This window comes from Rutidosis leptorrhynchoides, chromosome 1 (assembly GCF_046630445.1).
Source record: "Rutidosis leptorrhynchoides isolate AG116_Rl617_1_P2 chromosome 1, CSIRO_AGI_Rlap_v1, whole genome shotgun sequence".
NCBI lineage: Eukaryota > Viridiplantae > Streptophyta > Magnoliopsida > Asterales > Asteraceae > Rutidosis > Rutidosis leptorrhynchoides.
Window position 1 is genome coordinate 80,202,694 of NC_092333.1, and position 72,089 is coordinate 80,274,782.

Consider the following 72,089-nt stretch of genomic DNA (forward strand, 5'->3'; position numbering starts at 1 on the left):
ATATAATTGATCATTATTCCACCCACTACCACATACTAACGAATTATGAACTACTAAAACATCACTTTATTTGTTTTACTCATGATCAAACTTTATGTAAAATATATACACATATGTGAAGATTAAGTATCATCTCTCTCATCATTTCTTCTTAGTGAAACACAAGGCAATTTGCTTTCTTTTGTTCGATCCTTCAACGACTAACACAAACAATTAAGGTAAACTCACACTTGTTTCAATCAATTGGTTCGTAAGTTGAATTATTATTGTGATAATAATGTTTTGATTATCAACATAACCCATCATCACCTCACTCTAGAATATATATCACATACAAGTACATGCCATATATCTATATCTCTATTCTTGTGAAATCAACCAACACCACCCCACCCGCAGCCATAGTCCTCCACAAAGCCACCCTAAACCACCAAAAGTCACCTCACCTCATCGGTCACTCTAACGCCACTACCTATATACACCACTAACAATCACCTCCATCAACCCTTACACCCACCTTGTCTCTTAACTACAAAACCAACTCCACCATGAACCCGTTATACTGCTACACGGCTCGTTTTTTTTTGTTTTTTTTTCTGTTTTGGTAGTAACACCACGACCCACTTATTTAGTTCCACAACTATTAAACTGTTGCAAAAAAAAATTCGTTGCTTCTGCTCTATCTGTTCGAATTGCTGCTCCTGCTATTCTTTTCCATTTAAGTCGAAACAAATATCAACCAAAACCCATAAAACCTGCTGTTATTTTATGTTGCTGCTACTTATACCTCCTACTTCCGTTTCTGATTTTGATTCAAACGTGAACAGCAAAAGCTGCAATTATTTCTGTTTCGTGCAAACTGTAGCTATAGTGATTACCTCCTCCTATTTCACTAATGAAGAAATTGATAAAGACATTCTTGTACTTTCTCTTGTTGGCCGACACATGATAAAGCATATAACCCCACTTATTGATTTATGATTTATAAAGTTGATGTTATACGGCTGCTTCCTTATGTCTTGATTGGAAACCAAACCCCACAAAGAATAAAAACTCTTGCTTTATTAATCACGATTTTGGATGGACTTGATTAAATAATATCTCGGGTCACATGTTGTGACTTTGTTTTGGGCCGACACCTCTTAAACCAAATCCACAAAATGATGATGTGATATAATAATAAATCGCTGTTGTTGTTTCCCCTATGATTGCCGTTTGAATAAAACCAAAACCAAGAACCCACCTTTTGCTTTCTATTTGATTCACGAATCTGTATTGGACATATATGGATTTTGGGCTTATGTAAGTTGTTGGGCTTAATTAAGTGGGTAGTAGGTTGATATGTTTCTGTTTCCTATTGTGGACCAAAGCCCAAAATTAAATAGAAGTGAATTACGATCAATTCACGTGAAGGAGATGATAATGTAGCGATATAGTTATGTTTAGGATGATAAAAGTGAGGATGACGAGTTGTGATCTTGATGAAGATATGATAGATGATATGACGATAATAATCTTAATATTGATAATGAAAATAAAATGATGATGATATGGGACGCGGTATAGATGATGATGATGAGGTTGATATAAATATAATGATAAACCCCGTATGATGATAATGATAATTAAAAGTTGATAATGATAGTAGGATATTGACGATGATGATTATGAGATGATGATTATGATTAAGTAATGTTGATGATGCTTGATAAATGGCGACAATGATGATGATGCTATGAAGATGAAACCGTGATGATCATAAGGATAAATGGTGTCGCCATAATGGGTTGTTAGGATGTTGATTATAAGATGTGAGGAACACAGAAAATGAGTTAAATGAAAATAGAATCCATATTAACGCAGAAAAATGGTTTGGTACATTATCGGGTTAGCGGGACGTCGCGGGTTCAAAACCCGGGCTTGGGCATTTTTTTTTTAATCACTACTTTTTGAGGTAGTTTACTTATTTATCATTATCATTATTATTATTACTATTATTATTGAAATGATTTTTATATAAAAACATTCTTATTTTTAATATTATTATTATTAATTTACATTATTATTAAAAACTATCATTTTGATTATCATTATTATTTTAATTATCATTTTTATTATAACAAATAAATATTATACTTATATTACAAATAAATTTTTTTTGATAAACTACTAATATACATATTAAGATATTTACATGTACAAATATTAATCATTTTAAATATATATAAATTAAATACATATAACATATAATCTAAGATATAATATATATAAATTTGTTCGGTTACAAATATAACTGTTAATATACATTAATGATATAGGTTCGTGAATCTAAGGTCAACCTTACTCTTGTTAAATGACGTCATATGTATTTTTACTACAAAATACAGTATGGTGAGTTTCATTTGATTCCCTTTTACTCTATATATTTTTGGGACTGAGAATACATGCGCTGCTTTTATAACTGTTTTACGAAATAGACACAAGTAATTGAAACTACATTCTATTGTTGAATGATCGAAATCGAATATGCCCCTTTTAGTCTGGTAATCTAAGAATTAGGGAACACCACTAATTTGCGAGTTAGTGCACCCTAATTGACGCGAATCCTAAAGATAGATCTATCGGGCCCAACAAGCCCCATTCTGGAATTTGGAATGTTTTAGTACTTCGAAAATATCATATCCGATGGGTGTCCCAGAATGATGGGGATATTCTATATGCATCTAGTTAATGTCGGTTACCAGGTGTTCACCATATGAATGATTTTTATCTCTGCCGTTTGCGAAATGCCGGATTTTGAAATAGTTATGAAAAATGAAATCTTATGGCCTATTATAATGATGAAAATGAAATGATTACTATAAACTGATGAACTCACCAACCTTTTGGTTGACACTTGAAAGCATGTTTATTCTCAGGTTTGAAAGAAATCTTCCGATGTGCATTAGCTCATATTAAGGATATTACTTGGAGTCATTCATGGCATATTTCAAAAGACTTTGCATTCGAGTCGTTGAAGTTCATTAGAGATTATTATTAAGTAAATGACAGATTAGGTCATTTATAGTTGGATATTATGAAATGGTATGCATACCTGTCAACTTTCGATGAAATGAAAGTTTGTCTTTTAAAAACGAATGCAATGCTTGTAAAATGTATCATATAGAGGTCAAATACCTCGCGATGTAATCAAAAGTAATGTTCTCGTCCATATAGATTTGGTCAGGGCATCACATTGAGGACCTTTTCGGACAAACATACATGCTTACTTTTCCCGTGTCAACTTTACTACTTAATCACGGTGAGTTATAGCATCCCCTTTTTACTTTAACTTATTTTAGGAACTGAGAATACATGCGCATTTTACGTTTTACATACTAGGCACGAGTACTTAAACTTTATATATGTTGGGTTATACAACGGCATAAACATTCCCTTTAGCTCGGTAACGTTTAGTCATTGGTTTTTGAACCGGTGAACGAGAAATTTAGATATGGATCCATAGGGTTTGACATCCCCACTCGGGCTAGTTGCGCTAGCATTTAACGAGTGTTTAATACTTCGTAAAATACGCACTCACCAAGTGTACTTTCAGGGGGTTATAAACGTTAAGTTAGTTACCGGGTGCCCTCGGTTGAACATATACTTTATCATACTGATTTGAATTACTGATTTAAACTGCTGGTTGAAGTACTGAAATCTCATGGCCTACATTACACTACTGTTATACATAAACTATAGCTTACCAACATTCGTGTTGACGTTTTTAAGCATGTTTTTCTCAGGTGCTTAAGGTTTGCTTGCTTCCGCTGTACTAGTCATGCTTTGTAGACACCCGCTGCGCTTATTAGAGATGTCACCGCATGAAACGTTTATTTTGCATTCAAACTAGGGTACCTTTGAAACGATGTATTCGTAACGACCTATGGGTCACGTACTATTATCATTGCTTGCTAATCGTAGAAGCATACTTTTAGTTGTAAAACATTTGACGTTGGTTATGACGTCACTTCTTTTCATGAATGCAAACTTATTTTGAAACAGCATATAGTGTTTGACCTTGTAATGATCCTGTTGTTGATGGTCCGTACATGTTGATTTAGTACGGGGCGTCACATTTGGTATCAGAGCATTGGTTGTAGGGAATTAGGATGCATTAGTGAGTCTGGACCGACCCGAGTAGGATTCACTAATGGGACTAATCTACAACTTGCTAGTTAACTTGTTTCTGCGGAACTTGCTGCATGCTGCTGCTTTCTTTTACTGCTATATGTTGTACACTGCTACCTGTTTTCACTACTGCATGCTACTGTGTTATATTACTGCATGTTACTGCTTACTCCTACTACTGTATGAACTTACTGCATGCTACCGTTTTCTTTTACTGCTATGTAAACTTGATGCATGCTTTTGCTTACTCTCGCTGCTGCATGCTACTATATGCTTTTAACATGTTACTTCGGTATGATAATGTTACTATTGCCATGCTACATGCTGCTGTAAACGATCTAGGCTGCTGTAGTTGTTATGCCTGATTATGCCCTTGCTACTTGTCTATTATTCGCTGTACCGACATGGAGAAGTTATCCTTCCCAGTTCAGATATTTTACTGAACTACTTTCCCACTCGTCTAACCCTAAGGATTAGTATTGTAATCCACTTGTTACTACTGTTCACCGTTCCAAAGATCAAAACATTACTTCACGCAACCAGAGAGGAGTACCCCTCGGATTACACGCTCACTAATGTTGATCCTCGGATTAGGAGACATGCGAGGACTTGTCGGAATAACCGAACCCCGAGCTCACCCTGATTAGCCATGCACATCGTATGAACATTAGAAGGATATTCAGTTTCCGCAAGTGAATTTGTATCCCGTGCGCTTTCATGACCATCACTTATCTCTTTCATTCTTCACCACTACTCTACGACCTAACGACACTTCTGTATTTAGGCATTGACGCATGACCTACAGAACCTACGCACCCGCATCGAGAAACTGTGAGATTAATTATGTAGATTCTGTTTTGAGATGGCATAGATAAAGGCCCGTTAGATGAAATTGAGTATAATTGGAAGTTATCACGTAACATTGACCATATGGAATGATATTGGAATGAACACGCGATTTAGTACAATATAATGACGCCAGACCAGCGTGATTATATTGAAGTAAATCATGCAGAAGTTCCAATGTTACTACATGAGGAATATGGGGTGATCTAGGGAAAAATTTTGACAGGAATCACTTGAGCATACACATTGTAGCCTGTTAAAGGTAGGGAAAGAATAACCACGTAGCCCAACTACTGTACAAGAAGGGCCTTGATTGCAGGATTGATAACCCAAAAATTCGTTATAGATATCGACACCCTGGGCATTTAAGGAAAAAGTTCCCATATAGGAAAAACTTTAAACTTACCTGCGGAAAAGCAATCGTTATGGAGACTAGCATGGAATCCTGATTTTAGCTAGGGTAAATTTCGTCACAACGTTTTACTGTTTCGGATTTGTTTAATACCAGAACGATAGAAACCTTATGTCTAAGAATCTTAGCGTTATGAATAATAAGCCATAACAACCATAAGGGTTAAGTATTCTATAGGGCAAGCAAATGGTAAGCTGAGAAAGATAGAGGAATAATTTAAGGTCGTACTTTAAGATTAACATGTGGGTCTTTTGGAATGACCTCATATTAACCAAACTTAGAAGTTTTAAGGTAGTAGTTGAAAAGGATTAGTTACCTACACACAGGCATATGTTATTTGAGAAGATTGAAAAAAAAATAAAAAAATTCACGGCAGTATAATAAGATTGGTTGGAATGAACATTAAGATTAACCTAAGACCCATCAAATTGGGAAATTGGATGCAATAGTTAGGATGAACTTTAAGATTAAACCTAATACTCATCAAGTTAGGAAGCTTTGATGAAATAGTTGGAACGAACTGACTTTCAAGGATGAAAGCGAAGGATATATATAGTGAGAAAATTTTTCGTATACCTAATGGCAAGTTAAAATCCATCTGGGTTATTGTTGACCGCCTCATCAAATCTGCTCACTTTCTACCCACAAGAGAAACCAATGCAATGGACAAACTTGCACAACGATACATACGGGAAATTTTATCCCGTCAGTTCAGATATGGCTACCCAAGAATCTTATTTGATACTAATTTTTACGTGACTCTAAACCCTCACTTATTCCGAGAGATTTCTTATTCGATGATAACCACACCATCATCCTTCTTACTTCGATATTAGTCATAACAGTTCAAAATTTTCCAAAATCAATGGGTAGTTCATTCTCATCCTCATACTCTCCCATTCTTATCTCACTTATAAGCAACAACTTCATACTTCAGCATTTTTGGTCAAAGGACTTGTGCCCTACTAATAGTCATCAACTACATTTAAATCCAACAGTTTTCATTACCTCGTAACATTTTTGCTCAAATGTCACTTGAAATTTTCAAAAAAAAAATCTTTTAATCGATCCTCATCAATCATTTTCTAACTTGTAACCACCGAAATATGAAAATTTTGTTTACCAAAATTTTGCACCCACTATTTTACGGAACGATCCTCTCAAAGTTTTATAAAAGTAAATTTATTTTATCTGCCATTCATGCAAAAAAATTTTAAAATCGTACCCGTTATATAAAATAAAGTAAATGATTACTTATTTTTGACAAATACATATGAAACTTTACTTTCACTTTTACAGATCAAATCTTTTATTCAAAAGATATTATACTTTGAACGGTACGTATTGTACATAACCCTAATTTACTAAGAACTTCGCTTCTTCTCTTACACTGTCACCACAAACAATTTCTATAAAACTTTCGTTGCTTATTATATAAAATTTTTCGTTGCTTATCCGTATCCAAGTCATCATGAAGACTTTATAACCGTCGAAATCAAGAGATTCATGTGTATGTGATAAAGGCACTGACTACCACGTCATGCAAAGCCTTCGGGCATCCACTAACACTTAAACCATTCAAAATTTTTACGTTACCCCATGGATTTATTTCACCACACCTGTTGGAACAATGCTCTTTCTTACATAACTCTAATTCCTGACTCATTCCAAGAAACTCTCATTTAGTGATATTAACACCATCAGTATTTCGACTTTATTATTAGTCATGACCTGTTTGGCATTTTTCAAATTCAAGAAGCGATTAACTTCTCATCCTCGTGCTCTATCCTTCGTACCTCACTTATTAGCAACGGCTTCGCACGTGAATATTTTTGGCCCAAAGACTTATGTCCTGATAATTACCAAAACTACATTTATGTCATTAGTTTTCATTACCTAGTAACCGGTCACCCGATGATTCAAAGATTTTCCACTCAACCTTTTTTTTTCAAATCGCAACCTCTGAAATACGAAAAGCTATGTTTCTCAAAATTTTTACACGTTGATTTTTACACGTTGATTATTCGTGTGGTCCTCACGAGATTTATGGACAAATGAAAGTAATAAAAAATTTTCTGTCACCTATGCGATTTATAAAATCATATATGTATGTATATAACTAAGTCCATAAATTTACCTTTACTTATTTTGGTTAGTACATACTAAGTTAAATCTTCAAATTATTTAAAAATCGCTCCTTTATCGAGTTAATCAACTTAAGTCAAATAGTTTTGTGCAAAATGGTACACGTTGTACCTACTTCTAAACTTACCAGAAACTTCGTTCCGTTTATGTTGTCGCATCAAACGTTTAAAGGTTTTTCAAAAATTTCCTTGGTTGATTTTATTAAAGGTTTTCGTATTAGACTACACCATGTATGGATCACACTTCTTCTCGCCCTCCGTTAGGGATGAAACTTACCATTAAGATCTCTGTTAAAAACTCGTGAGCCACTTTGGATGGCAGTTTTATAAAATTTGTTAGAAAATCCTTGCACCCATAAAATATTCCTTTTAAGGTTAGACATGACGAAACGTGGGCCAATGAATCAGTTTTCTGAGGTACACTCAGTGGTCACCCTATTGTAGGAAGGGCACTAGGTGTGTTTCTGTTCTCAATACTTCAGGGCAAATCGCAACACTCTCGTAAACCTCATCTCTATGAATTAGTATGTTGAGATACAAGAATCATTTTAGGAGATTCTTTTCACTTAGAGTAAACCGTTCTTTAGGACCAAAGGTTCACGTATCTTCTCATCCGCGCATCCCCTTAAGTATAAGGATAAATTCATAATGAACCGCTCGAAGAAGTTCACTCTCGTTCAAAGATCACACCTTTCGTACAATTTTCTTTTGAAAATGTAATATAAGATACTTTAAGGACCTATGAGTCTTGTTATCCCTTTGAGAGGGGACTGCTTAAAACATCTACGACACTAATGTGGTTACTCTACACATTCCTTCCTTCATTGGTTGCAACTGTATGTTGCTCTAGTTAACATTAACCCTAACTTCAACATGTGACTAAAAGGATAAAGTTACATTATGGAACTGTGTTTTCATTCCATCCAAGGATAAGTTCACACGCTGTATGTTAATTTGGGTGATATCTTTCGTTGTTCGTTCAGACCGTTCGGAAGACTATAAATAATTATGGATTGTAAACATTCTTAAGAATCGGGTTCTTCATGCCTATGGCCTCCCTCCGAAATCAAGGGGCTAGTAAAATTTGTGGCTAACACTATCCAGACTTCAAAATGCATGGTTGTGATCACCATGTTTTCCATCCTACCTGTCAGCTTTATATTACGACTTAAGCGCTCGATGTTTTAGATGAGTTTAGAAACATTCATAATTCATTTCACGCATCCAGCTTACTGAAGATGCCTGTAAGGCTAAAAACACCATCTTTCCTTTTGTGGATATATATTCAGATGACATACTCATGTTAATCAAAAACGAAATCAATTTGTTGATCTCTTAGGACAGGAGACTTAATTAACGGCATATACCTATTCTTACTTTCGTACGTCAAAGTACCTTTTAAGGTAAATAACTCACTTCTGAGCCCACGAGTCTCACGGAACTTTGATACGCTTCTTTTTATTCAGATACGGTACCATTGTTGGTCACTCCTCAAAATTTCGGGACAAAATTTTCTTTAACAGGTGGGTAATGTAACGACCCTGGTTTTTCCAACTTTTAATTAATAATATTTATTATTAATACTTGTGATTTAATGAATGTATTTTTATACATTTACTTGTTACCGTACATGACTTTTAAATGCCCGACACGTCTTTGTGACACACGAACTTTTCACGAATAATATTTAGAATATTATTTACATTTATGATTAATTTTTATTAATCATTTTTAATTAACTAAGGTTACTAGTTAATTACTTGGGCTTTTATTTAATTTGTTGATTACTTGGACTTGGACTCATGATTAATGGACTTGGAAGCCCACCCTACATCCTTAATGGATTAATTAGCCCATCTTTATGCAAGTATTATACTTAGATGAAACTAGATTGATTAAGTAAAGGAAATACTAGTTACTTGTACCATTACAACACTTTCCCATAACAACTTACTTTATTACCATTTTGAGCCAAATTCATGTAAGTGACTAGTGGACTTTTCCCTCCCCCTTTTGCCTTGTAAAACCGTCCACTCTAGATGAATGTGGGAGAGTTCAAAATTTTTTTATTACTTACTCACTTGCATTCTCTCATTCCAAACACACACAACTTACTTGCAATTTCTTTTTCTCTCCTTTTTCTCTCAAATATTGTAAGTAACAAGGCTTGGTTTCCTTTCATTTTTCTCTTCTTTTCTTGTGAAAACCGTAGCATACAAACATATCATCATCATTTGTTTGATTTGTTACTTGTTCTTTTGTTGTTGTTGTTTCTTTACTAGTTGTAAGAATCAAACTACCTAGTTTATTCTTTATATTATCTTGTTATTACAAGAACAAACAAGAACCTATACTCTCTAGTTTATGGTTCTACATTTAAAGTTTTAAAAGATTTAAAGTTCATGAGTCTTAAAATCATACTTGTATTCATGTTTGTAAACTTAAGGTTTACTTCCTTAAAGATCAAACCCTTGGCTTGAATCTTTAAAGTATGAACAATCATGAACTTGTTACTTGTAAAGTTAGTTTATTTATTCATTTCTTGCACCTTTGAATTCGTGATTTTGGTTTGTTGGTCAAGTGTTACTAGTTAATCTTGATCTCATCTTTTCTTGAACTAAAGTTAACTTTGTAAGTTCAAGAACATGGAAGTATAACTTTCTAGTTATAACTTCATAAACTTATGAAAGATCTAAGTTTCTATAGCTTATGGTCTTCTAATTTTGTTGTAAACAAGAGCTTATGAGCTTACATACACTTTACAAGATGAAAATTTAAGTTTCATAACTTATGGTTTCATTAAAGTAAAGATTCAAGTGTTATAACTTAGGAATTAACTTAGTAACTTTAGATCTAGACTTTTAGGTCTTGGATCTTCAAGATCTAACTAAGAACTATGTTCTACAACTTAGGATCTTGTTTATTTAGTTTACTTTCAAGTTTGTAGTTCAATATTACTTTTATAATTCATGTATGTGTCAAATCTAAGATCTTGATGTAACTTTGGTTCATCAAACTACATACAACTCTTAAGTGATTTGTGCTACATATCTTAGACACACACCAGTGTTATGATGGTCAAAACTTGGTAAAGATGATGCAAACCCATCAACGAGTTGTACACTTGAAGCTACAAGCATCAAGGATGAGAACCGTGATGAGCATCAAGCACCAAGAACCCACTGGAGCACTTTAGCTACTATTTTCTGGAACTGATCAGACCACCTGGGCTACTATAAAGTTGAATTTCAGTACGCTCAGTTCGTGTAGATTACTTTTCATTTAAGACTCGTCTTAATTCGAGTTACGGTTTTGGATCTATGGCCCTCCGAACGTCACTATGTCCTTTTAACGTTGTGCTGAAAATTCTGACCTACTCGCACTTAGACCGTCGCCACAGTCAAACGAAGACGAGTTTGCTTCTGGAATTTTTACAACGACTAAAGGACTTATATACGGAGCCATGGCCACTGGTCTCACCTTATTTCAGTAGGTATAGAGGCCGTGGTGACTGATCGAATTCAGCCTTTGTTTTAAACTCTTTTCTAGAATAAAACTTACTTTACACTTTTTGTTTAGTGATGAATGATGATGATACTTAAGACCTAATTTACATACTTATAAACCTATTGGGACGATTTACTGACTTAGTAACTTTTGACTTAGGTTGAGGACCTTTTCGGACAAACATACTTGCTTACTTTTCCCGTGTCAACTTTACTACTTAATCACGGTGAGTTATAGCATCCCCTTTTTACTTTAACTTATTTTGGGAACTGAGAATACATGCGCATTTTACATTTTACATACTAGGCACGAGTACTTAAACTTTATATATGGGTGGGTTATACAACGGCATAAACATTCCCTTTAGCTCGGTAACGTTTAGTCATTGGTTTTTGAACCGGTGAACGCGAATCTTAGATATGGATCCATAGGGTTTGACATCCTCACTCGGGCTAGTCGCGCTAGCATTTAACGAGTGTTTAATACTTCGTAAACATACGCACTCGCCAAGTGTACTTTCAGGGGGTTATAAACGTTAAGTTAGTTACCGGGTGCCCACGGTTGAACATATACTTTATCATATTGATTTGAATTACTGATTTAAACTGCTGGTTGAAGCACTGAAATCTCATGGCCTACATTACACTACTGTTATACATAAACTATAGCTCACCAACATTCGTGTTGACGTTTTTAAGCATGTTTTTCTCAGGTGCTTAAGGTTTGTTTGCTTCCGCTGTACTAGTCATGCTTTGTAGACACCCGCTGCGCTTATTAGAGATGTCACCGCATGAAACGTTTATTTTGCATTCAAACTAGGGTACCTTTGAAACGATGTATTCGTAACGACCTATGGGTCACGTACTATTATCATTGCTTGCTAATCGTAGAAGCATACTTTTGGTTGTAAAACATTTGACGTTGGTTATGACGTCACTTCTTTTCATGAATGCAAACTTATTTTGAAACAGCATATAGTGTTTGACCTTGTAATGATCCTGTTGTTGATGGTCCGTACATGTTGATTTAGTACGGGGCGTCACAAGCTTACCCCTCTCGTTGTTTATCTTTTTAGATGCAGGTGCGGAAAGGAGAAAAGGGGTTGTTGGGCACTAGGTGTCCCTTGATGATGCATGTTGAAGCTTTTGAAGTTGGCCTAGTGTTTTGGGTAGTTTAGCCCCAAACCATGCTCGAAGTGTTGTTTGGATTAAAACTATCATTTTTGAATGGGTCAAACTTGTATTACATTTGTTAAGGGTCTTCGTGCCGCTTGTAAACATTTAAATTGTGATATTGTTTAAATAGGTTATATGTAACCGTTTAATTGGGCGTTAAAGGTTTATTGTTTAAAAAAAAAAAATTGTCGTATGGATTACGGGTTGGGTTGTTTCAATACTAAACAAAGATCCTAAGGTAACTAAACCCGAGCTTGGAACAACCGAATCACCAAAACGATCATGGGACACAATCAACTACAAGAACCAACACAAAAAACCCAAATCTAAACAATAAAAACCACAAATAACGCTAAAACAACGTCATAACCGCTCTAACACTACTCGACAACCGCTTTACCTTTACCTTTACCTTTTCGAGTCTTTATAATCGGCTTAACAACCACACCGTCAACCTTCAAACGATTAAATTTCTTGCCCCGCCAATTTCAATCGCATAAGATGAAACCTTTGTCGAAGAGCAACCAATCCTAATCCCCTTCATGGGAGTATGAAGCAAACCTTCCTTCTCAAAACCTTCAAAAAAACCAATGCTCCGATCCACATCAACGAACCAGAACCGATTTTATCAGACTCTCCAAGATCATCTTCATCCTCATCCCGAAGCACGAACTCTTTGACAATTTCCTTTCTTGTTTTGCTTTAATAAAAAGGTATGATTACAACATTTTGAGTGTATCTATGTTACATTTGCACACAATAACATAACTAAAACTTGGTAACATGCTATAAAGCCTAACCAAGGGAGTCTTCCGTTTCACAGATCAAGAAAATCGAAAATCATAGTGATTTGCATCCCCGTTACACATATCAAGTCTTTCATTTCCTACCCCGTTTGTTATGTTCACCAGGTTTATTCCCATTGTCCTTTCTGCAATAAGATATCCACAAAGCATATGTTAGTGAAACACAACTGCTAAAAACTAACTAATAAATCACACATATCGACCCTTGATACTCTATAAAGCCTAAAGCTTACTCAGTTCGATTAGGATTTTTCAAGTCCTTTATTGCTGCATCCACTGCATGAAGTGCTATTTTCTTCACCTGCCAATAGAAACATAAAACAATGCACATTATGTAACGACCCGACCAAAACCGTTATTGACGGCGTCGTTAACTTAGGTCCCGTTGCGTGGTCGTAGTCCTTATATGAGACTCGTTTGACCAAAATTATGTCGCATTCATTTGAAAGGTACAAGACTTGCAAGTTTAGTTTACAAAACCGTTCGACAACAAGTCTAAGTTTACAAAAGTCATAAAGTATAAATGAAATAACTTGCGACATAATATAAGTTGAAAAACACCGTTGCTATAAATAGCGTAAGTATGTAACCAAAAGTTTGAATCCAAAAGTGCTATCCCTAGCGTATGTATGTATGAATGCTTGACCCCAAGCAAGAAATCAGAGTGTATGCATGTATGCTCGACTCCAAGCAAGTATGAGTGTACGCGGAAGCATGTATCAAATAGCCAAGTATGAACCTGAGAAACATATAGAAAACTGTCAACGAAAAACGTTGGTGAAATCATAGATGTATTTGTAAACGTTATATTTTGAACCACAAGATTTAGTATTTCCATAAATTGATCATCCAAAAGTTGCATTCCAAAAGTTGGTTCGCGAGCACCCAATTATCAAGACTTAACGTTTCCTTCCATAGAACCCCATCACAATAGTGTTAGAACATACACTGTTTCCCGAAAATATATTTCATCCGTAGACGGTAGCGAACCGTCCGTAATGAGGGTTTGTCAAACCCGTATGGCCACACAATATAAGTTCTCGCTTACACCCTGCAAGTGTAACTAATGATAATCGAATTGAGGATTTTTGTTCTAACTCGCTGTGGAATGTTTGTTTTCCTTGTACTTGTGTTCAAAGTATTAAAGCAAGTAGTACAAAATGTAACAAAGTATATGTTTCTCAGCCCACAATTTAAGTATAAAAAGTTGTTGAAAAGGTGGGACTATGATCTCACCTCGAGTGCACGAGTATAAAAGTACTTCACAAAGTAACGTATGCATGAAAGTTGCTTAGCCTTGACCTAAACAAGTAAGTTGTATCAATTAACCGGTTACGACACAAGGTCGGGTGAAATCTGTTCAATTAGTCCTATGGCTCGTTACGACTCGATTAAGTATAGCATGTGAATCACGTTGTCAAGTTTCATACAAGAAACAAGTATAAAAGCATGTTAGAATGATTGTATAAAAGTTTGGTTAAGTTTGACTAAAAGTCAAACTTGGTCAAAGTCAACGAAAAAGTCAACGCGTTCGGGTCGGGTCCCGAACTATTTTTCTATGCTAAATATTCATATACAAGTATATTAAAACAAGTTTCATGTGAATCGGAGGTCGGTAGCTAGTCAAACATTTCGCGTGAAATGTGACAAAGTGAGCAGAATCTGGCCAGGCGATTCTGCGCGCCGCGCGGGGATGTGGCGCGCCGCGCCACTACCTGGGCAGAGAATTCTGGTCAGTTTTTCCAAGTGTGCACGAACCAAAACCTTTTCCAACCCAATTCTTGACCCGAAAACACTTATAATGCCTATCATATATCGTCGAAAAGGTATTTTGACGAGGAATACAACTAACCACATATCATCAATCAAAAACATCATTTACAATAACCGAAAACTCGTCAATTGATCAAGAAAAGTTTATTTTCAAAGTTTCAAGTTCGTAAAACGTATTTTATGATTCGGGAATCCAATTTACACATACGATATGCCGTTTTGAAGGTAATGAAGCATACATTACAACTAAACACTTACTAATAACATTTCATGGCATTCGAAACATCAGAAGCTCGTTTTAAGTCTATCAAACCCTAACCAAAATCCGCAAAAATCAATATTCATGTTTTTGAAGTTTCCTTAATCAACCTACGCATCAAAACGAAGCTAGTGATACTAGTAACACAATTAAAACATGAACTTTAACAATTTAACAACATTAACTCATCCAAAATCAAAGATTTAGCACACCCATTTCAAATGTTCAAACTAGTTACTCAAAACAACGAATCGAGCAAACAAAACATATATTCATGTTATACACGAGCCATAGACACTAACTAACACCATTTCAAGTCAAAAACACGAATTTAGAGAAATCTAGAGTTTTAGAAATGTTACCCAAAATCAATGAAGTTAGTATCAAATCGTAGAGGATGATGAGAGGATCAAGAATATGTAGTCGGATTTGTTGTGAGCTTCCAAGATTGAATTTAGATGATGAATGAATGGAATGGGTTTGTGTGTGTGTTCTTGAGATGGAGAGAAATGGGATGAGGGAGATGATGGAATGGATGAAATGGGTTGACTAGTTGACCTAGTCAACTAGTTTGCCCATTTGGCAACTCCGGTCCCTCGAGTTTCAAAGCGGGTGCGGGATTTAACCGATCGAATATTTTTAAAACGCAAGTTAACGAGAGATGTTATAATTAAATGACGGAATTATTATGAACGTTAGTCAACGGAAACTACGAATTTAAATAACGAAAGGTATTATTTAAAAGAAAAAGACGGTGTTAAAAATAAATTTAACGGAAAAAGGCGGGATGTTACATTATCCACAACTCAAAAGATATTTCGTCCCGAAATTTAGTTGGAAGTAGTAGTCGTTGTTTCTTCCTCGAGATCTTGCGTTGTCGGTTCTACGAATAAGTGAAGGTACTCCTTCGGGTATTTCAACGAACTTCGACAGTCGCGATTTTACGTTGGTTTGAAGTTTGGTTCCACGATTTATAGTTTCAACCGGTCCTCCTTGGAAGTGAGGTTTATCGTCGTTAGTAAGCTCATCGAAAAGGAATAACAAGTTCTTGTTTCGCAAAACACGTCTTTAAGTTGATACATAGAATGTAGGATGAACGGAATTTGTTTGAGTCGGAAGTTCGAAGCAGTAAGCAACGGGCACAACACACCCCAAAATTTCAAAAGGACTAAAAATATCTCGGATTTAGCTTTCTACGTTTCCGAAACGGACTACACCTTTTCAAGGTGCGACTTTTAACGTTACGTGATTTTCCACATGGAATTTAAAAAGTTTACGTCTAACAGTGGCATAGCTCCTTTGGCGACTACGGTCGTCTCGAGCCTTTCTGAGGTTAAAGAAGTTTCTTGGTTGTTCCATGAATTAGCTCGGGTTCGGTGGTTTGATTATCATCTACTTCGGTTCAACAATTTAAGAAAATGACATTCACGGCTATACGGGTCCTCGAAAAGTGTGACGTTAATACTCGAATGAAATTTTATGGTAGTAAGAGAATTTGACTAAAGGCAAGTACTTTTCTCAAGTAAATTTGAAGTCGATAACACGAACTCGTGTTATGGTTTCCAAAGTTTGAATCATATGTTTGCTCGGTCCGTCGAGTTTTGGATGGTACGCGGTACTCATGTCTAAACGTGGTCCCGAGGCTTTTTGTAAGGCACTCCAAAATCTAGAAGTGAAACGAGGATCTCGATCCGAAACGGGGTATATTTCCCTAAGGCATATTGAACAAGTTTGCTAGGAATTGAAAACGTTAGCTAGGACAAGTTTCTCAAGAAAATTCGCGTCGCGGAAGATTTATCGGTTTCCAAAAACGTTCGTCGGGGCAAGTTCTCCTCGGTTTCTGAAAGAAAAACGTTCGTCGGAACTATTCACCCTCGAGGTGAATACTAGTATAACGTGGAGAGTCTCTCTCCATTGGGAATTTAGAATAAGGACCTCCTGAACCGGAAGTACGAGGGTGATGCAAAAGAAGTTTCCGCCCCGATGTGAGCATAACGAGTAAGTTGTAGTTAGTCAATAAGACTGTGCGAGGACGAGCTAGTATACCCGTGTGACATACGGTTGAAATCGAATGGAATCGGCAATTCATTCGGAAGCATAAATATAATTTGACAATAATTGAAGGTGTGTCCCCGGTATGGTTGTTATAAATATTCTCGGAGTTTTCGGATGTCCAAACCTGAAAAGATGAAGTCATGTACATGGCACATGGTGGTGTTTAGGTTGATCGAGTCTAACCACCATCACGTGTCACTAGAACTTTGGTATGTCTTACCGTAATATAACTACGTTGATCGAGTGTAGTTATATTATGCTAACTCATACCTCCATTTCCACATCACTCCATAGATTCAAGTTCGTGTCATCGCGAAAATCTAAGATAAACAAAACGTAACGACGTCTCAAACGTGACTCGTATTAAATCGAAAGAATTGGTGCAACTCTGAAGATGCGTTCCCCGAGGGAAGTGTATAGTTGATTGTTCACGTCAATGTGGTTCGAGTCAGACAATATTGTATTTAGGTATGAAAAGAGTAACAAGTCATGATAACAAGTAATACGCAACCGTAGCGATAAATGGTGATGACGATACTCATCTAGAGTAGTGACAGTGACTTTACAACATTCATGGATAGTAAGATGAGACGGGGGAAATAACAACCAAGGAGTCAGAGTTCCCGAACGAGTGTGACTAATGAAGTCGTCGTCATCCATACGTGTATGAATCATGAATTTACGTGTGTTACCAAAAAGTGGCGGAATACGAGTTCGTATGATGAAGGTTGGGTACCATTAAAAAGTTTGCCTAAGAATGATTCAAGTATAATGCACAAGTAGTCAAGTAAGTGCTATCTATAGCAAATGTATGTCAGAATGCAAATGCTAACTATCCGGTTGTAGTCTAGACTCACTAATGCGTCCTAACGACTCTGTTAGACACACTAATGCACGTCCTAGTTCCCTACAACCAACGCTCTGATACCACTTGTAACGACCCGACCAAAACCGTTATTGACGGCGTCGTTAACTTAGGTCCCGTTGCGTGGTCGTAGTCCTTATATGAGACTCGTTTGACCAAAATTATGTCGCATTCATTTGAAAGGTACAAGACTTGCAAGTTTAGCTTACAAAACCGTTCGACAACAAGTCTAAGTTTACAAAAGTCATAAAGTATAAATGAAATAACTTGCGACATAATATAAGTTGAAAAACACCGTTGCTATAAATAGCGTAAGTATGTAACCAAAAGTTTGAATCCAAAAGTGCTATCCCTAGCGTATGTATGTATGTATGCTTGACCCCAAGCAAGAAATCAGAGTGTATGCATGTATGCTCGACTCCAAGCAAGTATGAGTGTACGCGGAAGCATGTATCAAATAGCCAAGTATGAACCTGAGAAACATATAGAAAACTGTCAACGAAAAACGTTGGTGAAATCATAGATGTATTTGTAAACGTTATATTTTGAACCACAAGATTTAGTATTTCCATAAATTGATCATCCAAAAGTTGCATTCCAAAAGTTGGTTCGCGAGCACCCAATTATCAAGACTTAACGTTTCCTTCCATAGAACCCCATCACAATAGTGTTAGAACATACACTGTTTCCCGAAAATATATTTCATCCGTAGACGGTAGCGAACCGTCCGTAATGAGGGTTTGTCAAACCTGTATGGCCACACAATATAAGTTCTCGCTTACACCCTGCAAGTGTAACTAATGATAATCGAATTGAGGATTTTTGTTCTAACTCGCTGTGGAATGTTTGTTTTCCTTGTACTTGTGTTCAAAGTATTAAAGCAAGTAGTACAAAATGTAACAAAGTATATGTTTCTCAGCCCACAATTTAAGTATAAAAAGTTGTTGAAAAGGTGGGACTATGATCTCACCTCGAGTGCACGAGTATAAAAGTACTTCACAAAGTAACGTATGCATGAAAGTTGCTTAGCCTTGACCTAAACAAGTAAGTTGTATCAATTAACCGGTTACGACACAAGGTCGGGTGAAATGTGTTCAATTAGTCCTATGGCTCGTTACGACTCGATTAAGTATAGCATGTGAATCACGTTGTCAAGTTTCATACAAGAAACAAGTATAAAAGCATGTTAGAATGATTGTATAAAAGTTTGGTTAAGTTTGACTAAAAGTCAAACTTGGTCAAAGTCAACGAAAAAGTCAACGCGTTCGGGTCGGGTCCCGAACTATTTTTCTATGCTAAATATTCATATACAAGTATATTAAAACAAGTTTCATGTGAATCGGAGGTCGGTAGCTAGTCAAACATTTCGCGTGAAATGTGACAAAGTGAGCAGAATCTGGCCAGGCGATTCTGCGCGCCGCGCGGGGATGTGGCGCGCCGCGCCACTACCTGGGCAGAGAATTCTGGTCAGTTTTTCCAAGTGTGCACGAACCAAAACCTTTTCCAACCCAATTCTTGACCCGAAAACACTTATAATGCCTATCATATATCGTCGAAAAGGTATTTTGACGAGGAATACAACTAACCACATATCATCAATCAAAAACATCATTTACAATAACCGAAAACTCGTCAATTGATCAAGAAAAGTTTATTTTCAAAGTTTCAAGTTCGTAAAACGTATTTTATGATTCGGGAATCCAATTTACACATACGATATGCCGTTTTGAAGGTAATGAAGCATACATTACAACTAAACACTTACTAATAACATTTCATGGCATTCGAAACATCAGAAGCTCATTTTAAGTCTATCAAACCCTAACCAAAATCCGCAAAAATCAATATTCATGTTTTTGAAGTTTCCTTAATCAACCTACGCATCAAAACGAAGCTAGTGATACTAGTAACACAATTAAAACATGAACTTTAACAATTTAACAACATTAACTCATCCAAAATCAAAGATTTAGCACACCCATTTCAAATGTTCAAACTAGTTACTCAAAACAACGAATCGAGCAAATAAAACATATATTCATGTTATACACGAGCCATAGACACTAACTAACACCATTTCAAGTCAAAAACACGAATTTAGAGAAATCTAGAGTTTTAGAAATGTTACCCAAAATCAATGAAGTTAGTATCAAATCGTAGAGGATGATGAGAGGATCAAGAATATGTAGTCGGATTTGTTGTGAGCTTCCAAGATTGAATTTAGATGATGAATGAATGGAATGGGTTTGTGTGTGTGTTCTTGAGATGGAGAGAAAAGGGATGAGGGAGATGATGGAATGGATGAAATGGGTTGACTAGTTGACCTAGTCAACTAGTTTGCCCATTTGGCAACTCCGGTCCCTCGAGTTTCAAAGCGGGTGCGGGATTTAACCGATCGAATATTTTTAAAACGCAAGTTAACGAGAGATGTTATAATTAAATGACGGAATTATTATGAACGTTAGTCAACGGAAACTACGAATTTAAATAACGAAAGGTATTATTTAAAAGAAAAAGACGGTGTTAAAAATAAATTTAACGGAAAAAGGCGGGATGTTACACATTATATGTTATAATTTACAACAAAACAATTGAAATAGTCAACTAGCCTTTACATAGCTCTTAAAAATATGCCATAACTTAGACAACGAAGACATTGGTCCAAATACAGTTAGAAATAGAGGAGTGATATATACACAACCATTTTTGTATGTACATAACTAAATATGCTTTAAAATGCTGTATAGTACAATAGTGTAAAACATAATTGGTTGTGTACATATAAAAAATAATTGTGTACCCATCACCCTTTAAAATAGGGACAAAAAATTCGTAGAAGCTCTAAATCCTGTAAACTAATAGATTTTTTCCATCCCAATACAAGTGCTCACCACACAGAACAAAAGAGACACAATATAAAAGACAGTAACTTGTTTTTGAAGTGGGCACTTATTCTGTGAAGGAGTATAAAAGGTTAAAAAGTCACCTAGCTTCTGCCGGAATCTGCCAAAGCTGAAGTATTGATCGGCTGGAATCTACTTGAAAGGATGAAAGTGGTGTTTTGAAATGATGAACAAGGAAGAAGGTGTAAGGAATTTATGAGAATGAAGGTGGTGATGACGAGGATTATGGGTGCAATTTTTAAGAAATTTAAGGGACCAATCGTGTGTTTTTGACTAACGATTGTTGATGAATTTTACGAATATTACCTCAATTTTAAAATTTTTGAACACGTAATCCTTTTCTTACGCAAAAATAAAATTGAAATCTTTTTCGGGCTTGTGCGAATTGGGGGGTTACCTTGAGTGTCAAATTGGGTAACTTATGTTATCTTTTCGGGTCATTTACCCTAACATCAACACTAAAAAATGTTCAATCTAAAATAACAAATATAACAGGCAGCTGCAGTTATTCCTTCATGATCACAGAGGTTTGCCTGCAATGACTCCAGGCTGCTCGCAAAACGAGTAGTCACCCTGAAATTAGTCAGTTCGTAAAAATAAGTTGGATACGTTAAAAAAAACAAACTAAATTAAAGTTTTGGGTTCACAGTTTACAAAAATTAAAAACTAAATTTTACAAGGACCCACTTTGGCAACATCTAAATAAAGCTTTACTTATTAAGATAACTTGATTCTTGACATAAAGTTTTGTTTTGCTCTCAGTATTGTTCCCACAAATTAGATCGGATTTATGATTAGTAAAATTTATTATAATGCAGGGATCAAAATTGTAATTTAAGTATTTTTAAGATGCCCCAAGTAATATTTGAAAGGCATCAAAAGGCTCTAAAACGTATCTAATCAGAGAGTCTGGGCGTTAGTTCATCCTCGATGATATTGACAATGCACAAATTCATCATTTTTCCTTCTTTTCAATTGACTGATAAGTTAAACAAATGAAAAGTTTCTATATTCGATTAAACTTATGAAAAAATAAATGATTCGGTTACTCTACTAATGTAAGTATCTAGATATTTACATTATAATTTCAAACTTGAGTCCTATAAATAGAACTGTCGATAGCGCCGACTACTCAGCACATCTTTTATCTTCTGATGACACATTGCGTATTTGCGTGTGATCATATATATATATGTCTGTTTGATGAATATGCATTGATACTAGTTATGCTAATCAGATTGACTCAGTTAAATCGAAACTACATAAGTTTGAGTAAGTCAACGATAGCCAAGTTAGAATATTATCCTTAAGTTATATTAGGAAAAAGACTTTTTTGAAGATAGTCTCCTTAGAGTAGGGACCGTTTATACCTCAAACATGGCACTCACAAACGCTTGTAACTTGACATTTTTGATACTTTTTTTTGGGGCGTAGGTGAAACGAACACGCGGGAAGAACAGAGGAGTGAGGTGAGGTGGCACTATGATTAATTGCAGTTATTCTCTCTCCCACTTTTATTATTTACCTATTAAAATATCAATCAAATATTAATACATCACCTACAAACTTTCTATAACCTCTCAGCAAACGTCCCTCATTACAACCCTCATTCACCCATCATTGTCATGTCAGCGTCATAACCAAAAAAGTACCCTCTTACACTTTACGTAGACGTCACCATTATCTATGGTCTAAAGCTATAAGTATATCCTTACAAGTATGTGAACTGAAATCACATTAATGTAAGGATAAAATAAAATGATCTCTTAGAAATAGCGTAACTAACTATTGTAGTGGTTAAAATATCTTTTAACCCAAATACGTAAACCTATGTGTTTTTTTTTTTTTTTTTTTTTTTTTTTTTTTTTTTTTTTTTTTGAAAGGCAATGTTAGTGGTTAGAGTTAATTCACGAAAATCCCCCCCCCCCCCCCCCCCGAGACTCGAACCCTTGGTCTCCTCGAACACCATGTTAACATGGTGACCAATGAGGCAAAGCCCCACCTATGTTTCATCACTGAATATATCATTCTTCTTAAATGTCCTCTATTTTTAAACATGAGCGGGTGTGATATTTACAAGTGACAACAGTTTTTTAGTTACATATTAAAGTTAAAAGATTTGTCTAATTATATTGCTCAACTTTTTACTATGGAAGATGTACTTGTTAAATTACATTGTAAGCCAAAGATACTAAAAAAAAAGATTGTATAGACCATTCGCTACGATGAACCACGAAGGCAAATCGTTGCACCACAACGATCGTAATGGGCTCTATGAAGCCGTTGTGGTCGTGGTCATTGTGTCGTTGTGGGTTGGAACCACGATGGCTGCACCGAACCGTTGGACGACGTGGAGCGAGGGGATTGGTTCTTGCCTTTCATCCTGATAGTTGACAAATTTGTATTAATTTTCAAAGCTTCATGTTGTTTCTTTGTTGTTAAAATTCGAAAATGGAGATGGATAAGAAAAAAGTTGCAGGTTGAAGATTGAAGAGGGAAGGTGGAGATGTATTTCTATTTATTTTAACTAGAAGACAATGGCACAAATCTCATTATTTTAAAATTCGTGTTCCGAATGGCTAGAGCTATGGCGTAAGTTGGTTGAAAACATATTAACCGTGAAGGTCACTTGATGTTGGTCCTATTATGTAAGTGTACAAGTAGAATTTTATGCATATGCTTTGTTTGCCATTATGAAAATCTGCACATCCGAGTCATATGTACTAACGTATGATAAAACTATACGGAGTATATAAAAAAACGTTAATAAAGGTGGTCAAATGAGTTAACAATTGATGCGAAAATACATTATAATACGTACATACTATAAAACTTGTTCCCACAATCAATTTGGTTTATTACTACAGTACTTTTTATTTATTTATTTGTGATTTAATTTATAATTCATTAATTATAATTTCTATGTACGATTTATTTAATATGTGTAATGTATATATTATTTATGATTTAATATATTATTTAAATTTAATATATATTATTTAAAATATTTGTAATATATTTTAGGATATATTTATATAATTTATAATATAGATAATAATGAAGTTATAAAAATCTCATGATACATAACTTGAATATATAAATACAAATGTGGTAAATGATAATCATAATATTAACATTAAAAATAATATATATATATATATATATATATATATATATATATATAACATTTTTAGATATATTTATATTATCTATAATCTATATAAAGATGAAGTTATAAAATACCTCATAATACATAGCTTGAATATACAAATACAAATATAGAATATAATAATCATAATATATGTTAACATTTAAAATAATAAAATTGTGAGATAAAACAAAAAGGAGACGATAAAAAACTTCATCATACATGTAGACACACAAAAGCAATAGAAGATACATGATATTTAATAAATTCAAAATATATTCCATATAAATTATCATGTAGATAATCAACACATGACTAAAGAAAACCATTTTAACCATCCTATAATAATATGGTATGTTTTTCTAATTGTATGATTGATATGAAAAAAATGAAGATGGCATTCATCTTTATAGGTAAAAAAATAACTTACTTCAGTAAGAAGATGAAAGGTTCATATATTTATTGCTCATTAATTAGGTGAAAATTAATTTATGCCTTTTTAATTTTATAAAAATAATTATAATCTTGATTATTAATCAAATAATATAACAAAAATGTATAATAATAATAATAATAATAATAATAATAATAATAATAATAATAATAATAATAATAATAATAATAATAATATAATACTTTTTAATTATTCTTTTACGATTTAATCAATAACTCATTAGTTTAACTTTTTATTTATGAATTATTTAAGATATGTAATCTATATATTATTTATGATTAATATATTATTTTATTTAATATATTAAATAATATATATTATTTAATATATTTCATATATTATATAAAAATATGTAATCTATATATTATTTAATATATTTACGATTTAATATTTGTAATCTATATTAAATAATATATACAATTTATTTGCAATAATTTAGCTATAGTTAATATAATTAATATATGTAATCTATATTAAATTAGTTGAGTTACTAGTCATATTTATAATTCTCGGAGACACTCTTTATATATAAATAGATTGTGGGGTTCACCACAATTAAAATGTGTGGTTGAAAATGAAGCATAAAATGTTATCTTTTCTATTTATTTAATATTTATCACAAATACAAATATTACAAATAGAATTTGCGGGCATAGCCCAACGATTTTTCCATGTACTTTGTGTCATGAGATGATCTTTAGGGATGACATGATTTTCTGTAAAACAATTGAACACCAATAATGGTGGTATATATTGACCTTATAGGGAGGTTTTACCGGATTCGTTCACGGACCTCTACTCGGGAACACTGCCCGAATGGATGTGTTCCCGGGTACCGTCGATCGGGTTCGGGTTTTCGCCCGAACGTGTGTGCTACGTGCAAATGATGAGGGTCGTTGAAAGAAATGATCTACTGATGCCAAAAAATCGCCGTTCAAAAAAATTAAAAATAAACAATATACCGAGTAGTAAATCGAATAGTATAGAGTAAAATAAGGAAAACGATATTACGAGTAACTAAATATGAAAATGAAAAATAAATACGGAATAATAACAATAACAACTTTAAAAAGCCTTTAAAAAGCCCAATTTTTTTATAATTAAATTTTAGTTAAATATAAAAAAAATGAAAAATACATGCCACATATGCGCCCCACAACAATACAACACCACAACAATACATTTACCATAACGCCCCTCCGTCCAACAACCATACGACATCAGCAAAAATTCTTCCCACAACACCACAACAATAAGCTTGGTCTTATGTGAATAATATAACTTCACGTTTTCAAATACTCAAATTTCAAACAGTACAAACTATATCAAGTTATATTCTAATGATACGCATACCCGATTAGCTCGTGTAGCGCATCACACTTGCACCATGCGTGCAAAGCCCTAGCGCTAAGGCACGCCGGGCGCAAGTAAACGTGCGCTAGGTACGACCAGAGCGCACTGAATTGAGTCATCGTGTCCTGTACAAACCACGATCCCTGCAAAAAGGTGGAAAGTACAGACAACCGGCATAAAAGTAACAAGTACCGTTTCCTGGTCCCCTCCTCTAAGCATTTAGGCGGTACAGACAAGAAAGTAATAAGGAACACGTGGGACCAATAGATAAACGGTGCTATGGCTATAAATAACTGACTCGAATCACGAGACACGGGACATGATCCATTGGAATTCACACCTATACTATTTTTAGTATTAAGGTATGGACCAACTGCGCTATCTATAGAGCGTCATTCTACCCGTGCTATCGGACTTACAGCACCTCACTAGACACTCTTGATCCACAGGTAACGTTCTATGAACATAAACCCTTTAACCTAGCGTGAGCCATCACCAACCGGGCAACCCGTCGATGGTGGGTCTATGTTTAACCACCCCTGCTGAGATCCTCATCTCGTAAGGGGTTATTCACGATACTCCAGACCGGAGAGTTAAACTCAATTGACCCTTAAATCCCCCTTCATTGATGTCGTCAAGCATGGACCGAACCTAACACATTTATTCTATGCTTGATCATATTCCCTCTCTTACAACTTGTTAGGTCACGTCAATATCTTGTAAGCCGACAAGATCCGACATATAGCAAGTCAAAACGACTTGTTGTCCATAATTCTTTTTAGTAGGTTTTAAAAGATTAAGCAATATCAACATATCTATGCAAACGTACACACATGCAACCGACTGAATTAGCTGCATCTTACACAGTAGTATTTCTAGCGGGCCTTTTATTTTGCTTTAATAGAAAAGGTATAATTACAGCATTTTAATTTTAAGTGATTGTATGATACATCTGCAATGCACAGTTTACCTTCTAAAATGGGTATCTAAATAAAATAAAATAAATTCAATGATTCTCAATAACACAACTAAAACTCGTTAACATGCTATAAAGCCTAGATAGGATTTGCATCCCCATTACAAAGAATCAAGCCTTCAGTTTCCTACCACGTTTTTTCTGCTGACCAGGTTTATTCTCCTCGTCCTTTCTGCAATAAGATATCCACAAAGCATCTGTTATTAAAACACAACCACCGAAAACTAACTACTAAACCATACCATATCAGCCCTTATAATCTATCAAGCGTTCAAGAATTGTGCATTCCCTCTGACAGTACGAAACAACCAATCGGTAAAAGAAACAAACTAAATCTATGTGTGGAGGTTTTCATTAAGTTGAAACCAACTGAACGATATCAAATCAGGGGAAAAAAAAAAACCTGGCAGTCTTCAATTATAAAATTACATATTAAAAACTACCTACACCAGCAAATAAAGTGAATTATAAAAGCCATAAGCTTACTCAGTTCGATAAGGATTTTTCAAGTCCTTTATAGCTGCATCCACTGCATGAAGTGCTATTTTCTTCACCTGCAAATAGGATCGGAACGCAATTGTATCATTATAATTTACCACAAAAAAAATAGAAATACCCAACTAGCCTTTACATAGCTCTTGATATATATTTAATATATGCTATAACTTGGACAAGAAGACATTGGTCCAAATACAGCTGAAAAAATGACCAAATTTGTAACTGGTAATCATAATTTTATATCTGACAAAATGGTCTTCTGCATTCAGTGCGATTTGTAATACTAGTCATTGTGACTTAAACAACTGAATGTTAAATTAGACACATAACATTTCAATATGTAGAGCAATAACGTTTACCTCCAACTTATCTTCTTTTGCCCTATGATTCTGAGGTAGAAAACGAAAATCCTCTGTTAACCGGATACATTCGCCAACATTTTCAGGAGAAACAAAGTCCAACGCAACTTTTATACATGACTGCAGAAAACAGATTGTCAATAGCATGAATAATATTAGCACAGTATACAAAAGTGTTCAATACACAGAGCAGAAGACATAATAATTAAATATTAATTTAACACACCAGATGATCCACACAGCATTAAATTAAATATTGGTTTATATAAAAGTAGTGCAAACAAATCCTAAACAAATAATAAGTTGGTGTGTACCTTAAGGTTTCTAACTTGATGAGGGCAACCAACAGGTATAAAGACAGCATCTCCAAGTTTTTGGACAAAAGTCCATGGTTCAATTCCTTATAATAATTAAATAAATAAAAACATATACATTCAGTCATCATTATATCATTATATATATCAATAAAAGTTGATGCACGTCTTGAAATTGCATAATACTCACCAAACTCTTCTTTAAGCCTTCTTTTATGCTCCACGGTTAAGTAAAATGTTTGATCATGTATTGGGTCGATAACCTACAACAACAAAATAGGGCACAACAGTTTAGAGAACAATAGGATTGCAATGGTATACTACGATTAATTCTGTTAGATAACTTGGTTCACCATTAATTATAAAGCGGTTCACGTTTGTTGCATTTAATTACTAACCAGGGTATGCAAAAAGTCTGATACGGCATGCAGTACTTATTGGGAAAAAATGTTAAGAGTTACATAATTCTTTACATAAGAAAATTTACAAAATGACATGGAAATAGATATGCACCGATCACATGACTTTCTTCATTTCCTAATATGTTTCTCTCATAATCTAATTCGTCTACCTAAGTACGTAAGACTAGTAGTTTATAACTCATGACATCATGGATAATCAATAAACAATTTATTAAAATTAATAAGGATCACCTGCTCGAGTGGACGACAAAAAGTATGTCTGAACTCTCTGAAATGTTTTTTAAGATATTCTTCCAATTTCGGAGTATCTTCTCTCCTAAATATGTCCCACAAAGCGCCACCATCTTCCATATTTAACCCATCGACACAAGTACTATTTCCATTATCGACTTCGATATCTTCTGTGTGTTCATTGCTATTATCTTCTTCTTCATTATGTGAACTATCCTGTTTCTCAGTATGAGACATATTATTATCAACTTCATGAGCAGTAACATCTGTGGTGTTATCAATAATGGGTCCAAGGAGCTCCCTCTGTTCCTGAGCCTCGTGCTTCTTTTTTAATCTCTTTATGCGATGAAGATTAGCGGAGCTAAGGGTCCAGGTTGAAGTGTGAGTCAACACATTAACCTTCAGGTCATAAAAAAAAATATATATATTAGTGATTGTGCATATGTTAAGACTAAAATAGAGCAAATCCAGAACATAAATAGTAGCACATTTCTTTAACATATTTGACCACGAGAGAGGTTGTTACATGACAATTATATTATGGTGGGAAAATAAAATGTAAGATATATATATCAACACAAAAACAGGGTTCTGAGACTTCTTAAGAATCATAATCAATTTTGCAGAACTCGAGTACTCGATGATTACATGGCAAAATAAATGCCTCATGATTACTCAGTCAAAACTCGGGATTACTCGGTCTAACTCGGTCAAACTCGGGAATAATCGAAAAATCAGTCAAAGTCAAACTTGGTCAACGTCCGAGAACTCCGCGAGTTTCTGAGTACTCCCTAAAAAATCCCGACTGAGTACTCCCCGAGTAGCGATTATTGCAACCTATGTAAATCATTTCAAATTACTTTTCAAGCTTGCGGTTTCATCTTTTGTGATTGGTCCAGCTAACACTACAGTAACTGCCTCACATGACCTTTCATGACCTTTCATGAGTTGACCATATAATCCATACTTATCAGGTTTTGTTATGTTTTAAAAAAATGCTGAAACTGATAGCATGTCAAGTTTTTTATCATCCTACTTTGAACAGAAATTAAGAAGCCAAAGGATAACTGAAAAGATACATTTTGGGACCAATGATCATTGTTTCAGCCTAATATAAAAAAAATTCAAAATAATAAATAAAAAGCATACCGCATCAGACATATCACAGTGAAGTTTGGTTACAGAGTCACCACGCCCTAATTCTTGAGCAACACCATAAGCTATATACGTTTTGGGACCCATGTCCGGCTTGCAGCATTTTGCAGGCAACTTTGTAACTAGATTAAGATAGCCATCACGAGGATGTGTATATTCTTTGAAGGGTAAAGAAGTAATAAACTCAACACCATGACGGGGTAAACGTTCTTCAAACAAATTTGATGGAGGCCAGTCTTTTAACTTAAGGATCTGAGGCCAACCCTCGGGATCATATAGCCCATCCGTATAACTTGTAAAAAATTTATGAACGTTAATATCAACCTGCAAGTTGAAGAAAAAATCAGAGATAATAAATTGTTTCTTCTATTCAAAAAGCCATATATTATCAGTTGTACTGAGGGGAATATATAGATACAAGGACACACGAAAGGTCAGGAGGCTAATCTAGCATTAACTGCATTACTTATTTAATATACAAAAATGTATTCTAAGCAGTTTCTAACAAAAACAAACAAAACCCAATACCACATAGGTGTGTGGGGGAAGTGAGATGTAGACAATCCTTCCCTTATCCGAGAATAAAGACAAGTCATTTCTCCACCCAGAGTGAAAAACACTCTCAAAAGTAGAGAAACTCATCCCTCTCTCTATTCGACGGATAGAGAGATTGCTTCCGAGGGGACCTCCGGCCAATAAGTAAGAAAAAAAAATTGAAAAAAATAAAATTGAGACGCCATGAAAATGGTAAAATCAAATTTCCATGGGTTTTAATCCTACCTAAATATTACTTTAGGCTCTAACAGTCAGTCAAGTCGCCAATAAATCGACGCTTGCTGTCGACTCAATAAGCAGTTTCTAACACTCCTTCAAAATGGAGCATAGATATTAATCATATCCAACTTCTCACAAAACCGCTTGATACAATTTCAAGGTAATGCTTTAGTAAAGATATTACAATTAACATGTGGCGTTTTGATCGTCTCTTCTTCTAACTTCTTGCGAGTTAAATGACACAACTCGACAACTCGGTCAAAAACTCAGAAACTATAAGTCAAAAACTCGGCAAATTGGTCGAAGTCTATTAGAATTTATATTAGAACATATATATTTATATTAAAAAAAACTAAAAAGTCAACTTAAGTCAACATCCGAGTTCTCTTTGAGTTGCCGAGAACTCCCCAAAAATTTCTGACCGACTTCTCCCCGAGTTCCGAGTTCTCCAACCAAGGTTCATGGATTTATACTCATATCACACTTGAGTGAGATATCACATTTTGTTTTTTACTTTTTCAAAAGAGAAGGTTTCATCCGCCAAAGACATTGTAGATCGTTTAGAGGATCACCATTATAGTTAGCATCGGTGAAACCTAAATGGTGTGATGATTCTAGTATATGATACCACGTCCTAATGTATTTTTCAAGTATTTTACAATGTGACATACAAAATTTCAATGTGAGGTTCTTGTGGATAACAATAATTCAACTTGCCAAATATTCTTGTATACTTTGATGGGTTCTCAAGTAAATCAATCATATGCACTTAACTTTATACATGGTATCAACATGGTGCTTTATATGTTTTTGTGTCGATCAAAACATAGTCACCGAGAACATCCGGACAATAGTTTCAAAGGACCTAAAATACTTTGTTTGATAACGAGTGCTTTCAACCTGTCAATTCCTTCTATGTCGTTATCATCCACATAAACGACGAGTAGAATGCACATATATGCACTTCTTCTTAGGCCAAAGTCCCTTACCGCATCAATGTACTTCCCAAACCAAGCTTAAGGGGATTAATTCAAGCCATATATTGCTTTTCGTAATCTGCATACCAATGTACTTCCCAAATCATGCACAAGGGAAATGCTTTAATATAGAGTGCTTTTAACCTATCAATTCCTTCTATATCGTTATCATCCACATAAACAACGAGTAGGTAGCACATAGAGGTTGATGAAGTGAAGAATAAAGAGTGGTTATATGCATTTGTTCTTAGGCCAAAGTCCCTTACCGCAACAATGTACTTCCCAAACCAAGCACAAGGGGATTGATTAAAGCCATATATTACTTTTCGTAAATTTACATACCAATGTACTTCCCAAATCATGCACAAGGGAAATGCTTCAAGCAATAAATTGCTTTTCGTAATTTACATACTTTAACGAGGAGCAACAAAACCACAAGGTTGCTTCATAAAGACCCGTACAAATCACCATGTAAAAAAGGGATTCTTGACATCAAGTTAATGAAGAGCCCCTCAAACTACCACCATTAATCCTGAATGTGACGTGGAGGCGGATATCCCACTTTTTTCGCAATAAAGTGACTTTCTGAATGTGACGTGGGAGTGTCATGGATGAAACTATCTAACTTAAATGTCATATATGAGGGTCACGGCTCTATTTTTGAGTTAACAGCAAACGTCGATTTATTGGCGTCATGACTGCCGTTTGGAGCCTAAATTGAATTTCATGCAGGATTTAAAACCCATGGAAATTTGATTCTACCATTTTCATAGCGTCTCAATTTTATTTTTAATTTTACCTTCTTTTTTTAAATTTTCAACTTATTGGCCGGAGGTCGACTCGGAAGCAATCTCTTTATCCGTCAAATAGAGAGGGATGATTTTCTCTACTTTTGAGAGTGTTTTTCACTCTGGGTGAAGAAATGACTTATTTTTATTCTCGGATAGGGGAAGGATTGTCTACACCCCACCTCCCCCATACACCACTCATGTAATATTGGGTTTTTTTGTTGTTGTCATACATGAGGGTCAAATCTAGTATGACCCACCTTTTTTTAAATTATTTTTAAATTAATACAATAAATATGAAACATATATAATAAAATTGTTAGTATAATTACATAGAATACATATTAAATAGAAAAATGACATAACCTAAAAATTCATTAAAATTCTAGCATTACATAAAAAATAGAAAAATAACATAAACTAGAATTCTTAAAACTCGAGATTACATAAAACAACTAATGCAATGTGCGGAAATTATGTGGAAGTGTCAAATGTGCTTGACTAGATCATCTTGTAGTTGGTCGTGAAGCCTCTTGTCTCTTATTTCTTTAGTTACCATTTCTTGATCTCGTCATCTATTCCTTATACGTTTAGGTTGGTTCTCCGCATTCTCGGTAATCATATCCATTTCAAACTCAAACTGACTAATTGCAAATCCGTTATCTTCTTAAATCATCATATCATATTATGTAATATGACACAACAATTCTTTACTTTTCGCATCTTGTTCAAACTCATAATATGTAAAGGTGTCCATAAAATATGAAACCCACCTTAAAGAACCCTAAATGGCCTCTCTACATCCTTTCTGGCACTAGCCTGAAATCTAGTGAACTTAGCAATTGGCTCATTTGTGGGACACGACCACCCTTTGTCATGAGTCACCCAATCTGGATATATACCGTTGACAAGGTAATAATCTTTACTATACTGATGTCTATTTAACTCAAATGGTGTGGGGGTGGAGCGTACCTTTCTTTTGCTTGTCAAATATAAAGGATTGACACAAAACGTTTATATTATTATTAGAACCCGTCATTCAAAAAATGCATGCCAAATCCACAAATCATATGAAGCAATTGCTTTAAGCATAACCGTAGGCTTCTTGTGATCACCCTTTATGTATTGACCTTTTAATGCGACGGAACAATTCTTACATTCCCAATGCATACAATCAATACTCTCGATTATACCATTGAAACCATGTTTCTCTTCGTGTGTACCATGTAATAGTACCTTTCTTCAGCTTATCAAATAGAGAAAATTGATTCAAAATGTTAGTACTCCCTTCCGTCCCAATTTAATAGTCCACAGACAAAAAACACAAAGTTTTAGAAAAAGTGACTGACACATGTACTTTCTTGTCTACTTTCCAGTTTTACCCTTTACTTTTTACCTACATTTTTTGTTTTACTTAAGAAAGTAAGGGTATAATGGTACTTAAATCAATTATTCTTATCTATTTATGGAAATGGTCTATTAATTTGGGACAAACAAAAAAGGAAACATGGACTATCTAATTGGGACGGAGGGAGTATATTATTATTAGAACCCGTCGTCCCAAAAAATGCAAGCCAAATCCACAAATCAAATGAAGCAACTGCTTACAGGCTTACAGCATAACCATTAGTTTCTTGTGATCAACCCCTTGTGTATTGACACTTCAATGCGACAGAACAATTCTTCCACTCCAAATGCATACAATCAATAATCCCAATCATACCATTGAAACCGAGTTTCTCTTAGTGTGCACTATATAATCGTGCAATATCATGTGCATTGGGAGCTCTCAAGTGCTCGGTGTGATATAAAGTGATTGTACACTTACATAAGTGGTCTAGACATAGTATTGATGATGATCACTCATTGTAAGTATTCATCGAACATATTTGCGGCTGTTCCATACGCCAACTAGGGTAAAGCCGAAGTACACTTTTGTAAAGTAGTAAAAGTTTGTCTACCAATAGTATCTGTAAAATATCTAAAATACTCGAAAATATCAATACTAGAGAAATTCAATATACCTAATTCGGATGAAAAAATGACACTGCATACAAACAAAAACGTCTTTTAATTGTAAGGCGTATATTTTGGCGTCTTAGAAAAATAATCGTACCATAAACATTGCTCGGCAACCTCGCGCTCCCGCAAAATGTATATTCAAGGTCGACCTTGGGATATGCTCAGGCTTAGGTCCGTCAATCAAGTATTCTTGAACAAAATCAATAATAACTTCGTTGTCGGATTGAAAAATAATATCATAAGATTCAATTTTTTATAAAGTTGGATAGGATGAAGGATGTATGTGTTTTGATTGATTGGAAAATGTATTTAGATAGCTTGGTATTTATAGGTAAAAAATTCATTTTTTAAGCAAACGATGATATTACCGGTTGAAAAAAGTCAAAAAAATCGAACCAATCACAAATCACAACAAGACACAAGACCTGTGACACGTTTTTTCCGTCACTTACCAGACTAACGCCCCGCCGACATCAAACGACGTCAATTTTTCCGGATCACAGGCTCTTTTGTGGTGGCGTCGGGTTAAATTTGGTCTAATACGTAGTTGCTAAGATAACATATAATCAATTGGATGTAAGTTTAGCAACGGAAGAAAAGGTCTCAAATTTATCCACCACATATTGAGCATAACCTTTGGCAACTAACCGAGCTTTCAATCGCGTCGAAGAACTATCGGGATTATCTTTTAGCGTGTAGACCCACTATTTGAAAACAGTCAATTCTACTAATGCCCGTGTCATTATGATCAACAACATTATCTCCTCGATCATAACGGCATGCCATCCTGAATGAGCCAAAACTTTGCCAACTGTTTTCGAAATATCTATAGAATTAAGGTAGCAACAAATGAGGGAGAAGAAAAAGATTACATAACAGACAAAGAAAGCAATAGGGTATATACGAATAGGGGTGTCACGACTATCACTAGAAGCATCACTGGTTGAGCCACCGCGATGGTATAGTGATAAAGATAGTGGTACAGGAGTGGGATCAGGATCTGATGTAGAACAGGGTGGCCAACAACGATCCGATTAGGTTGTTAGGTTAGTAGTGTCGGAGTAGGTACATGTATGACACATGCTAATAAATTATCATCCTCTTTAAGATTACTAGAGGTTGACACCGAAAAAAATGCAATTCTTGCTTAAATGTGACATCTCGAGAAGAGAAAGAACATAACGTTGAAGAGTATAAAGAGTAGAAAAAAAAACATCTAGCTTTCTGAAGACAGGAGTATCTAAGAAAAGACACACTTAATAGACTTGGTATCTAAGTTGGTGAGAGTGAGTGTCTCGGACAAACAAATTCTAACAAAAATCCTAGGCTCAATCAGATATTAAGATTTTGAAGAAAATGCCAACAAATATAAGATTTTTGTTTCAGGTTCGAGTGTCTAAGGCTCGTCTACCAATAATCTGCTTTCTCGACCAATAATCTGCTTTCTCGACTGATAAAACACAAGAATCTAAAAGGAATAAGGCATCACAATTCCAATTACAAATCACGGATTGAATGAAGAGTTAGATAGACTCAAAATACATGATAATGATATACGCGGCCCAAGATTAATGGTCCTAGGCCAGGACCTACGATTGAGAGGTAGTGCCATTTGCAATTCTGACATGAGATAGTTGTGAAATATAATAAAAGAAAGAAGATGATTAACTATCATATGATCTTAAGCACCATAATCAATGACCCGTTAGATGCCGATGATAAAAGGCATGTATTAAACTTGCCTATTTCGTTAAAAGTTGCACTTAGTGCAGTGAGCTTCACGAATTCTTTCAATCGAACATATTCAGAGATAGTGAATGTAGAAAAGGAAGACATTTGTAAAGAATGTTATTCATTTCATCACCCATGAACCCTTTTCAAAAGGATTTAAGCCCTAAAAAAGCAAATATTAGATGGGTGATGGGTCAAGGATTACATAGTTATACCAACTCTGAAACACAAACGCATGGTCAGAAAGACAAACTAATTAGATAGATAGATAGACATTAGTATTCGCCATCCAATAAATAAACATGAAATAAATCAAGAAACTAACCTCACACCAATTCAAACAATTAAGAGCAGAGACATCCAAAAGTGTGTAGTGTTTAGAATTTGCAACCTCGCGAAAAGCACGCCACATAACCATTGGCTCCCAACTCAACCCAAGTGTGGTCTCAAGAACATTACTGACTATTACAGGCTGACCTTTCGACCAATGCCACTGAAAATGTTTTAGATCCCCAGATTGAATGTCAATAGCCCTTGGACAATACAAGTAGTTGTCATCCGAATCCACACGAAATGCAGCCTTACGTAACTGCTTATCACCATCATTTTCAGTAACAGAATTTGAACAAGTGCACCATTCCTTAGGTATCTCGTGTATATCATCCACTGATTTATGCGTCTCTAAGACATCTTTTGCATTATTCAACAATGTTGAAACACGGTCTTGTCTCTCAACGTACATCAACTCTAATATCCCACGTCCACAACCACCCATACTTTCGGGAGGACAAGAAATTCTGCCATCATCCAAACACTTCCAATCATGACTAATCTTATCTTTTGGTACTAAACCCTCTGTATCATGTTTTTCAACAGGTTTATCATTCCCACTATCCAATAATTCGCTAATAATCTTATCTTTTGGTACTAAACCCTCTGTATCATGTTTTTCAACAGGTTTATAATCCTCACCATCCAAATATTCACTAATAATATTCTCTTTTGGTGCTACAATCGATGTATCATCCCCACCATGTAAATAATCAGCACCTGGATCTATAAATTCAAAGTTAACTTCTTCTTTGTTTCCCTTAGGGTTTCCGTCACGCAATTCCCGGCAACATTGAAGGCAAAGATCATAATTGCAACTGGGGCAGCTTCTATGCAAGTCAAAAATTGAAGTTTTGCAACAGTCGCTGCATACATCACATGACACCATAATTAGAAACGAACTCCATAAATATATGTAATATATTTAAAATCGCGTACCAGTAGACGCGCTCCTCCGAGCTACATCCTGCCTTCTTCAACTTTACCTCAGATACATGGCATCCTGTCCAATTTAAAAAAAAAAAAATTAAGAAAAAAAAAAAACATGAATTATGCAATTACTATTTCTTCTCTCAACCAACTCTTCTAAATGCAGAACCAATGGATTATTGTCCTAACTCATAACAAAGCCAACTAAACTAATTAAGGAGTAAGACTTAACAAGAAAGAGTGTTGTTATCAACAATAACAAATCTTTTACAAAAAACAAGTAGGGGAAACATCATTTCTAAGTGACATCATTATAATTGTTTTTATCTGTTTTATATGGTAGTAAAAAAATTATAATAGCAGCTAAAATTATCAATGAAAAGTACCTTGAATTTTAGACTCTATCAGTTTTTCCTTCTTGTTCTCCTTGTTGAGACGCTCCAAGAATGGAAGAAGGACATGTAAGATATATAGAGAATATTGAACTTTCTCATCAATACTTGGTTTAAAATCAATCTTCCCTTTTACCTAATAAAGAAAGAACATAATTGGTAACGCAATTCTAACTTGGATAGGAACTAAACAGAAGTATGCTGTGTACAAATAAAACCCTGGTGTAGGGACCAACTTTTGGATGTACATCGCGTAGGCAAGATTTGCAGTTGCAATTGTCAAGACAAACAGGGCAACGCTCAGCAAACATCTCCTCTGTCATGTTCGGGTACCTACAAACAAACATAAGAATAAGAATTAACATTGTTTAAATACAAAGTACTTTAAACATCTTTTAGCTATGTCAATAGTTCGACAGCATAGTTGACTAGTTAAAAGGTAAAATGTGATTGAAATCGGCATATTATCATAATAACTGTAACAAGCATTAGAGTGACATGGGGAAGAAGTATATACCATGTCGGCATACACATCACGCAGTAACGCTTCGTCTTACAATTCCCGCAAATTACGACGCGACCCTTGTCGTTCCTTTTACACTGATGACACGTCAACGGTTTTCCCTGTCAGCAGATGGATGACAAATAATGTTACTATCAAGTTGTATATAATATATAAATATATACATAAGTATGACACAATATCCTTGAGAGATTGCGAGAAAACATCGGTAAATTTGTAACTTCATTTCACAATATTTTGAATTGATTCATTAAACAGCAAGGGTAGATTTTATGCGTTGAATGGTTCTAAATGACTCAAAGGTTCTGAATAAACTTGGTTTGAAATGACAATAACCTGTTTGATAATTATTCCGGATGAACTCTATGAAAGATGTAAAATCAATGAATACATAAAGAATATTATTGTTTGATAAGTGTTCTGGATATAATTTTAAAATGAAATTAAAGAAAATTGAAGTGTTGAATGGTTAAAAGAGTATTTCAACCCTATATGGTTTAGCATAGGGTTTGCTGAATGTTTCAACATTATTTGTTGTTCAGATGTCACATACAAACGCATTGAATGCTCATTGATTAAACATTTAGTGTTGAAGCATTCAACTAAAAGGCAACCAATAGCACACAAAGTCGGAGTTTTTTTTAAAGCAGTATGGGATCACCTAAGAGGATTAAACCACCCACGCGTTCATCTCCCACAATTGCATAACCCGCCCCCAACTGCTGCCCAGGAGGAAACCCGGCCCAATCCGAGGGCGTCGGTGGTAAAACCCCGTCCCCACTGCCCCCGCAACACGATGTGCGGAAGGCACCCTTGGGTGGAATTCAAGGGTTAAAGGACAACCTTGTATGCAATTGTTGCACCCCACGAGACAATTGTTGCACCCCACGAGAGTCAGACTCCTGACCTCTCGCTAAAAGAGGTAGACCACTATTACATGAGCTACAACACAAGGTTACCCAAATAAGAGTTATAATATGTTTTTAGGAATAAAAATAAGTAGTACTCCACTAGACATTAGACCATATTTATATTTATATGCATTAATCCATGTGAGACGGTTTGTTACAATCTCTAAGTTATATACAGTAAACATATAGGATAAAAGTTCTACCTGTATAAAAACCTTATTTGTTAACATGTTTAACTTGTATGCATAAATGTAAAATAAGCAAGGGAAAAAGAATATTACATTTTCATCAACAACCACAGGTCTGCGAGTCTTAACTTCATCTCCTTCATCTTTCTTCTTTCTTTTGTTGCTCTGTTGTTTATTAACCTTGGGCCCTTTCCTTAAACTATTACCAATTTCTTCAAAAGGATCAATTTTATAGCTAACATTGATTTTTCTCGTGCTTCTTTGAGACCTTTTACCAAACCCTTGATCATCATCATCATCTTCTTCATCAATAACAAACTTTTTCTTCCTACCCCTGTTTTGCTTCTCAATCACTTCTGTATCATTCAGATCTAAAGCTTCTTCATTTTTTACATCAACGTTCATCTTCTTATCGGCAATTTCACCACCAATTTCATCTTCTTCCTTTGCAACAATATGATTGCCGTCAGTTGCTTCCATAACTAAAAAGATATGATTTTTAATAGAAATAGAAGAAAGGGTTTTTTTTTACAATTTTTTAATGGAAATAGGAGAAAGGGGGGTTTTGTGCAAAGTAGAAAACTGTGGATGAAATTAGGGTTTTGAAAACCGTGTGCCAAGATAAAAATAATGAAATCCCTCTTAAACTATCAATTCGCGGGTTCTGTACGCACCGGATATGTCTAGATATATACAAGCACGATCATCGAGATTTTGAAACTGTAACCCTAAATTCCGCCGAAATCGGTCTATTATTACACCTTCTTTTATTCTCCAAAATTAAATTAAATGTCGAAATTAAAATGCACATTACAACTTCATTGAGATTTGATTTCTCTAAATTTGATGGAGATCCGATTCAACATAAATACTAAATTATCTTTGGAAAGATTTTTCTTGAGGAGCAAGACATCAAAGCATAATCAATGTGGATTGAACCGGGTCTCCTTTGAAAATTCTCAAACATTTTAACACCACCTAATCGTATTAATTGTTGTACGATGATGGCCTGTCAGATACGCTCATGCGATCGCATGAGTTCTGAGTTACCCAGTCATGCGATCGCATGAGCAAGTATCACCAAAACTCAAACCTAATCAAATTTTTCATCATTTTCTTTTTCTTTTTCCCGAAACAAAAACTTGAAAAACCATTTTATTTAAGTTACCATTCAATTACTTTTTTTCTTCCCAAAATATAACTCGAGAGGAAGAGTTCTTTTTGTAAGAACTTGTTCCCAAGCATTTTAACACCAAGTATCACCAAAATCAAACCCAAGTTCTTACTTCCTCTCGAGTTATATTTTGAGAAGAAAAGAAAGTAATTGAACGGAAACTTAAATAAAATGGTTTTCCAAGTTTTTGTTTGGGAAAAAAGGAAAAGAAGATGATGAAGAATTTGGTCTAATTTTACCTTCTAAATATCCTTCTATTTTGAAAGGATCTCATTTTCCTCACTTTCACTTATCTTCATCTCATTCATTTTCTTTTGTATAATAACTCGGTAACACAGTCTTAACATCCTTTATGAGAATGATCAGAAAGTAAACCACAAAGGACATAATCATGGCTTACAGCTAGGGATGGCATCGGGTCGGGTTTGGGTCGGGTTTAGTTAATCCCGGACCCGAACCCGATTAAGAAACCCCGCCCCAAACCCGGCACGAAATCCGTCGGGTCCCCATTTACTTACATACTATCGGGTTTCGAGTTTTCCCACGGGTAAACGGGTGTACCCGATTAGTCATTTTGTATCTATTTTTCAATAAGTTACCAAATTAAAATATCGAAAAATAACTTACTACTTCATGTTTAAAGTATTATAAAATATCACATACAAAAGGTTGATTGAAAAGTTTTGAAAATACTCAAATACACAAAGTATATAAAATATCATATCTCGAAAACTTATTGTATATGATTATATTGAATAAAATGATACTCGTTTTCAAAAAAAATAAGAGAAATCTTTCATACATTAACAATATAATACTAATACTAAACTTTTACATAAAAATTATTATTAAAATTCCTCGGGCCGGGTATACGGGTATGCGGGTCTGGTATACGGGTCGGGTAAACGAGTTTGTATCCAAAACCATACCCGAACTCGAACCCGAAATTTTTTTTGTAACCATCCCCATACCCAGTCCATGACCCAATGGACTCGGGTCAGACCCGACCCAATTATAACGAGTTTCGAGTTTTCTCATCGGGTACAGGTCATTTTGTCATCCCTACTTACAGCTTAATTCTATAAAATAGAATATTTTTGCTAAAAAAATCACAAGGTAACAAAAACAAACACGTTTTGTTAATGAATACATTTTTTGAAAGTTTATAACCTATAATGAGATTATTTGAGGTATATAACTTGTAATGAGATAAACGTAAAAGTATATGACTTATTTGTAGTTTTAACTCTTATACAAACTACTCTGTAATATATTGTTTATGATGTTTTGTGTTTTATTTAGAAAACAGTGATCTAAACTATATCTATAATCAAGTAATCAACTCATGTTTTATTTAGAAAACAGTGATCTAAACTATATCTATAATCAAGTAATCAACTCAACCACTCATGTAGTTTAGGTAAATAGTCAAATATTTGAAATAGTTAATACAAAGCATCAATCACATTTCATGTTTCAAGATATACATAAGACGTAAACATCTTACCATGAAATTAATACAAATTCGATTAATCTGTATACAACAACAACAATACTCAGTCCCGCACTATGGGAAAAAGTAATTGATGCATAATTATGACTTTAAAAACGCAATTTAGAACAAGCTTTCTTCACCCAGCAGATGTGAACACAAAATGTGACAACCCGGAAATTTCCGATCAAATTTAAACTTAATCTTTATATAATTCAGACACGATAAGCAAAGTCTGTAATGTTGAGTCTCAAATTTTGAAACTATATTCATGTAATCAGTTACCCTTTGACTGTGCTCGACGATTCACTAACACTTATGTGTATATAGATATGTATATATAAATAATTAGATATAAATAATTATATATAATAATACATTAATAAATTATTAATTGTTGGAATTTAGAAAATAAAATAATAAACGATATTATAAAGTTATTATTAGATCGAATCTCTGATTGATTGTGATACATTGAGGAATCGATTAAATCTCTGAAAAATTACAAAATCTGTTTGATGTCCTTTTTCTACTTTCTAAATTTCTTCATGATTAAAATTTATGTCTGCACCCACTCATAATTCAATCTCTTTGTCTTTTGAGTCACCAAACAAAGAAGTGTCACGAGATTGTTTATATTCCGTTGTTACTTTATTTCCTTTATCAATCAACCACAGTATATGGATCCGTGAATTTGAATTTAACAATCAACTTATTGCTTTTGTCCTTTTCCTATTATTAAATTTGTGTACTTAATTGGTACCCATGTCGAATTCATCACAAGATGCAATCAAATTAATGTTGGCTTTATGTGTTTGTCTATTTTCAATCATACCAACTTTATCATTTCATTTCCACTCGTAATTGAACTTAATAATCAATTATTATTGTTTCTATCTTTTTGATTCTTTCATTACAAGTCTAAATCTTATATGCATATGTAAGAACCAGTTTTCCACAGTTGTTTGGGACGCCGTCCAAATGTGTGGGACGTCGTCCAAGTGTGAAGGACTGGACGCCGTCCAGTAATTTGGACGCCGTCCAAATGGGCTGGCAGACAAGCTGTTTTGCTTTTAAATATTCAAAGGGGTAGTTTGGTCTTTTCACTTGTTGAACGAATTTAAGGCCACTAGATCAGATTGGAGTGAGTCATTACTCCATTTTCAACCACCACCTCCTATCCACTTGAATTCTAGAGAGAGAGAAAGGTTTTAGTGTGAGAAAGCTCAATCCAAAGAGGAAGAAGCTAGTTTCGGGCCAAAGTGCGTGTTTTAAAGTTATTCATCTACTTCCTAGCTACGTGGTGATAGTGGTGATAAGTCCTAAACCTAATTTCCTCAATTTAAGTTGTTATGGGTTTGGGTTTGGGCTATAGATGAACATAAAACCCATATTTGATGATTTTGAGTGTTCTTGGGTAAGATTGAGTCATGAAGACTCAATAGTAACTAACCTAGGGTTTCAAATTGTAAATTGGTGTTTGTATGTTCTAAATTGGTTAGTTAACTACTAGCACATCTTGATGTGAAGTAAGTGGGTGTTATTTGGGTATTTGGTGACCAGTTGGGTGTGTAAACCTTGAAATGGGTCAAATGGGTCTTTGATGACCTAAGTTGTCTAAATATGCATGAAAATGCGATAACCTTGTGTTAATGAATAATTTAAGACCCGAAACTTGCTAGTGTTAGGGTTTTGGCGATGTTGACGTAATATGATTATTAAGAGTGCAAATGGGTCGAAATTGCATAATGAGTCAAAAGGATACAAGGATGGTGAGTGAGTTGATCTACCAACTCGATTGTGTGATTGATTATATGCATTATGTATATATAGGTACGTCGCGTTGAAGGTTGCGAGTTTGATCATCTCACCGAAGACGTTAAGGTGAGTGGAATAATTATATATGTATGTATATGATTTATTTACTTGTAGGTTATGGGTTAAAGTTCGATGTTGACGATACCATATCCTAGAGTATATTGTTGGTTGATGAGGGTTAAAGTTCGACGTTGACGATACCTCATGTATGGATTTAAAGTTCGGTGTCGACGAAGCCATACACTATTGTAGTGACATTTGATGAGGGTTTAAGTTCGATGTTGACGATACCTCATATGTGGGATTAAGTTCGATGTTGACGATACCACATTTATTAGGACGAATGGGAATTAAGTTCGATGTTGACGATACCATTCGTTGGGCTAGCCTTGGGATTTGAGTACTAATGGATGTTGTGAACATCAATGTTTATGTATTCGTGTTGTAGCATGTTGTATTGTTGTGTTATATGCTATTGTTGTACTAGCTTTGTTATCGTGGTTTTAGCGTTATACATTATAAAGGTATGCTAATTATGTTGCTAGTATGTATGCGGATTTGGTGTAAGTGATTGCATGTAAGTAAGTTATATATGTATATGTATAATTATTGCATTCACTAAGCTTTAGCTTACCCTCTTGTTGTTTACCTTTTTAGGCTCCGTCGTGGACAAAAGAAAAGGTATTCGGTTGGATTAGTGGTCACCCGCTTATTTTGATAGGGGATGCTTTTGGGTTAGCTTTTGGAAGTCGGCCAAGATTTGGGTAGTTTAACCCCAAACACCATGCTCTAGGTGTCGTTTGGAATTTAAATTATGATGGTCGAAACTTGTATTTTGAACGAATTTCGTAAAATGGGACATTGTGGGCCCGTTGTTGTAAAACTCGTTTTGATGATGAAAATCTCTTAGTTTTACTTATTATAACACGTTGTGAAAAGGTTTTCATTTAAGAGTACCAGGAAGCGGGAATTCCGCTCGTGTAATTTGGAACCCGAGATCAGAACCTGATAGTTCATTGGGACGTCGTCCCAATTGTTTGGACGCCGTCCAAATCTTCAGTACTGGACGCCGTCCAGATGTACTTGTCCAGAATTTTTTTTTTTAGGTGTGTTTTTGATATAACGAGGTCGGGTCGTTACAAGTGGTATCAGAGCATGGTCTAAGGGATTTAGGCGACTTGAGATAGGTGCCTAGACTTAGACTTTATTGTGTATGCGCGTTATGCAGGACTTGTAGGAGACGGGTCGGACCGGGGATTGGTTAGTGCCTAGTTTTAGGTGAACTAACTATGCGATAATTTTTTTGTGTTGTGTTTTGCAATCATCAAGCGAGATAGACGTTGTACTAGTAAGTTAATGCGACGTAATCGCGTAACAATGATTAGCTACCATTGTTACGGGTTCAAATCATGTCGAACAAGCGAAGTACGACGATTGTTGAGCAAGACGGGGCGGTGAGGTGTTCATGTATATTGTGTCATGTCTTTTCGTTCGTTATTTAATTTACTTCATTTTATAGAATGAATATGAGAAATGGACATGATACCAATGAAGGAGGCACGAGTGAGGACGTTGAACTCACGGCCAAGGTTGAGGCCATCTTTAAAAGGCTAAAAACGAAATTTCTTGATGATGTCCGAAAGGTTTTCCAAGAATCGGTTGATGGGCAAGTAACCGAAATGATCAATGAGCGAATGAATGTCGCGATCGAGGAGACATTAGAAGCTAGAAACATTCATCCTCGTGGTGAAGGGGGTGATGGTAATGGTGGTTATGGAAGGCGAGACTTCCATTACAAAAATTTCAAGGATGCTCAACCCCCGATGTTTAATGGGGTACGAGATCTGTTAAAAAGCACATGTTGGATTTCCGATATCGAGGGAGCTTTTCATACCGCGGAATGCCCTCCCGAGAAGAAGGCGAGGTATGGGTCTAGCATGTTGCGAGAAGAGGCGAAGTTGTGGTGGGATGATAAGATCCAATTATATGGTGAAGAGCAATGCATGAGCTTGACGTGGGAGGAGTTTAAGAAGGAATTTTTCAAAGAATACCGAACTTCTTCCGACCTTGATAGAATCCGGGACAAGTTGCACAATTTGCGACAAGGTTCAATGGACTTGGTTACTCTCAAGTCTACCTTCTTGGCAAAGACTCATTTTTGTCCAGAAATTTGTTGGTGAAGACCACAAGTTGATGAAGGATTTCTACCGTACCATGAATGATGAGTTGAAGGGTAAGATTAGTCGAGGAATGGCTAAGTCTTTTGAAGAGTTATTTGAGTTGGCACGGGGTTTCGAGCCGGAGGTTCCAAGGAAAAGTGATTTCTCTTTTTCTAAGAGAAAGTTTGAAGGTTCAAGTCATTCGAACGTTTCCAACAAGAAAAATAAGAAGGGTTCCGAAAGTGTGAATAGTGTGAAGAAGAGTGGCTTTGGGAACTTTATCCCTACTTGCTACAATTGCGGGGTACGTGGTAATTTGGCTCGAGATTGTACGAAGCCAACTTCGACAAACAAGCTCACTTGTTTTAATTACAACAAAGAGGGGCACCGAAAGTCGGAGTGTCCCGATTTGAACACCGATCATGTTAAAAGGTTGGAGAAGGCGGCGGGTACGGCTAGGGGTCGCAATTATTTGATGACTAATGACGAGGCCAAGCAATCCAATGAAGTTGTCTCAGGTACTTTCATGGTTAACTCTAATCCGGCAAGGATACTTTTTGATAGTGGTGCTAACTTGTCGTTTGTGTCACCAAAGTTTGTGCCTAAACTTAATAAACCGTTAACTAAGTTAAGTCGTCCGGTAGAAGTTGAAATAGCGGATGGCAAGACGGTGCTAGTGGTTGATGTGTGTAAAAATTGTGATGTTGTGTTTGGTGCCGAAAACTTTAAAATTGATCTCATCCCGATGACTTTGGGTGATTTTGATATTGTCGTTGGTATGGATTGGCTCGATCGTTATAGAGCCGATATTGCATGCCATGAAAAATCTATTCGTGTGAAGACCCCTAGTGGGGGAGAATTAATTACTCATGGCGATAAGCGAAGAAGACTTGTGCCGATATGCACTTTTGCATGGGCACGTCGTTTTCTTGTTAGTGGTGGTATGGCTTTTCTTGCCCATGTTGTTGATACTCGTGAAGAGCCACCACCCATTCGTGAAATTTCAGTGGTTAGTGAATTCGAAGACGTTTTTTCGGATGAATTACCGGGTGTTCCGGCCGAAAGACAAGTTGAATTTCGCATTGAGTTGGTTCCGGGAGCTACTCCCATTGCTAAAACTCCTTATCATTTAGCACCGACGGAAATGCAAGAGTTGTTAAATCAAACCCAAGAGTTGCTTGAAAATGGTTTTATTCGACCGAGTGCTTCACCGTGAGGCGCTCCGGTTTTATTCGTGAAGAAGAAGGATGGTAGTATGCGGATGTGCATCGATTATCGGGAGTTGAAAAAAGTGACGATAAAGAATCGTTATCCATTGCCTCGGATTGACGATTTGTTTGATCAACTCTAAGGTGCAACGTATTTCTCTAAAATCGACCTACGGTCCGGCTATCACCAAATGCGGGTCCGTGAGGAAGATATTGAGAAAACGGCTTTTCGAATGCGTTATGGGCATTTTGAGTTTGTGGTAATGCCTTTTGGTCTTACGAATGCACCGGCAGCATTTATGGATCTTATGAACTGAGTGTGCCAACCTATGTTGGACAAGTCGTTAATTGTGTTCATTGACGACATACTTGTTTATTCAAAGAGTATGAAGGAACATGAACATCATTTGCGGGGTGTGTTGAAGACGTTGCGGAAGGAGAAGTTGTATGCTAAATTCTCCAAATGTGAATTTTGGCTAAGGGAAGTTCAATTCCTTGGTCATATTGTGAACGAAGACGGTATTCAAGTAGATCCGGGGAAGATTGAGACGGTGAAGAGTTGGGGACGACCGACTACGCCTACGGAAATCCGAAGTTTTCTCGGGTTGGCCGTTTATTATCGTCGGTTTATCCAATACTTTTCTAAAATTGCTTATCCATTGACGAAGTTGACGAGAAAGAACGCGAGGTTTAATTGGGAGAACGAGCAAGAAATTGCTTTTCAATTGTTAAAAGAGAAGTTGTGTCAAGCTCCGGTTTTAGTATTGCCGGAAGGGGTAGAAGACATGACGGTTTATTGTGATGCTTCTTTAAATGGGATCGGGTGTGTTCTAATGCAAAGAGGTAAAGTCATCGCATATGCCTCTCGACAATTAAAGGAACACGAAACGAGATATCCGACTCATGATGTTGAGTTGGCGGCGGTTGTTCATGCATTGAAAATTTGGCGCCATTACTTGTATGGTGTCAAGTGTACGATTTATTCGGATCACAAGAGTTTGAAACACCTTTTCGATCAACGAGATTTGAATTATCGTCAACGTAGATGGATGGATGTGGTGAAAGACTATGATTGTGAAATACTTTATCATCCGGGTAAGGCAAATGTGGTCGCGGATGCGTTAAGTCGGAAGAGTCAACATCCGGCGATATGAGTAGGATCGTTACGCGTGATTATTACTAATGATTTTTTTGTAAAGCTTGGCGAGACTCAAATTGAAGCTTTTGTTAACAATAAGCATGAGGAACGAATTATGGGACAAACGGAGTCTATTACCTTAGGTCCACATGGTTTGTTATCTTTTCAGGGAAGAGTGTGGGTGCCTAAAATGGGTGATAATCGACGAGTGCTACTTGATGAAGCACATAAGTCAAAGTATTCTATTCATCCGGGCGTGACGAAAATGTATCTTGATTTAAGGAAGGAGTATTGGTGGCCGGGCATGAAACGTGATGTTGTTAAGTATGTTGAGCAATGCGTCACGTGTTTGCAAGTTAAAGCCGAACACCAAAAGCCGTATGGTAAATTACAACCGTTAGAAATCCCGAAGTGGAAATGGGAGCACATTACCATGGATTTCATCACAAAGTTACCTAAAACGGCGAGAACCCAATTTGATTCGATTTGGGTGATAGTTGATCGATTGACGAAAAGTGCTTTGTTTCTTCCCATTCGGGAAGCGATATCGTCAGAGACCTTGGCTAAATTGTTCATCAAGGAAGTGATATCGAGACATGGGGTTCCTATATCTATTATTTCGGATCGAGATACCCGTTTTACATCTCAGTTTTGGGAAAAGTTTCATGAAGATATGGGTACACAATTGAAATTGAGCACGGCGTACCATCCTCAAACGGACGGTCAAACTGAACGTACGAATCAAACTTTGAAGGATATGTTATGGGCGTGCATTATTGATTTCGGTGGTAGTTGGGATGAGTACTTGCCTTTGGTAGAATTCTCGTACAATAATAGTTATCATACTAGTATTGGGATGCCACCCTATGAGATGCTTTATGGGCGGAGGTGTCGAACTCCGATTTGTTGGGGCGAAGTGGGTCAAAGAGAAATCGGTACCACCGATTTGGTCTTAGAGACAAATAGTAAGATTGAGACGATTCGGACTCACTTAAAAGCGGCTCAAGATAGACAAAAGTCGTATGCCGACAAACGTAGGCGATTGATTGAGTTCCAAGAAGGTGACATGGTGATGCTTAAGGTTTCGCCATGGAAAGGTATTATTCGCTTTCGAAAATGGGAAAAGTTAGCTCCTCGGTTTATTGGGCCATTTAAAATTTTAGCTCGTGTTGGTGAAGTCGCGTATCGTTTGGAATTACCCGAAGAGCTTGTGGGGATCCATAATACATTTCAGCTTTCCCATCTCCGTAAGTGTCTTACGGATGATTCATCTTGGGTACCTCTTGACGAGATTGAGTTAAACAATAAGTTAGAGTATGTTGAGGAGCCGATTGCTATACTCGATGAGAAGGTCAGGCGGTTGAGAAATAAAGAAGTGAGAACTTATAAAGTTCAATGGCGCCGTAGTAAAGGTTTCGAGTTCACTTGGGACCCTGAAGAGTTTGTGTTGGTGTATCTTCCCTCTTGTCATGCGGCTTGGATTGCGAGGACGCAATCCGGTTCGAGTGGGGGAGAGTTGTAAGAACCAATTTTCCTCAGTTGTTTGGGATGCCGTCCAAATGTGTGGGATGCCGTCCAAGTGTGAAGGACTGGACGCCGTCCAGATGGGCTGGCAGACAAGCTGTTTTGCTTTTAAATATTCAAAGGGGGTAGTTTGGTCTTTTCATTTGTTGAACGAATTTAAGGCCACTAGATCAGATTGGAGTGAGTCATTACTCCATTTTCAACCACCACCTCCTATCCACTTGAATTCTAGAGAGAGAGAAAGGTTTTAGTGTGAGAAAGCTCAATCCAAAGAGGAAGAAGCTAGTTTCGGGCCAAAGTGCGTGTTTTAAAGTTGTTCATCTACTTCCTAGCTACGTGGTGATAGTGGTGGTAAGTCCTATACCTAATTTCCTCAATTTAAGTTGTTATGGGTTAGGGTTTGGGCTATAGATGAACATAAAACCCATATTTGATGATTTTGGGTGTTCTTGGGTAAGATTGAGTCACGAAGACTCAATAGTAACTAACCTAGGGTTTCAAAGTGTAAATTGGTGTTTGTGAGTTCTAAATTAGTTAGTTAACTACTAGCACATCTTGATGTGAAGTAAGTGGGTGTTATTTGGGTATTTGGTGACCAATTGGGGGTGTAAACCTTGAAATGGGTCAAATGGGTCTTTGATGACCTAAGTTGTCTAAATATGCGTGAAAATGCTATAACCTTGTGTTAATGAATAATTTAAGACCCGAAACTTACTAGTGTTAGGGTTTTGGCGATGCTGACCTAATATGATTATTAAGAGTGCAAATGGGTCGAAATTGCACAATGAGTCAAAAGGAGTATGGCGAGTGAGTTGATTGACCAACTCGATTGTGTGATTGATTATATGCATTATGTATATATAGGTACGTCGCGTTGAAGGTTGCGAGTTTGATCATCTCACCGAAGACGTTAAGGTGAGTGGAATAATTATATATGTATGTATATGATTTATTTACTTGTGGGGTATGGGTTAAAGTTCGACGTTGACGATACCATATCCTAGAGTATATTATTGGTTGATGAGGGTTAAAGTTCAATGTTGACGATACCTCATGTATGGATTTAAAGTTCGGTGTCGACGAAGCCATACACTATTGTAGTGACATTTGATGAGGGTTTAAGTTCGATGTTGATGATACCTCATATGTGGGATTAAGTTCGATGTTGACGATACCACATTTATTAGGACGAATGGGAATTAATTTCGATGTTGACGATACCATTCGTTGGGCTAGCCTTGGGATTTGAGTACTAATGGATGTTGTGAACATCAATGTTTATGTATTCGTGTTGTAGCATGTTGTATTGTTGTGTTATATGCTATTGTTGTACTGGCTTTGTTATCGTGGTTTTAGCGTTATACATTATAAAGGTATGCTAATTATGTTGCTAGTATGTGAAATGTCCCGTTCTTATTGATTAAAAACGTTCCATATTAATTGATTTCGTTGCGAGGTTTTGACCTCTATATGAGACGTTTTTCAAAGACTGCATTCATTTTTAAAACAAACCATAACCTTTATTTCATCAATAAAGGTTTAAAAAGCTTTACGTAGATTATCAAATAATGATAATCTAAAATATCCTGTTTACACACGACCATTACATAATGGTTTACAATACAAATATGTTACAACAAAATAAGTTTCTTGAATGCAGTTTTTACACAATATCATACAAGCATGGACTCCAAATCTCGTCCTTATTTAAGTATGCGACAGCGGAAGCTCTTAATAATCACCTGAGAATAAACATGCTTAAAACGTCAACAAAAATGTTGGTGAGTTATAGGTTTAACCTATATATATCAAATCATAATAATAGACAACAAGATTTCATATTTCAATACACATCCCATACATAGAGATAAAAATCATTCATATGGTGAACACCTGGTAACCGACATTAACAAGATGCATATATATAAGAATATCCCCATCATTCCAGGACACCCTTCGGATATGATATAAATTTCGAAGTACTAAAGCATCCGGTACTTTGGATGGGGTTTGTTAGGCCCAATAGATCTATCTTTAGGATTTGCGTCAATTAGGGTGTCTGTTCCCTAATTCTTAGATTACCAGACTTAATAAAAAGGGGCATATTCGATTTTGATAATTCAACCATAGAATGTAGTTTCACGTACTTGTGTCTATTTTGTAAATCATTTATAAAACCTGCATGTATTCTCATCCCAAAAATATTAGATTTTAAAAGTGGGACTATAACTCACTTTCACAGATTTTTACTTCGTCGGGAAGTAAGACTTGGCCACTGGTTGATTCACGAACCTATAACAATATATACATATATATCAAAGTATGCTCAAAATATATTTACAACACTTTTAATATATTTTGATGTTTTAAGTTTATTAAGTCAGCTGACCTCGTTAGTAACCTACAACTAGTTGTCCACAGTTAGATGTACAGAAATAAATCGATAAATATTATCTTGAATCAATCCACGACCCAGTGTATACGTATCTCAGTATTGATCACAACTCAAACTATATATATTTTGGAATCAACCTCAACCCTGTATAGCTAACTCCAACATTCACATATAGAGTGTCTATGGTTGTTCCGAAATATATATAGATGTGTCGACATGATAGGTCGAAACATTGTATACGTGTCTATGGTATCTCAAGATTACATAATATACAATACAAGTTGATTAAGTTATGGTTGGAATAGATTTGTTACCAATTTTCACGTAGCTAAAATGAGAAAAATTATCCAATCTTGTTTTACCCATAACTTCTTCATTTTAAATCCGTTTTGAGTGAATCAAATTGCTATGGTTTCATTTTGAACTCTATTTTATGAATCTAAACAGAAAAAGTATAGGTTTATAGTCGGAAAAATAAGTTACAAGTCGTTTTTGTAAAGGTAGTCATTTCAGTCGAAAGAACGACGTCTAGATAACCATTTTAGAAAATATACTTCCACTTTGAGTTTAACCATAATTTTTGGATATAGTTTCATGTTCATAATAAAAATCATTTTCTCAGAATAACAACTTTTAAATCAAAGTTTATCATAGTTTTTAATTAACTAACCCAAAACAGCCCGCGGTGTTACTACGACGGCGTAAATCCGGTTTTACTGTGTTTTTCGTGTTTCCAGGTTTTAAATCATTAAGTTAGCATATCATATAGATATAGAACATGTGTTTAGTTGATTTTAAAAGTCAAGTTAGAAGGATTAACTTTTGTTTGCGAACAAGTTTAGAATTAACTAAACTATGTTCTAGTGATTACAAGTTTAAACCTTCGAATAAGATAGCTTTATATGTATGAATTGAATAATGTTATGAACATCATTACTACCTTAAGTTCCTTGGATAAACCTACTGGAAAAGAGAAAAATGGATCTAGCTTCAACGGATCCTTGGATGGCTCGAAGTTCTTGAAGCAGAATCATGACACGAAAACAAGTTCAAGTAAGATCATCACTTGAAATAAGATTGTTATAGTTATAGAAATTGAACCAAAGTTTGAATATGGGTATTAACTTGTATTAGAATGATAACCTACTGTAAGAAACAAAGATTTCTTGAGGTTGGATGATCACCTTACAAGATTGGAAGTGAGCTAGCAAACTTGAAAGTATTCTTGATTTTATGTAACTAGAACTTGTAGAATATATGAAGAACACTTAGAACTTGAAGATAGAACTTGAGAGAGATCAATTAGATGAAGAAAATTGAAGAATGAAAGTATTTGTAGGTGTTTTTGGTCGTTGGTGTATGGATTAGATATAAAGGATATGTAATTTTGTTTTCATGTAAATAAGTCATGAATGATTACTCATATTTTTGTAATTTTATGAGATATTTCATGCTAGTTGCCAAATGATGGTTCCCACATGTGTTAGGTGACTCACATGGGCTGCTAAGAGCTGATCATTGGAGTGTATATACCAATAGTACATACATCTAAAAGCTGTGTATTGTACGAGTACGAATACGGGTGCATACGAGTAGAATTGTTGATGAAACTGAACGAGGATGTAATTGTAAGCATTTTTGTTAAGTAGAATTATTTTGATAAGTGTATTGAAGTCTTTCAAAAGTGTATAAATACATATTAAAACACTACATGTATATACATTTTAACTGATTTCATTAAGTCATCGTTAGTCGTTACATGTAAGTGTTGTTTTGAAACCTTTAGGTTAACGATCTTGTTAAATGTTGTTAACCCAATGTTTATAATATCAAATGAGATTTTAAATTATTATATTATCATGATATTATCATGTATGAATATCTCTTAATATGATATATATACATTAAATGTATTTACAACGATAATCGTTACATATATGTCTCGTTTAAAAATCATTAAGTTAGTAGTCTTGTTTTTACATATGTAGTTCATTGTTAATATACTTAATGATATGTTTACTTATCATAGTATCATGTTAACTATATATATATCCATATATATGTCATCATATAGTTTTTACAAGTTTTAACGTTCGTGAATCACCGGTCAACTTGGGTGGTCAATTGTCTATATGAAACATATTTCAATTAATCAAGTCTTAACAAGTTTGATTGCTTAACATGTTGGAAACATTTAATCATGTAAATATCAATCTCAATTAATATATATAAACATGGAAAAGTTCGGGTCACTACAGTACCTACCCGTTAAATAAATTTCGTCCCGAAATTTTAAGTTGTTGAAGGTGTTGACGAATCTTCTGGAAATAGATGCGGGTATTTCTTCTTCATCTGATCTTCACGCTCCCAGGTGAACTCGGGTCCTCTACGAGCATTCCATCGAACCTTAACAATTGGTATCTTGTTTTGCTTAAGTCTTTTAACCTCACGATCCATTATTTCGACGGGTTCTTCGATGAATTGGAGTTTTTCGTTGATCTGGATTTCATCTAACGGAATAGTGAGATCTTCTTTAGCAAAACATTTCTTCAAATTCGAGACGTGGAAAGTGTTATGTACAGCCACGAGTTGTTGAGGTAACTCAAGTCGGTAAGCTACTGGTCCGACACGATCAATAATCTTGAATGGTCCAATATACCTTGGATTTAATTTCCCTCATTTACCAAATCGAACAACGCCTTTCCAAGGTGCAACTTTAAGCATGACCATCTCTCCAATTTCAAATTCTATATCTTTTCTTTTAATGTCAGCGTAGCTCTTTTGTCGACTTTGGGCGGTTTTCAACCGTTGTTGAATTTGGATGATCTTCTCGGTAGTTTCTTGTAAAATCTCCGGACCCGTAATCTGTCTATCCCCCACTTCACTCCAACAAATCGGAGACCTGCACTTTCTACCATAAAGTGCTTCAAACGGCGCCATCTCAATGCTTGAATGGTAGCTGTTGTTGTAGGAAAATTATGCTAACGGTAGATGTCAATCCCAACTGTTTCCGAAATCAATAACACATGCTCGTAGCATGTCTTCAAGTGTTTGTATCGTCCTTTCGCTCTGCCCATCAGTTTGTGGATGATAGGCAGTACTCATGTCTAGACGAGTTCCTAATGCTTGCTGTAATGTCTGCCAGAATCTTGAAATAAATCTGCCATCCCTATCAGAGATAATAGAGATTGGTATTCCATGTCTGGAGACGACTTCCTTCAAATACAGTCGTGCTAACTTCTCCATCTTGTCATCTTCTCTTATTGGCAGGAAGTGTGCTGATTTGGTGAGATGATCAACTATTACCCAAATAGTATCAAAACCACTTGCAGTCCTTGGCAATTTAATGATGAAATTCATGGTAATGTTTTCCCATTTCCATTATGGGATTTCGGGTTGTTGAAGTAGACCTGATGGTTTCTGATGCTCAGCTTTGACCTTTGAACACGTCAAACATTCTCCTACGTATTTAGCAACATCGGCTTTCATACCCGGCCACCAAAAATGTTTCTTGAGATCCTTGTACATCTTCCCCGTTCCAGGATGTATTGAGTATCTGGTTTTATGAGCTTCTCTAAGTACCATTTCTCTCATATCTCCAAATTTTGGTACCCAAATCCTTTCAGCCCTATACCGGGTTCCGTCTTCCCGAATATTAAGATGCTGCTCCGATCCTTTGGGTATTTCATCCTTTAAATTTCCCTCTTTTAAAACTCCTTGTTGCGCCTCCTTTATTTGAGTAGTAAGGTTATTATGAATCATTATATTCATAGATTTTACTCGAATGGGTTCTCTGTCCTTCCTGCTCAAGGCATCGGCTACCACATTTGCCTTCCCCGGGTGGTAACGAATCTCAAAGTCGTAATCATTCAACAATTCAATCCACCTACGCTGCCTCATATTCAGTTGTTTCTGATTAAATATGTGTTGAAGACTTTTGTGGTCGGTATATATAATACTTTTGACCCCATATAAGTAGTGACTCCAAGTCTTTAATGCAAAAACAACCGCGCCTAATTCCAAATCATGCGTCGTATAATTTTGGTCGTGAATCTTCAATTGTCTAGACGCATAAGCAATCACCTTCGTTCGTTGCATTAATACACAACCGAGACCTTGCTTTGATGCGTCACAATAAATCACAAAATCATCATTCCCTTCAGGCAATGACAATATAGGTGCCGTAGTTAGCTTTTTCTTCAATAACTGAAACGCTTTATCTTGTTCATCCTTCCATTCAAATTTATTCCCTTTATGTGTTAATGCAGTCAAGGGTTTTGCTATTCTGGAAAAGTCTTGGATGAACCTTCTGTAGTAACCAGCTAGTCCTAAAAACTGGTGTATGTGTTTCGGAGTTTTCGGGGTTTCCCACTTTTCAACAGTTTCTATCTTTGCCGGATCCACCTTAATACCTTCTTTATTCACTATGTGACCGAGGAATTGAACTTCTTCCAACCAAAATGCACACTTTGAAAACTTAGCGTACAATTCTTCCTTCCTCAATACTTCTAACACCTTTCTCAAATGTTCACCGTGTTCTTGGTCATTCTTTGAGTAAATAAGTATGTCATCAATGAAAACAATGATAAACTTATCAAGGTATGGTCCACACACTCGGTTCATAAGGTCCATGAACACAGCTGGTGCATTAGTTAAACCAAATGGCATGACCATAAACTCGTAATGACCGTAACGTGTTCTGAAAGCAGTCTTTGGAATATCATCTTCTTTCACCCGCATTTGATGATACCCGGAACGTAAGTCAATCTTTGAGTAAACAGACGAGCCTTGTAGTTGATCAAATAAGTCGTCGATTCTCAGTAGTGGGTAGCGGTTCTTGATGGTAAGTTTGTTCAACTCTCGGTAGTCGATACACAACCTGAATGTACCATCTTTCTTCTTGACAAACAAAACAGGAGCTCCCCACGGTGATGTGCTTGGTCGAATGAAACCACACGCTAAAGGTTCTTGTAATTGGCTTTGCAGTTCTTTCATCTCGCTGGGTGCGAGTCTGTAAGGAGCACGAGCTATTGGTGCAGCTCCTGGTACAAGATCTATTTGAAATTCAAAGGATCGATGTTGGGGTAATCCCGGTAATTCTTTCGGAAATACATCGGGAAATTATTTTGCAATGGGAACATCATTGATGCTCTTTTCTTCAGTTTGTACTTTCTCGACGTGTGCTAGAACAGCATAGCAACCTTTTCTTATTAGTTTTTGTGCCTTCAAATTACTAATAAGATGTAGCTTCGTGTTGCCCTTTTCTCCGTACACCATTAAGGGTTTTCCTTTTTCTCGTATAATGCGAATTGCATTTTTGTAACAAACGATCTCTGCTTTCACTTCTTTCAACCAGTCCATACCGATTATCACATCAAAACTCCCTAACTCTACTGGTATCAAATCAATCTTAAATGTTTCGCTAACCAGTTTAATTTCTCGATTTCGACATATATTATCTGCTGAAATTAATTTACCATTTGCTAATTCGAGTAAAAATTTACTATCCAAAGGCGTCAATGGACAACTTAATTTAGCACAAAAATCTCTACTCATATAGCTTCTATCCGCACCCGAATCAAATAAAACGTAAGCAGATTTATTGTCAATAAGAAACGTACCCGTAACAAGCTCTGGGTCTTCCTGTGCCTCTGCTGCATTAATATTGAAAACTCTTCCGCGGCCTTGTCCATTCGTGTTCTCCTGGTTCGGGAAATTTCTAATAATGTGGCCCGGTTTTTCACATTTATAACAAACTACATTGGCATAACTTGCTCCGACACTACTTGCTCCACCATTACTCGTTCCGACACCATTTGTTCCTTTCGTTCTATTAACCCCTGGTCCGTAGACCTCACACTTCGCCGCGCTATGACCATTTCTTTTACACTTGTTGCAAAATTTGGTGCAGAACCCCGAGTGATACTTTTCACACCTTTGGCATAGCTGCTTCTGATTGTTGTTGTTGTTGCGGTTATTATTGTCGTTGGGATGATTGTTGTAGTTGTTGTTGTTGTTGTTGTTGGGCCGTTTGTTGTAGTTGCGATTGATGTTGCGATTTTTGGGATAATTGTTGCGATTATTGTTGTAATTGCTGTTGTTGTTGTATTGGTGATTCTTATCACCATTTTCCTCCCACTTTCTTTTGACTTGCTTCACATTGGCCTCTTCAGCAGTCTGTTCTTTAATTCTTTCTTCAATCTGGTTAACTAGTTTGTGAGCCATTCTACATGCCTGTTGTATGGAGGCGGGCTCGTGTGAACTTATATCTTCTTGGATTCTTTCCGGTAATCCTTTCACAAACGCGTCGATCTTCTCTTCCTCATCTTCAAATGCTCCCGGACACAATAGGCACAATTCTGTGAATAGTCTTTCATACGTGGTAATATCAAATCCTTGGGTTCGTAACCCTCTAAGTTCTGTCTTGAGCTTATTGACCTCGGTTCTGGGACGGTACTTCTCGTTCATCAAGTGCTTGAATGCTGACTGCGGTAGTGCGTACGCATCATCTTGTCCCACTTGCTCTAGATAGGTATTCCACCATGTTAACGCAGAACCTGTGAAGGTATGCGTAGCGTACTTCACTTTGTCCTCTTCAGTACACTTACTTATGGCAAACACCGATTCGACCTTCTCGGTCCACCGTTTCAATCCGATCGGTCCTTCGGTTCCATCAAATTCCAAAGGTTTGCAGGCAGTGAATTCTTTGTAGGTGCATCCTACACGATTTCCTATACTGCTAGATCCAAGGTTATTGTTGGTATGTAGCGCAGCCTGTACTGCGGCTATGTTTGAAGCTAGAAAAGTACGGAATTCCTCTTCATTCATATTCACGGTGTGTCGAGTAGTCGGTGCCATTTCCTTCAAAATAGTCAAATGGAACAAGTTAATCATACAGAATATTAAGAGTAGTTAATAGTATTTCGTAGCATAATATGAACTCATTTATAAAAGCTTTTTCTTCATATTAGCGTTTTATAAGTTTAAATTCGGGTAGTACCTACCCGTTAAGTTCATACTTAGTAGCTAATATACAATTCAACTACTACAATTCTATATGAAAAACTGATTATAATAATATTTCGCGTTCAAACTTTTACACAATATTTTACAAACTTACAATACCGCTTATTTTACATATAGCATGAAATATAGCACACAATAAATTTGATACAAGATGGTTGTGAAGATAATTCTAGCTAGTACACAAGTCGTTCAGCAAAGGCAATAAAGACACGTAATTCATACGTCCAGAAACAAGTCATGCATTCTGGTTTTACTAGGATTACTTCCCATCCTTGGTCTTGTGAAACATAACCGTTATGGCCGTTAATAAGACAGCGTGTTGTAACGTCGTCAAAGGGACGAGGGTTACATAATGTCCAACAGTCCCGTAACAATCTAAAAACCTCATTTCTTACCACAATTACCGACTCCGTCACTTGTGGGAACGTTTTGTTTAATAGTTGTAGCCCGATATTCTTGTTCTCACTTTGGTGAGAAGCGAACATTACTAATCCGTAAGCATAACATGCTTCTTTATGTTGCATGTTAGCCGCTTTTTCTAAATCACGAAGTCCAATATTCGGATATATTGAGTCAAAATAATTTCTTAACCCATTGCGTAAAATAGCATTTTGGGTTCCCCGTAATATATGCGTCAAAGTAAACACATCGTAACTTATGGATTTCCTAATGTGATATCCCCCATCTTTCGAATGAAAGCCTTTTATAAACCAAGGCATTCTTGGAACGTTCTTCGAATGTCTTACGAACTGATCTCGCCTTAAATAGTTGTGCCGAAGAATTCTGACCGACTCTAGACAAGATTTCATCAATCATGTCTCCGGGTAGGTCTCTTAAAATATTGGGTTGTCTATCCATTTTGTGTTTTTATACTGTAAAATAGACAAGAGTTAGATTCATAAAAAAAATACTTATTAATACAAGCAATTTTTACATATATCATAAAGCATAAGCACACTATATTACATATATTACACCACACGAATACAACTATCTTATTCCGACTCGCTTGTTTCTTCTTCTTCGGTTTTGGTTCGTTTTGCCAAGTTTCTAGGGATATATGATGTTCCCCTAATACGAGCCGTCGTTTTCCACATTGGTTTAGAAAAACCTGGTGGTTTAGAGGTTCCCGGGTCATTGTTACAACTTAAGGACTTCGGGGGTTGACGATACATATAAAGTTCATCGGGGTTGGAATTAGATTTCTCTATTTTTATACCCTTTCCCTTATTATTTTCTTTTGCCTTTTTAAATTCAGTTGGGGTAATTTCTATAACATCATCGGAATTCTCGTCGGAATCCGATTCATCGGAGAATTGGTAATCCTCCCAATATTTTGCTTCCTTGGTGGAAACACCATTGACCATAATTAACCTTGGTCGGTTGGTTGAGGATTTTCTTTTACTTAACCGTTTTATTATTTCTCCCACCGGTTCTATTTCTTCTTCCGGTTCCGATTCTTCTTCCGGTTCCGACTCTTCTTCCGGTTCCTCTTCAGGAACTTGTGAATCAGTCCACGAATCATTCCAATTTACATTTGACTCTTCATTATTATTAGGTGAGTCAATGGGACTTGTTCTAGAGGTAGACATCTATCACATAATATCAAACACGTTAAGAGATTAATATATCACATAATATTCATATGTTAAAAATATATAGTTTCCAACAAAAATGTTAAGCAATCATTTTTAAAGAAAGCACGGTCGAAGTCCAGACTCACTAATGCATCCTAACAAACTCGATAAGACACACTAATGCAAATTTTCTGGTTCTCTAAGACCAACGCTCGGATACCAACTGAAATGTCCCGTTCTTATTGATTAAAAACGTTCCATATTAATTGATTTCGTTGCGAGGTTTTGACCTCTATATGAGACGTTTTTCAAAGACTGCATTCATTTTTAAAACAAACCATAACCTTTATTTCATCAATAAAGGTTTAAAAAGCTTTACGTAGATTATCAAATAATGATAATCTAAAATATCCTGTTTACACACGACCATTACATAATGGTTTACAATACAAATATGTTACAACAAAATAAGTTTCTTGAATGCAGTTTTTACACAATATCATACAAGCATGGACTCCAAATCTCGTCCTTATTTAAGTATGCGACAGCAGAAGCTCTTAATAATCACCTGAGAATAAACATGCTTAAAACGTCAACAAAAATGTTGGTGAGTTATAGGTTTAACCTATATATATCAAATCATAATAATAGACCACAAGATTTCATATTTCAATACACATACCATACATAGAGATAAAAATCATTTATATGGTGAATACCTGGTAACCGACATTAACAAGATGCATATATATAAGAATATCCCCATCATTCCAGGACACCCTTCGGATATGATATAAATTTCGAAGTACTAAAGCATCCGGTACTTTGGATGGGGTTTGTTAGGCCCAATAGATCTATCTTTAGGATTCGCGTCAATTAGGGTGTCTGTTCCCTAATTCTTAGATTACCAGACTTAATAAAAAGGGGCATATTCGATTTTGATAATTCAACCATAGAATGTAGTTTCACGTACTTGTGTCTATTTTGTAAATCATTTATAAAACCTGCATGTATTCTCATCCCAAAAATATTAGATTTTAAAAGTGGGACTATAACTTACTTTCACAGATTTTTACTTCGTCGAGAAGTAAGACTTGGCCACTGGTTGATTCACGAACCTATAACAATATATACATATATATCAAAGTATGCTCAAAATATATTTACAACACTTTTAATATATTTTGATGTTTTAAGTTTATTAAGTCAGCTGTCCTCGTTAGTAACCTACAACTAGTTGTCCACAGTTAGATGTATAGAAATAAATCGATAAATATTATCTTGAATCAATCCACGACCCAGTGTATACGTATCTCAGTATTGATCACAACTCAAACTATATATATTTTGGAATCAACCTCAACCCTGTATAGCTAACTCCAACATTCACATATAGAGTGTCTATGGTTGTTCCGAAATATATATAGATGTGTCGACATGATAGGTCGAAACATTGTATACGTGTCTATGGTATCTCAAGATTACATAATATACAATACAAGTTGATTAAGTTATGGTTGGAATAGATTTGTTACCAATTTTCACGTAGCTAAAATGAGAAAAATTATCCAATCTTGTTTTACCCATAACTTCTTCATTTTAAATCCGTTTTGAGTGAATCAAATTGCTATGGTTTCATTTTGAACTCTATTTTATGAATCTAAACAGAAAAAGTATACGTTTATAGTCGGAAAAATAAGTTACAAGTCGTTTTTGTAAAGGTAGTCATTTCAGTCGAAAGAACGACGTCTAGATAACCATTTTAGAAAACATACTTCCACTTTGAGTTTAACCATAATTTTTGGATATAGTTTCATGTTCATAATAAAAATCATTTTATCAGAATAACAACTTTTAAATCAAAGTTTATCATAGTTTTTAATTAACTAACCCAAAACAGCCCGCGGTGTTACTACGACGGCGTAAATCCGGTTTTACTGTGTTTTTCGTGTTTCCAGGTTTTAAATCATTAAGTTAGCATATCATATAGATATAGAACATGTGTTTAGTTGATTTTAAAAGTCAAGTTAGAAGGATTAACTTTTGTTTGCGAACAAGTTTAGAATTAACTAAACTATGTTCTAGTGATTACAAGTTTAAACCTTCGAATAAGATAGCTTTATATGTATGAATCGAATAATGTTATGAACATCATTACTACCTTAAGTTCCTTGGATAAACCTACTGGAAAAGAGAAAAATGGTTCTAGCTTCAACGGATCCTTGGATGGCTCGAAGTTCTTGAAGCAGAATCATGACACGAAAACAAGTTCAAGTAAGATCATCACTTGAAATAAGATTGTTATAGTTATAGAAATTGAAACAAAGTTTGAATATGGGTATTAACTTGTATTAGAATGATAACCTACTGTAAGAAACAAAGATTTCTTGAGGTTGGATGATCACCTTACAAGATTGGAAGTGAGCTAGCAAACTTGAAAGTATTCTTGATTTTATGTAACTAGAACTTGTAGAATATATGAAGAACACTTAGAACTTGAAGATAGAACTTGAGAGAGATCAATTAGATGAAGAAAATTGAAGAATGAAAGTGTTTGTAGGTGTTTTTGGTCGTTGGTGTATGGATTAGATATAAAGGATATGTAATTTTGTTTTCATGTAAATAAGTCATGAATGATTACTCATATTTTTGTAATTTTATGAGATATTTCATGCTAGTTGCCAAATGATGGTTCCCACATGTGTTAGGTGACTCACATGGGCTGCTAAGAGCTGATCATTGGAGTGTATATACCAATAGTACATACATCTAAAAGCTGTGTATTGTACGAGTACGAATACGGGTGCATACGAGTAGAATTGTTGATGAAACTGAACGAGGATGTAATTGTAAGCATTTTTGTTAAGTAGAAGTATTTTGATAAGTGTATTGAAGTCTTTCAAAAGTGTATAAATACATATTAAAACACTACATGTATATACATTTTAACTGATTCGTTAAGTCATCGTTAGTCGTTACATGTAAGTGTTGTTTTGAAACCTTTAGGTTAACGATCTTGTTAAATGTTGTTAACCCAATGTTTATAATATCAAATGAGATTTTAAATTATTATATTATCATGATATTATCATGTATGAATATCTCTTAATATGATATATATACATTAAATGTATTTACAACGATAATCGTTACATATATGTCTCGTTTAAAAATCATTAAGTTAGTAGTCTTGTTTTTACATATGTAGTTCATTGTTAATATACTTAATGATATGTTTACTTATCATAGTATCATGTTAACTATATATATATCCATATATATGTCATTATATAGTTTTTACAAGTTTTAACGTTCGTGAATCACCGGTCAACTTGGGTGGTCAATTGTCTATATGAAACATATTTCAATTAATCAAGTCTTAACAAGTTTGATTGCTTAACATGTTAGAAACATTTAATCATGTAAATATCAATCTCAATTAATATATATAAACATGGAAAAGTTCGGGTCACTACAGTATGTATGCGGATTTGGTGTAAGTGATTGCATGTAAGTAAGTTATATATGTAAAAGTATAATTATTGCATTCACTAAGCTTTAGCTTACCCTCTCGTTGTTTACCTTTTAAGGCTCCGGCGTGGACAAAGGAAAAGGTATTCGGTTGGATTAGTGGTCACCCGTTTATTTTGATAGGGGATGCTTTTGGGTTAGCTTTTGAAAGTCGGCCAAGATTTGGGTAGTTTAACCCCAAACACCATGCTCTAGGTGTCGTTTGGAATTTAAACTATGATGGTCAAAACTTGTATTTTGAACGAATTTCGTAAAATGGGACATTGTGGGCCCGTTGTTTTAAAACTCGTTTTGATGATGAAAATCTCTTAGTTTTACTTATTATAACACGTTGTAAAAAGGTTTTCATTTAAGAGTATCGAGAAGCGGGATTTCCGCTCATGTAATTTGGAACCCGAGATCAGAACCTGACAGTTCATTGGGACACCGTCCCAATTGTTTGGACGCCGTCCAAGTCTTCAGTACTGGACGCCGTCCAGATGTACTTGTCCAGAAATTTTTTTGTAGGTGTGTTTTTGATATAACGAGGTCGTTACAGCATATAAAAACATATACATTTAGCATATAGATGAGAGATGAACAACACTTCTTTCTTGTTCTCTGTGTAAACTAAAACCATTCAACACCCGATCATTCTCTTCTCAATCATCGTTCTTCATTCAAATCACCGAGACCATCTTCAACCGGAAACCACCACTTCATCAAGACCCAACAACTTTCTCAACTCAAGATCAAAGGCCATAACCATAGTTTTCTTCTGTTCCTGATCGTGTTCAGTTGCAACCCAAAACGATCATAGTTGCTATTTTGTTGTCCAAGGATCATCAACCCAACCTTAAAACCCTCACCATCAATGACAAGAACCTGCAAGATTAACTGTTATGCTACAACTACTACTAAGGTATTATTCATGTTCGACTATAATCAACTATCATTCAGTTGATTGCTGTTACTGCATATAACAGCTACTATTATGTTCTTCTTTCGTTTTGCATCATGAATCACCAACAACCCCACATGAAAACCGAATGCTACAGCTCTTTCATTATGTTTAATTGATTAACACCACAATCACAGCCATCACCATCATGTATAAATCACAACCCGCTACTGTTTACGTTTTTGTTCTGCTGCATATATTTCTGTTTCTATTTCGATTATAATCTCAACCCACTCCACCATTAACCCACCTTACCACTGCATAAACCGAACACTCTCTTTAATTCTAGTCTTTTCTGTCGAGTTCAACTAAACCCAGAATACCATATATAAACGGCAATTCATATTTCTACTTTATGAAATTGTGAATGAAAGAAATAAGAGAGATGAAGAATGATGAAATTGGTAATGACAAAACGATGGGGACGTGATAATTGAGTAAAGTAAAATTTGATAGCGAAAGACATAACGAACCTGTCGTACATCCCTGTTATTTTCTCCCAACTTCTAAATCGTTTCGTGGTAGGGTATGCAAACAAAGCCCTTTTAATTGTGGAGGAAAACAACCGAGCTTATTAATCTGTTTTTGAAATCGGGCTCTCCTTTTATTCTGTTGGGCCATATTCTAAATTTATGCTGTTGGGCTGAGGTTAGTTATGCATTTCTGCTGGGCTGAAATTCTGCTAATTACTATTGGGTCGTGACCTTTGGTGCTAACTGTTGGGCCGTATAAAAACCTGACTAACCTGGACCATTCCTTCTGTTTTATTGCACGTGACAAAGGGTGTTGTAGGTTTACGATGATAATTAGGATTGGGATTGGATTAGTATGAGAATGATGATGAATTTGATAATTAGGATGGACGATGCATGATAAGGTAGATAATGGTTATGATCGACGTGTAATGTTATGATATTTGATAATATGAATGATGATGAGGATTATATTGATAATACTTGAAATAATTATGTATGATGATGATATTAAAACAAATGGTGAACTAAAATAATAGAATGATGATGATGATTTATGTTTAAGGTGGTAAACGAAAACGATGATGATTATGATATACGGTTATAGGGTTGAGGGTGATGAAGATCACGATACAATGATGATGAGGTGTACGAAATGATGATGATCAATGATTATGTTAAGTTGATGATGATGATAAGAAAAGAATGATGATGATAAAATTATTATGAAAATGTAAACATGTTGTGTGCATAATAAATATTTATTAACACGAGTATTACCAAATGGAGTGATGGTTCAATGGTTAAGGATGTTATTGGGTTAGCGGGACGTCGCGGGTTCAAACCCGAACTTGGGAATTTTTTTTTAAGGAATACTTCTTTGAGGTAGTTTACTTATTACTCATTATTATTATTATTATTATTATTATTATTATTATTATTATTATTATTATTATTATTATTATTATTATTAGCATTATTATTATTATCATTAATATCATTATTATTATCAAAATAAGTATTATTAGTATTATTATTAATATTATCATTATTAGTAAAATTATTATTATGATAGTTATTATAATTATTATTATTACCAATATTATTATTATCATTTCTATTACTAAAAATATTAAAATTTTCATTTTTAGTTAAGTTATTATTATTACTATTATTATTAAAAGTGTTATTAAAATTATCATTTTTCTATCATTACTATTAAAGGTATCATTTTTATAAAAATTATCCTTTAGATTATTAGTAGTATCATTATTATTATTATTATTATTATTATTATTATTATTATTATTATTATTATTATTATTATTATTATTATTATAATTATTATTATTATTATTATAATAAACTTAAAAGTATTAAAACTTATAAAAAATTAGTGGGAAGCCTAGAGACAATCTGTGCCTCCACACCTCTAGCAATAGCAAAACCTATCCTAGTAAAAATATGAGCAGCAGCACCGGCACCAATATCTTGCGCCATCGAACTCTTCTGAACCCGCTTTAGCAAAGAAACAGCATCCTTTTCTAATTCCCCAAGGGAAGAAAATGAGAAAGGAATGAAACCATAACCAATCGCCTGACAGCTAGATTCGTACTTGACCCGCTTCCGACGAGCCGCAACAACCACAGCACGTCCAGGGATAAAGTCAGAAAGCCCAGACTGTGTCAAAGGAGAAGACCCTGTCAAGTCAACATAAACATCGCGACCACAATCTCAGGAATAAAGTAACACATCTGCAGGTCTGAGGGCCCTGTCGTTCCCTCCAGACAACCCAATGTCAACCTCCTTTCTCGCAGAAATCCCAGATCGATAACAAACATCAACAAGGGAATCCCGAACAACATTATGTCGATGCTTAATACCCACCATACCAGCACAAGACACCGCGTGATCCCCGAAAATATCCCCAGTAAAAACCCTTGAACAGGCAGAGCATGAAATGTCCCGTTCTTATTGATTAAAAACGTTCCATATTAATTGATTTCATTGCGAGGTTTTGACCTCTATATGAGACGTTTTTCAAAGACTGCATTCATTTTAAAACAAACCATAACCTTTATTTCATCAATAAAGGTTTAAAAAGCTTTACGTAGATTATCAAATAATGATAATCTAAAATATCCTGTTTACACACGACCATTACATAATGGTTTACATTACAAATATGTTACAACAAAATAAGTTTCTTGAATGCAGTTTTTACACAATATCATACAAGCATGGACTCCAAATCTCGTCCTTATTTAAGTATGCGATAGCGGAAGCTCTTAATAATCACCTGAGAATAAACATGCTTAAAACGTCAACAAAAATGTTGGTGAGTTATAGGTTTAACCTATATATATCAAATCATAATAATAGACCACAAGATTTCATATTTCAATACACATCCCATACATAGAGATAAAAATCATTCATATGGTGAACACCTGGTAACCGACATTAACAAGATGCATATATAAGAATATCCCCATCATTCCGGGACACCCTTCGGATATGATATAAATTTCGAAGTACTAAAGCATCCGGTTCTTTGGATGGGGTTTGTTAGGCCCAATAGATCTATCTTTAGGATTCGCGTCAATTAGGGTGTCCGTTCCCTAATTCTTAGATTACCAGACTTAATAAAAAGGGGCATATTCGATTTCGATAATTCAACCATAGAATGTAGTTTCACGTACTTGTGTCTATTTTGTAAATCATTTATAAAACCTGCATGTATTCTCATCCCAAAAATATTAGATTTTAAAAGTGGGACTATAACTCACTTTCACAGATTTTTACTTCGTCGGGAAGTAAGACTTGGCCACTGGTTGATTCACGAACCTATAACAATATATACATATATATCAAAGTATGCTCAAAATATATTTACAACACTTTTAATATATTTTGATGTTTTAAGTTTATTAAGTCAGCTGACCTCGTTAGTAACCTACAACTAGTTGTCCACAGTTAGATGTACAGAAATAAATCGATAAATATTATCTTGAATCAATCCACGACCCAGTGTATACGTATCTCAGTATTGATCACAACTCAAACTATATATATTTTGGAATCAACCTCAACCCTGTATAGCTAACTCCAACATTCACATATAGAGTGTCTATGGTTGTTCCGAAATATATATAGATGTGTCGACATGATAGGTCGAAACATTGTATACGTGTCTATGGTATCTCAAGATTACATAATATACAATACAAGTTGATTAAGTTATGGTTGGAATAGATTTGTTACCAATTTTCACGTAGCTAAAATGAGAAAAATTATCCAATCTTGTTTTACCCATAACTTCTTCATTTTAAATCCGTTTTGAGTGAATAAAATTGCTATGGTTTCATATTGAACTCTATTTTATGAATCTAAACAGAAAAATTATAGGTTTATAGTCAGAAAAATAAGTTACAAGTCGTTTTTGTAAAGGTAGTCATTTCAGTCGAAAGAACGACGTCTAGATGACCATTTTAGAAAACATACTTCCACTTTGAGTTTAACCATAATTTTTGGATATAGTTTCATGTTCATAATAAAAATCATTTTCTCAGAATAACAACTTTTAAATTAAAGTTTATCATAGTTTTTAATTAACTAACCCAAAACAGCCCGCGGTGTTACTACGACGGCGTACATCCGGTTTTACGGTGTTTTTCGTGTTTCCAGGTTTTAAATCATTAAGTTAGCATATCATATAGATATAGAACATGTGTTTAGTTGATTTTAAAAGTCAAGTTAGAAGGATTAACTTTTGTTTGCGAACAAGTTTAGAATTAACTAAACTATGTTCTAGTGATTACAAGTTTAAACCTTCGAATAAGATAGCTTTATATGTATGAATCGAATGATGTTATGAACATCATTACTACCTTAAGTTCCTTGGATAAACCTACTGGAAAAGAGAAAAATAGATCTAGCTTCAACGGATCCTTGGATGGCTCGAAGTTCTTGAAGCAGAATCATGACACGAAAACAAGTTCAAGTAAGATCATCACATGAAATAAGATTGTTATAGTTATAGAAATTGAACCAAAGTTTGAATATGATTATTACCTTATATTAGAATGATAACCTACTGTAAGAAACAAAGATTTCTTGAGGTTGGATGATCACCTTACAAGATTGGAAGTGAGCTAGCAAACTTGAAAGTATTCTTGATTTTATGTAACTAGAACTTGTAGAATATATGAAGAACACTTAGAACTTGAAGATAGAACTTGAGAGAGATCAATTAGATGAAGAAAATTGAAGAATAAAAGTGTTTGTAGGTGTTTTTGGTCGTTGGTGTATGGATTAGATATAAAGGATATGTAATTTTGTTTTCATGTAAATAAGTCATGAATGATTACTCATATTTTTGTAATTTTATGAGATATTTCATGCTAGTTGCCAAATGATGGTTCCCACATGTGTTAGGTGACTTACATGGGCTGCTAAGAGCTGATCATTGGAGTGTATATACCAATAGTACATACATCTAAAAGCTGTGTATTGTACGAGTACGAATACGGGTGCATACGAGTAGAATTGTTGATGAAACTGAACGAGGATGTAATTGTAAGCATTTTTGTTAAGTAGAAGTATTTTGATAAGTGTATTGAAGTCTTTCAAAAGTGTATAAATACATATTAAAACACTACATGTATATACATTTTAACTGAGTCGTTAAGTCATCGTTAGTCGTTACATGTAAGTGTTGTTTTGAAACCTTTAGGTTAACGATCTTGTTAAATGTTGTTAACCTAATGTTTATAATATCAAATGAGATTTTAAATTATTATATTATCATGATATTATCATGTATGAATATCTCTTAATATGATATATATACATTAAATGTCTTTACAACGATAATCGTTACATATATATCTCGTTTAAAAATCATTAAGTTAGTAGTCTTGTTTTTACATATGTAGTTCATTGTTAATATACTTAATGATATGTTTACTTATCATAGTATCATGTTAACTATATATATATATCCATATATATGTCATCATATAGTTTTTACAAGTTTTAACGTTCGTGAATCACCGGTCAACTTGGGTGGTCAATTGTCTATATGAAACATATTTCAATTAATCAAGTCTTAACAAGTTTGATTGATTAACATGTTGGAAACATTTAATCATGTAAATATCAATCTCAATTAATATATATAACCATGGAAAAGTTCGGGTCACTACAGTACCTACCCGTTAAATAAATTTCGTCCCGAAATTTTAAGCTGTTGACGAATCTTCTGGAAATAGATGCGGGTATTTCTTCTTCATCTGATCTTCACGCTTCCAGGTGAACTCGGGTCCTCTACGAGCATTCCATCGAACCTTAACAATTGGTATCTTGTTTTGCTTAAGTCTTTTAACCTCACGATCCATTATTTCGACGGGTTCTTCGATGAATTGAAGTTTTTCGTTGATTTGGATTTCATCTAACGGAATAGTGAGATATTCTTTAGCAAAACATTTCTTCAAATTCGAGACGTGGAAAGTGTTATGTACAGCCGCGAGTTGTTGAGGTAACTCAAGTCGGTAAGCTACTGGTCCGACACGATCAATAATCTTGAATGGTCCAATATACCTTGGATTTAATTTCCCTCGTTTACCAAATCGAACAACGCCTTTCCAAGGTGCAACTTTAAGCATGACCATCTCTCCAATTTCAAATTCTATATCTTTTCTTTTAATGTCAGCGTAGCTCTTTTGTCGACTTTGGGCGGTTTTCAACCGTTGTTGAATTTGGATGATCTTCTCGGTAGTTTCTTGTATTATCTCCGGACCCGTAATCTGTCTATCCCCCACTTCACTCCAACAAATAGGAGACCTGCACTTTCTACCATAAAGTGCTTCAAACGGCGCCATCTCAATGCTTGAATGGTAGCTGTTGTTGTAGGAAAATTCTGCTAACGGTAGATGTCGATCCCAACTGTTTCCGAAATCAATAACACATGCTCGTAGCATGTCTTCAAGTGTTTGTATCGTCCTTTCGCTCTGCCCATCAGTTTGTGGATGATAGGCAGTACTCATGTTTAGACGAGTTCCTAATGCTTGCTGTAATGTCTGCCAGAATCTTGAAATAAATCTACCATCCCTATCAGAGATAATAGAGATTGGTATTCCATGTCTGGAGACGACTTCCTTCAAATACAGTCGTGCTAACTTCTCCATCTTGTCATCTTCTCTTATTGGCAGGAAATGTGCTGATTTGGTGAGACGATCAACT

General features: G+C 35.2%; 1 protein-coding gene across 2 annotated transcripts; it reads right to left on the reverse strand.

Moving 5' to 3' along the window:
• Positions 1-26,755: 26,755 nt before the first annotated feature.
• Positions 26,756-40,219, reverse strand: LOC139886475 (lysine-specific demethylase JMJ29-like). 2 transcript variants are annotated; one of them, XM_071870305.1, is made up of 13 exons: positions 39,485-40,219; positions 38,287-38,393; positions 38,006-38,102; positions 37,764-37,905; positions 37,387-37,450; positions 36,443-37,313; positions 29,820-30,149; positions 28,671-29,069; positions 28,208-28,280; positions 28,018-28,103; positions 27,704-27,823; positions 27,333-27,400; positions 26,756-27,018 (listed from the first exon to the last, which is right to left on the reverse strand). In XM_071870305.1, the coding sequence occupies exons 1-13, from the start codon at positions 39,869-39,871 to the stop codon at positions 26,958-26,960; spliced, it is 2,805 nt and encodes a 934-aa protein (XP_071726406.1). In that variant the 5' UTR covers positions 39,872-40,219; the 3' UTR covers positions 26,756-26,957. The 2 variants fall into 2 exon arrangements, with proteins under 2 accessions (XP_071726406.1, XP_071726407.1); XM_071870306.1 differs by having other exon boundaries at positions 27,333-27,394; positions 27,698-27,823.
• Between the last annotated feature and the right edge of the window lie 31,870 nt (positions 40,220-72,089).

What these genes read in the sequence shown, in the direction of transcription:
- LOC139886475 (XM_071870305.1), bottom strand. Translation starts at nt 39,871, where the DNA reads ATGGAAGCAACTGACGGCAATCATATTGTTGCAAAGGAAGAAGATGAA. An exon ending in TCGGAGGAGCGCGTCTACTG is followed by an intron (nt 37,314 to 37,386) that starts GTACGCGATTTT and finishes TGATGTATGCAG; the next exon opens with CGACTGTTGCAAAACTTCAA. An exon ending in CAAAAGAAGATAAGTTGGAG is followed by an intron (nt 27,401 to 27,703) that starts GTAAACGTTATT and finishes TCCTATTTGCAG; the next exon opens with GTGAAGAAAATAGCACTTCA.